Source organism: Carya illinoinensis, chromosome 11 (assembly GCF_018687715.1).
Source record: "Carya illinoinensis cultivar Pawnee chromosome 11, C.illinoinensisPawnee_v1, whole genome shotgun sequence".
In the NCBI taxonomy this organism is placed as follows: domain Eukaryota; kingdom Viridiplantae; phylum Streptophyta; class Magnoliopsida; order Fagales; family Juglandaceae; genus Carya; species Carya illinoinensis.
The window spans coordinates 35,870,493-35,931,440 of record NC_056762.1 but is presented as its reverse complement, the minus strand read 5'-3'; the positions used below and the strand labels follow the sequence as shown (position 1 = coordinate 35,931,440).

Below are 60,948 nucleotides of genomic sequence, written 5' to 3'. Positions count from 1 at the left end.
TTTGGCGTGCGATCCTAACTTCTCAGGAAGTTTGCGCATTATATGTCATAAACAATATCTATGGTGAGTTTCAGGAAATACAGTAGCAATCGCATTCTTCATCACTCTATCTTGGTTGGTTATGATAGACTTCGGCGCCCTACCCTTCATGCAATCCAACCACATCCGGAACAATCAAACAAAACTATGTGTGTCCTCGCTTGATAGTAATCCCACCCCGAATAGTATGGACTGGCCATGATGGTTAACACCAACAAATGGAGCAAAAGGCATACCGTACCTATTTATTAGATACGTTGTACTCCAAAATACTCATAGGCGGCTCGACTATGTGCATAAGCCCAAAACACATTCTGTAGCATTCCCTCATCATCCACGTCCATGTTAGAAACGAAGCCATCATTCTGATCTCTCATTCTCTTGAAATACTCATTAAGTGCATCACTACATCCTTTGCCCAACCTTAAATATCTAGCGTTGTCAATGTAATTCCTACAATATTTCTCTTGAAAAGCCAGATTCTCATAACCCCCCACGTCAACAATAAGAGAATAAAAGTTCTTATTCCTTCGTATACCGGCTCTATCATTCAGCTCCAGGATCCTTTGACTGTATTGATCTAGGTGCTTGTGAGATTTCAATAGTTTACTTTTCTTGGGGCTCACAGTAATATGGTTGTGAGAATTCTTAATAGTGGTGAAAACCCATTTCCCATTTTTGTTCAACGTTGCATTTACCTTGGCCTTACAACCCATTTTAGTTGTTGCCCGTGGCTTCGAGATATTAGTGTTTGGCTTAGGATGGTACTTTCCACCACGGGCACAACCAATAGTCAGATACACAGGCTTCCCATCATCATCTCTTTTAGTCCTCTGTGTCCTTACACCAAAACCCTCTTACTTGGCGTACTGCTTATAATACACCACAAGCTCTTTCTCACTGTCAAACTCCAAACCGGATTTTGGCGGTTCAACTTGTACCTCATCATCCGGGACAACAGTGGTACCCTCCAAATCTTCATTTATGTCAAAGAACATTTCTATAAATGGAAACATAAGGATGAATTAGCAATAATTAAATATTATAGTCATTAAATACATAGCATCGAATAGTGTAATACCATCAACATCATGACAACTTCCAACATTTTCTTCAAATTCATCACTATTTGGTGTCATTGACACGGGGGGCATTTCTTGCCTCAAGTCCTCCGGATTACTCGAGGACTGGTATTGAGTATAAGGTGGCATTTGCTCAATAGCAGCACGGCATTAGCAAAAATCAGCTATCCTCAAACAAACAAATTAACATGTAAATTTTTGGAATTTGGGTAACAAACAGAAATATACCCAGAATGAATCTTCAACTCTAATAAAATCCTCCAGATTACTCGCCAGAGGGTAAGGCATATGATGAGGATGCTACAAGTTTTATGCAATTAGTTAGATGCATGAGCACGTCAAATACACTTTATCAAAAATTCTATCATCAACCTGCCTACTCACATGGTCTAAGTTTGGCCTTCCAAATTCATTCTAATGCGTGTAAAATGGCTGTGAAGTCGACGTCGAAGGCCTGGGTGCCATTCTATCTTCCTCTTCCCCCATTACACTAAAATTAAGATGTCTTCAAAATATTTAAAGGCGAAGCACATGTTGTCAAAACGCATTATATGAAAATTAAACACTCACACTGAACCTCAATAATCTCACACTTAGTAAACTGTTTCTAGTTATTGCATTTTAACTCTTTAGGTTTATAAGATAGTTATTAATACAATGTAATTCAATAACGGCAAAACTCCAACACAAGATTATGAGGTTTATATGGATGTTAATGACAATTGCTAAGTTTATCTCTTTTACCTTTAAGAGAGAGAGAGAGAGAGAGAGAGAGAGAGAGAGAGAGAGAGAGAGAGAGAGAGAGAGAGAGAGAGAGAGAGAGAGAGAGAGAGAGAGAGAGAGAGACACTAAATATTGAGTGCTAATATTGCACTAAATGAGAATCACCGTATACCATGTTGCAAATGCTGATTTCAATCATAAAGCACTTTCTTATCAAAATACAGTGCCTACATCATACTTTGAAAATCAATCACGGCATGTTACCTTCATCTAATGGCTATAAGAATTCAGTCCCACCTCTGCAAAGATGACAGCATGCTAAATCTGTGCCAAAAATTAATAAAGCCTTGAGCTGGGACCAAATGGTCATTTACCATAATTTTCCATGAGTCATTAGTTGAGTTTCTAAAAGCCATGCAACTAAGATTACTAGAGCAGTTTCCGTATACTATCAGACAACCTAGAGGGTGGGGGATCATTTGTGCGCACAAGCCTTCAAGCATATACCTCTCCTATAACCACTTCCTCAGAGAAAATGATATCAAATGTTCACACTCCTCTCAGTCCTCTGCCTATAACCCACGACCCTCTCAGTAAAAGCGATAAAATATTAGAAGAGTTCTTGGGTAGGGTGCTTCCAAGTTAACCCTTGAAATATCCATATTCTAACTTCTCTACAAAGCACATGATACTAATTTTATATACAATCATTCTTGTATCTGATAGCATTTTCATACAAGCAGAACTATACTCATGAATTCTAAAATTGCATAAGGTATTTATCTGCTTCTGGCTGTAAAGTAACAGTCTTGAGAGACAGGGTAGTTAATAGATTCATCCTATTTACTATGTCTTAAGACTAACTGATGCTTGTAAAAACTTAAAACAATAGTGAAATAATATGCATGTTGGCTTCCATACAAGCTAATAGTTAATCTTCTCTGTTTTTTATGGCATTTATATGCTCTGTAAGCAGAGAACACTAAATATTTTTTTTTTTTGATAAATAACAGAGAACACTAAATATCATGCAGCAGGAAGATGAAATAAAAAGCATTAATTGTTACCTATGCCCATCATGGCTAAGGTTCAAGCTTAACCCACCACTTCTCTAAAACTCGGAAAAAATTCTTGAAGAGAGAGTAAGAACAGAGTATGAGCTGAAATACTTATCAGGTTGCATTTCCCTTACAATGCTCATACTCTGCCACTATCATAAGAACCAGCTAGTAGTTCTAACTTTAGAGGGGCACAAATAACGATTAAGAATGCGTGCAAAAGATGAAAAAAAAAACGGATTCTCAATACAAATAATAAAAAATAAATAAAAAACAATGTATGACCGAGCTGCTTGAAAGCAGAGGACGAAACTAGACATCAAAGACTCAAAAGCCATGCAACATTGTTTTTTAACCATGCCCTAATCCACAATATCTATCTCACAATACCCAAAACTCATCTCTGTGTATACAAGATAAACGTAACCATATGGGAGTATAAAACGGTCTGAAAATTTTTTACCTTTGTATGAGCAGCGGTGGCGCTGGCGAGGGAGGGGGGTCTTCACAGATTCAAAAAACTGACTGTTTGCTCTGTTATTTGGTTTCCCAAAGACCAGTAGCTCTGTGCAGATGAAGTACTGTGCTCGATGTTTCTAGGCAGAGAGACAACGTCGCTAGTAGTGCTGGGCGGAGGAAGCTGTCATGCGGGTGACGAACGAGGGCTTTGGCAGGAGGATTTCGAAATGAAAAAGCAAACTGTAGGACCCCATCAAAAAATGCACGTTTTGAATTTTTTTAAAAAAAAATAAATAAATAAATAAAAGATGCCACGTATGGTGTGCAAGTGTGCTCCTGCTACAGTTGTGGATCCGTAGAAGAACTCTATCGGGAATAAGTTGAATTGGCTGGGGAATAAGTTGAATTGGCTGGTTTGAAATTGTGGGTATGAAATTTATAACCTTTTGTTTTTGTTGCGTGGGATTAAGAGCATTGTATGGTGGGCCAGACTTCCATTTGTTTTCCCGTTGCTGGTGAAGTTGAGACTGACTTACTTCTTTGCTTGGGCCTGTTGAAACGTCGGGCTCTAGTACTTTATGCTGCATTGCTTCAGGTGGCATTTCCCATGGGCTTTGAAGAGAAGGCCCATCCAGTTTGGCCACTGTTGACTTAAGGCCCGATACATGAGCTTCTTGCAGCTGCGTCCAATGAGAAGGCCAAGTCTTAGCGTTTAAGACTGGGTAAGTTGGGATTTTCTGCAGAACCGAATCCCTTTTGTTGTTGTGGAGATCCCGATTTTCCATCGGATGTGAGATGAGACCTCCTTGAGTGACTGATTTAAGGGGGGTTTGGTGGAGGGAAGTTATTTCACATATTGAATGGGTCATCTCCAGTTGTGGGTGAAGTATTAAATTCTGGAAAATTACTATATTCTACAGTGGTTGAGATCATCTCAACCTTTGGATCAGCCGGTTCTTCCCTTCCAGTAGCTTCGCCTATCAAAGCTGAAGGGGTAATTGGAGAAGACGGCTTGAAACCCAGCTGCTTCAGGTTATTTCCATGGTCGTTCCGATATGGTAAGTGATCTTCAACCTTTTTCATCTTCGCAAAAATTGAACTTGTTTTCGAGTGGGTTAAGACTAGAGATGAGCTCTTAAGGAAACCGAACCTTCATCGGCTGTTTCTTGGTGTTCTTTGCATCCGAGTAGATAGTGATGTCCTCTTAAGTTAATAGCCAAGGATTTCCCCATCCATCCCTAGAGTAAGGACTACCTAAACCAGAAAAGTTCACTTTCTTAGGAGTGGCAATCCCTTTCCCCTTATCTAATAAAGGAGGAGCACCGATTCCACTTAACGTAGAGGTTAGAGCTGGGGCCGAAATGTCAAAGTACATGTGCCCTTCAGTCTCTGATTTTTTAAGAGAACTATCAAAACCATCCTCTTCTGTAATGTTGTCCAAAGCTAGCCTAAAGACACTAGATTGACGTCTCTGTGCTTGAACCGGTTTGAACATAGGAGAGTCTGCACGCAGCCAGGGCCCAAAAGGTAGATGATCTGGAATAATGTTTAAAAAGGTACAGAAAATATGAGATAGTCCGATTCTACCGCAAAAGCATAGCAGAAGTCTGAAAGGCGTTCGTATTTAAACAAAACCTAAGTTGCACTAGATTCTCTAGGTTTCCAAATTCCTTCAAAGGCTTGTTGATGTCTAGCTCCACCTTTATACGGATAAATTTCTTGCTAGCGAACCCAAACAAAGGATCCACATCGACTCCAGGATACTTACCAAGGGCCCCGCCAATTTTTGAAGCCATTTTTTCCGTCATATGTTTTCTAGTCAAACCATGTATTTGGACGTAGAAAGAGGATGTACAGAGACTGATTTCTTGCCATGATTTACCTTCTAGGCAGCTCTTGAGGATAAGAAGATGCCCTTTGAAGTTCCATGGAATCTGGTTCATTATTCTCTGTATATCACTTGCATTTTGGAACGTAAAAAGAAATAGATTAACATCTAAATCTTCAACGTGGAACTTATTGACAAAGTTCCAAGCTGCCCTAAAGGAGGCATGAAGTGCAAATCTTGTTGAGAGGTCGAGTAGCGACTATTCTTCCAATGAGATCTAAGTCTTTGTTTTCATTTGCAGGTTCATATTCTGGAGAAAGGCATAAATCTTCCCATGAAGTGCTTCAATTTGGTTGATCAGATTTTCCATATCATAGAGGGAAGCGTTGGAAAGATTTTTTTCCGGGGGTGGGGGGCGGTTTTATGTGGAAAAGACAAAAGTTTGAGGAAGGGTTAAACTCATCTTGACCCTTGAATTTAATTGATATTCAAAATTAGTTATAATCCAAGTATCCAACCTGAGCAAGTTGTGATGATCCCAGATTGGGCCTATTGAATTCTTATTCGGAAGGCATCCCAATAACTAAACTACTTAAGTAGTTATTGGGCCTATGGATTATTATATGGGGCCTAGGGCTCTTTTCTAAGAGTAATTTGTAAGATTTATTGGGCCTGTTCCAATTCCTTTTGTTTTCACCATTTAAAAAATAAATTTCATATTTAATTTCCGATTTATTTTTACAACTATTTTGATGATAATCATCATCATCATTATTTTTTGATATTTTCGATTGGATGTACCTGTTGTAACTAATTAGTGTCATTTTTATTCGCGAACTTTATTAACAGAATTTTTCACAACATGCATCTAGGACTATTCATCCAATCCGACCTGATCATGGCCATTTTCGACCCAACCCAAGATCTCGTAGTTCCAGTTTTAGGCACTTTTAACTTGAAACCATTACCCGGTTAACCGAACCGTTTTCATTTTCAGAAAAATCGGGTTTTTTTTTTTTTTTAATATTTAAAATCCTAGTATATCCAATTAATAGTTTTTTTCAACACACTGATTATTTAGAACAGATTCTTATGGACTCCAGAGCATCAAATTCTCCAATTGTGAGTTTCTGCAATCCTGTTGGCAATTGCTTGAGGAGAGCCTCGTTACAATTTCTTAGCTCCAGATGACGTAGAGTAGTACTGTAGCAGTACTTAGAAGTGAAGTCATCAACAGTGGAAATTCTTCTATCATAAGTCTAGATAAAGGAGGATGGATGGGCAACTCTCCCGTTAACTTTTCAAGATGAGTAAAAGCTCCACCTTCATTTTCAGCACCAAAAGCTAAGCATTTCTCCAACTTCGGCATGTCTCTAACCTTCAAAACTTTCAAGGCTCCAAATGGTCTCGTTGAAAGAGAAATATTGCCATAAAAATCTCGATCCACAACATCAATTCCATCAAACTGAGCAATAGAAAGGGACTGAAGAGAAGGTAGTTGTCCAAGTGGTGGCAAGACAAAGCAATACTTGCAATTATATAGATAGAGAGATGCTATATTAGAAAACAAATGATGTCTGACCCAATCTGAAAAACTTTTACCACCATATAGATGCAATAAAAGATAAATATGACAAAACCAAAATTTACAACCAGAGGTCAAGAACTTTGAGACCCACACCTTCATTTTCAAAATCCACAGCCGCATCCGTGGGTTGAGAAACTTTGAGATCTTGAAAAACCTTTGAGGGCCTTGGGTAGATCTCTTGACTTAAGAGCTTTGGGTTGTTCTTTCAACTTCGAGAGAAATAAGAGGATGGAATAAGACAGAAGATCGGCTAAAATTTGAATAATATGTGTCAAAAAAACTCATTTGGGCTGGACATATCTAGACTAATTTAGACTTCAGCTATAATGCTTGGCCAAAATTAGATAACTGCTATTCATTCATCAAATATTAAAATATTAATTTATTATTTTAAATAAATAAATTAAATTAATTAGAATATAATTAACATTTAACATTTAGAATATAATTGTTATTAACATTTAATAATATTTTTTAATATTAATTTAATTAGAATATAATTACTATTAAAATTTAATAATAAATTTTTAATATGAATTTAATTAGAATATAATTATTATTAATATTTAATTGGTAGAACTACAAAATGTGATAAAATAAATTAAATAAAAAATTATTAATTTAATAATATTTTATTATTATATAGAGAATGAATGACTAATTTAATGTGGAGATTGAATTTAGATGGAATAGGCAAATGTAAAGAAATGTTAATATTTGTTAAATTTAAAGATGAATTTAGTCAAGTTAATGAGAATGCTCTAAAATAAAATGAAAAAAATAGAGCTTTTTGGGATTTTATATCTAGGTGTAGTCTATTGATGGGACTGGGAGCTAGAATTAAACTAATGGGGTTGAAGTACGCAGATAGAGATTAATAACTTTTGAATTAGAATGCCAAGAGACAATAGAGAATTTGAAAAGTTGTGCAAAGGGACGGGAGAATGCAAAGACGCGGATTGAAGTCAAACTTTTTGGTTATACGTTCGATTATCTAGTAATTACCCAACCCAAACCGTTTAATTTCGAAAAAAAAGGGTTAAAATTCCAAAAACTGAAAACTGAGCCACAGTTCGAATATTCTAATTTGGGTCAGGTTGAAAAATCAGGTCGGATTGGGCTTGCGACTATTTTGGATGGCACTACATGCATCCATGTATAACATTAACTCTAGTAGGTGGAAAAGAAAATTATAAAAATCCCAATTGTTGGGGGTAAATGCAGGCTCAAGATGTACCAAACTTAGTCCATCATAAAGTTTCATCAGAAAGTAAGAGGAAAAAAATAAAGCAAGAGTTGCGGGTTGAAGGGAAGTTAGACCAGTAAAGGGTGAGGTGGCATAAAACTGCAATTCCTCACCACTGTTAAGGATCTCAATAAAAAAGAATCAAATCACATAAAAAAGCAATAAGGAAGAGATCTTCTTCAATCTTGTGTTAAAAGACTACAAGGATATTATTTTCTTTAGACAAAAAGAGTTACCAACTCTCATTGTATAGTCATGAGGTATAAGAGATTATAAAATACTCATATCATAGTGAATTTACTCTTCAAACAATTCGTAGACGTAAATTTTATGTTGAATTACGTAAATCTATATTTTTTAATTCTTTATTTATATTTTTATATTATTTTATTATTTATTATTATGAATGTACGTATCGTCACCGTGTTGATGCCCAGATCTCTACCATGAGTTTTAGACTGCTTCATAGAGGCCCGAATCATCTTCATGGATTGAATATGACTCTTCCTCTCTTTTTAAACTGTTGAGGGTCATTTTTATCCTTCAGGATGGACTAAGCCGATTGAATACCGTATTTGTTAAATGGAAAATTTCACAAATCTCCCTGGAGTGCGCTAATTAAGGACTATATCTATGCACTATGATGGGATTCCACGATCGTTTGAGTGGGTCAAAATTGTTTGACCACTTAATTCCCACCACAGACGGTAACGGATTAGCTCGAAGTCCTAAAGAATAACTTTAATTTCAAGCTGATTCTAGCTACCAACACGTTGAATACCCACACTTGGCGAGTTGTCCACTTGTTCCACATATTCATTTAAAAAAGTCATCGCAGGATGACACGTGCATGTAACAAGACAAAAACGTCAAGGTGTTTTCTAGAATGACAGGTTCATTGTCCGGCCCCATCGTAGCAAGCATTGAGAAAAAAATACCTAATTCATTTGAGTAATATAACAAACGCACAAATCTCATGTCTTCGTTAACAAAAATTGGATCGTACAGTAAAGAAATGTGATTTTTTTTTTTTTTTTGTGTAAAGTTAATTTATGTATTTGAGACTTGTATCTTGTATTATTCTAATTAATTCACAATTTTTTAATAAAATAATATTTTATAATTTCAAAAGTTTTTTTAAAATATGATTTTACTAAATAGTTGTATAAAAAATATTAATTGGGTTGCTGGTTTCTTATTAATAGAAAAAAAAAAATATGAGGCAAATTATTATACACGGTTTATATTGTTTAAGCACCGTTATATATACATGAGAATATTGATTATTCATTTATACGTCCGAACCTATTCTATTCATGGTCCGAATGAGGTGTCGTTTGTGTATTTGAGTTGCTTGATAGTATGCTTATTACAATTTTTTATGTCTTATTTATACAACTCAACATGGGAAATGTCTCCTTGATTTTGTACGTGTGATCATTTCGTTAATGAACATTTAACATAATCCCAAAAAAAGGAAGACATCACATATTCAAGATGCAATGGGTAAAGTTAGCCTGACATGCATGAGTAAAGCAGGATTTTGGGTGGAAAAGTGATACCGGACCAAATAATAATTATTCTGATGGATAAATAATCATCAGTATTTAGATATTGAGATTGAGAAAATATGGAAAACAGAGAGTGAGAAAACTCTGAGAAAAGATTTATACATAAAAGTTTAATTAAACTGGTTGTTAAACACACAAGCAGACTAATTAAAATAGCTATGGAATTTTGAGATTTTGAAAATTTTGCATAAAAGAGAAAAATCTCAAGTATTGCATAAGAAAAAATTAAATACGTAATATAATAAGAATCTTGCAAAACATCTAGCTCAAACAATTATAAGAATTATCTCTAAAAGTGACAACAAAATAATTTCATAAAAGAAAAAAATAACTTAAATTGATGATTTGGAGCATAAACAATTAATTTCAAGATCGAAACGTAAACAGCCAGGCATCACTTAGTGACCATGACGTGCGCGCTAAAAAGAACTTTTTGAAATGGGGTTTATATGCATGATTCTTATAGATGTAACCAAAGTTATGATCAAAATACATGCACCATTTATCACAATCCGAACAATTTTCATCTTTTTCCTATACAGAAGATGCTTTTCTAAGTTGTCCAACACAACCAACGTTCAATCTTTCAACTTAGCATCATGATACTGTTGAAGAAAATTATGTAGATACAGTAATCTGAAAAATAAAATGTTACTTTGAGGCGTATAGAACACTATCTTTAAAGTAATAATTGCCTTCACTCGAAAGAGTTCGCTACCGATTTACAAGCAATTCACCTTCAGGATTCAACAAATTAAGTCACTAATTGTCGATAACATTTCTGAAGTTTTTCCTTCAAAATTTCTCTACAAAATTGTATAAGTGACTGAAAATATAAAATAAAAAAATGAATAAATTTGTGGGTTTCATTCTCTATTTATAGAGAATGAAATGACACAATGGAAAAAATCACAACTCTTAACTTGTGACTTTTCAATTGGCAGTTACTAGTTTAAATGTCATGATGTTTCACTTAAAGACAAAGGGATTTACCTTGTCAAGTGGTTGAACACCTCCCTTCCCAAAGAGATGTCATTGGTTCAAAATACCTATTCAATGTTTCAGTTGGATTTATTTTGAAGCATTGCACTATTTTCATACTATTCTTTCATATTTTCAATTACTTACAAGATTTTGTAAAGAAATTCTAAAGAAAAAACTTTAGAATTCTATAAAGAGTTGATGACTTTATTGTATCATGAAAGTGAATTGCTTGTAATAACCCGGTAGCAAACTCTTTCGAGTGGGGATAATTATCACCTTAAAGATAATATTTTACACATTTCAAAGCCACATTGATTTTTAAGTTTACTGTATATACATTTATTCCCTCCACTAAAAAGACAGCTAGAATTAAGAATACAACAATGTTAAGAGGCATTCAGCACAAATTTGCAACGTTAACGTGATCAGTGATATTGACGTTATATACGGAACGTTATACAACAATGTTAAGAGGCATTCGTCGTGAATGATTGAAGCAATTACTTCACCAGCTTTATGATCAAGATTTCCACTTCTAAACCCATTGATTAATCGATGTACAAGATTTGCTCGTACACGTACTTCCATAGCCTCCATGCATATCCACGTGCATCCTCACTTTAGGAGAAAAAATAATAACTTCGATAATTTATATTGACTATATTGGAGTATTTTGAAGGACTGAAGTACTTACAATTCTTCAACGTACAAAAGCGAAGGTTATAAAATGTTTCAACGTCAAAAGAAAATCAAGTTTTCCAGCAGTAAATTAATTAAGATACCTCCAGTGGTGTTATCTTGTTGGGTTGAAAATATTATGCTGCTGGAAAATTACCGTCAGTTAATTAAATAGGATATTCCACATAGATTCTGTCTCAAATTTCAGAGGAAGACGGCCGACCGATTGATGTACGTAAAGTCGTCTACGATTAAAAAAATATAGTAGTTGGTTTTGAATCATATTACCATATATATGAAGAAGTTTTGTTTTATTAATTTACGTACTTAATCTACGGAAAAATATAATTACTATGAACTTTAATTTCCTTTATTGTACCAAAATAGAATTCCTATAGGACTAGAGGATTACTACTACAATATTAGCTATCTATATCCAGAATAAATTTTATGATTTTTTTTTTTTTTTCATTTTGACACAGTTGTTGTTGTGTTTTGAACTCATGATAAGTATTGCATCATGAAGTAGATAAAGATGTCCCACTAAAGGCCGCAAGGTAAACGCATACGTCTCTCACGAGCTTGCGCCTAAACGGCCTGATCATCATATATCATGATGCAGAGTACGTACGTAGACGACATGAGAAAACGCCAATCAATACCTTGCAGTCGTGTCACATTTATCTCCTGAAGGATGTCCAAATGGAGTCTCCATAAATATATATAATATATCAAACTCTTATAAAAAAATCCAAGAAAACAAATTATCAGAAAACACCAAAACATGCATGATGATACGTATATAAATCTGTACGTTCCAAACATCTCGCCACTCGCCACGAATAATGCACCACGTTCACTTACATATATGACCGAGTAAACTCATCATCGATCGGCCGCCAGCTTGCATTTATATATATTTATGTTTGCAGAAATAAAACTTCGTCTGCTACGTAACAGGCCGTTAATGAAGGCGGCATGTCCTTAATTCCTTTCTTTTTAAGTTATATTTGGATTAAAATATATATATATATATTTATTCTTATAAAATAACTGGATCTAATTAAGCCAGATCATATACATATTAATTTTATAATCTGATACATCAAATCAAATATATTTTTATATAATTAGAGTATTTCTCTATTAATTATTATGTCCTGAAAATAAGGGTGTAAAAGCTTAATTCCGCACAACGACACGCAAACAATTCCTAGACTAACACGGTGACGACTTCACTCACACGCAAAAAACCTTTACACTTCAAGCTGGCGGTTATTGCCTTATCGTGTGCTATATAATTATATATACTATTGCCACTTCATTATTGACCCCTTTAATTCACCTTTCCCACCACTTCAAATCACGTACGGGTTTTACAACATCCTCACCAAATATTCCAAACGAAAAACCCTAGCCACCGGGCTCTAGTCTGCTTTCAAGCCTCAAACCATGACAGAAGAGCTTTACGCTAACTCCCCATCCGGGCTTCATCTTCGAAGAGACTTGGAGTTCGCTGCCCTCAAACGTGAACAAAAACGTCGGGCGGCGCGGAGTAGTAAATGCCCGGTGTGTGTTCTTGCCGCAATGGTCATCCTGAGCATCATCCTCTTGATTTTTGCGTTGACCGTTTTGCGTATCAGAAATCTGGATGTGAAACTCACGTCGGTCACGTTCAAGAACCTGAGGTACGGCGGTGAGCAATCTCCCTCGTTTAACGCAACTATGGTTCTTGAGATGACTATTAAGAACATGAATTTCGGGCAGTTCGAGTTTGAGAATGGTGTTGCCTATGTGAAACATAGAGGCGTGACTTTTGGTAAGAAGAATATAGGGCATGGATTCGTCGATGCCAGAGAGACTATGAAATTGAATCTGACGGTGGATGTGAGGTCAAACAACAAGCCATCCGATACTGATCTCAGCAGTGATATTGGTTCGGGGATGTTAGAGCTCAGCAGCTTTGCCAAGTTTCGTGGTACACTTCGCTCAGTGAAGATTATAGAGAAGATAAAGTCTGCAGAACTGAATTGCACCATGACTCTTAATTTGGCAAGCGGCACGAGCAAGGATTTAAGATGCAAATAATGCGATGATTAATTTGATTTTTTGTTTTTTTGCTTTATATATATATATATATATGGTGTTAGTTTTCTTGTCAGAAATTTATTTCGAGGACATGAGAATATTCATTCTTTCATTCGTTTATACATTATAAGAACAGTAAAAGATATAATATATAGAGGTTAATTTGGTCTCATGATGATCTTAATGTGTATTCCCAAGATAGAAATGTTACATTCACAAATAAATTATACAAAAATAATTTCATAAATTGATGTACCTTTATCTGATCATTTAGATCTATTTTAGAATGATAGAAACACTTATGGTCAGTGTCTCCTATATAAGGAGGTGTTATCGGAGACAAATAAGGAGCTGCCACGTAAGGGTTCCTCAAGAATTGCCTCTGGATGCATAGCAATGGATCAGCTTGTAATCCTCTCTCTCTCTCTCTCTCTCTCTCTCTCTCTCTCTCTCTCTCTCTCTCTCTCTCTCTCTCCTTCATGAAAACCATCCCTATCCATGAAAAGGAACCCAAAATCTTGCAAGACCTGCAACTTCATCGTTGAGGACCTCAATAGTTCCCGGCCTCAAGCAAATCCCACCCATTGTATTGATGAGCACAAACTATAACTCACTTATTATTCACAAATTCCATACAAAAGCTAGGAAATTGTGCTATTTACGAGAACAAAGAATAGCCCTTGAGTCCAAAAATTCAAAAATGAAGGAATTAGAGGAAAATCAGAAACTCCTTTAGTTCCCATAGCTAGGAATTTAATCACACTGATTTGAAACTATTAATGAAATATCCTAGTTCGTTCCACTAAAACATCCACAACACCAATATCAATCACTACTGAATCTCCAATCCATTTAAGTCCTAGATCACCAAACTGTGTATCAACAAAAATCGAAACTGCAAATCAAAGAAAAAGTAAGAATCATTAATTCTATACAAAAATTATGACAGAATCGTCTAAATTAATTTTTTTTTTTAAATAAAACAAGAAGAAGAAACAGTTTTTGATTGAATGGGAAATCAAAATGAACAAGCCCACATATCTTATTACATTAAAGAAACTAAATTTAAGGCCAATCACTATTAGCATGAAATAGAATAACGTTGCGGATAGATGCATACAAAAAAGTAAAAAGGAAAAGAAAAGAGATAACAAGGTAGAGAGACAGAGAGGGAAAGAAGTTCACCAGCTTGATAGAAAGAGAAGGGTGGGTGAGTTAGAGTTGGATCTATTAGAAAAATGGAGGATATAAAGATGATGGCGAAAGGCAAAGATAGGAGCAGATAAAAAAATAAAGAACCCAAATCCCAAAACTCAGAACAGAGAAAGGGAGGAGAGGGAAGGAGAGAGACTGAAGGAGTAGAGAGAGAGAGAGAGAGGTTAGAGATGGTTTTCATGAAAGAGAGGGAAAGAGAGAGACGAAAGGAAGGAGAGAGGGGAGCGGAGAGAGAGAGAGCACTTATCCAAAGCGAATCCCCTGCAGTGCGTAATTATTCAGTAGTAGCTTGATTAAAATCCATATTTTGGTTGCTTAAGTTTCAATGCTTGCCTTTATTAATTTGGTCATTTAATTGGCAGAAACTATGCTTTGTTTTATTGGCCTATAACTTGCTCTATTAGAAGCCTCCTCATGATGAGTTTGATATGAAGAATTTAAACCATTTGTTTAATTACCTATCAAGCTTTACCCAAGTTTACCCAAACTTTAATGAGAAGATGGCCAATAAAATAGGGAAATTTGAGTATGATGGAGTTTGGTTTGTTTATTTTCTTCTTTTCTAGAGAATATAATGGAGTTGCTTGTAGCGTACGTACTATGTTAGTCTAATTACTTTGTTGGTTTATTATATATTACATTGTGTAGAATCGGCCATGGGGTCCGTCCTGCAGGGACATGGACATTTTATTTATTGGAAGCAAGTGAAGTCCTCTTATAAATACAGCTAGTTTGGGACATACATTCTACCAATAAACGGGGTAAGAGATTTTGTGCTTGTTTGCTGGTTCTAGGGGCCACCATATCTCAGATATTTGAAGACCTAGTTCTGCATATTGATAGAACCATAGTCTTTGAGGCTTCACTGGATTGACTTTTTTGGTGTATGAATTTAATTGAGCAACGTGGTAGTTGTATTTGTTAAGTAGGCAGTGAGTGCTCTTTAACTTTATTAAGTACTTGTTTATATAATATGTAAGTGTTATTATGGTTTTTGATAGAATAATTGCTCCATGGAATGTGCAGTTATTCCCAATATGTATGGAGCAAGTGGCTCTGTATTGCTTTGGAATCATTTCTAAAGTGACGTGGGTTATATTATGCTATTTCGGAAGTAAATATTTTAATTAGTTATGAGGTAGGATTACTTTAGCTGTTTTGATGGTACTGTAGAGACACTATACTCTTTCCTTTTATTCATTAAAATATATTATAAGATAAAATGTTTTTAACACTTTATGCTTTGCAGTACCCGATTGCTCAGCGCTAAGAGCAAGGAACTCATGACCAGTTATTGCCGTAATTAATGTAATTAAATAATTAAGGCCCCTGAAAAAGGATTTTTCCTAAATTCCTAATAATAATAAAGTACAGGACAAGAAGTGCACGCTTGAGAAAGAATATATATATATATATATTATTCCGCAATGTGTGTGCGTGTGGGCTGATCGATCATTTTGATCATATATATAATGCTTTTCCGTAATTTCTTTATAAATGTATTTTATTCATTTAAGAAAATATTTTTTAGAGGACGAAAGAATTTTCTTTGGCCACAATGAAGATGTAGGCCACAATTTTGAGGATCGACATGAACTTTCTAATCTTTTTTTAGAGTGAATTATTTACTGACAAAATATAAAGAAGGCATAATTACGTATTTAAAAAAAAATAGAATTATATTATATATAGTTATTTTTTTATATTTTAAAATTTTTATTTTATATTAAAAAAATGATACGACTAATTATATTAATGAAGTGGATAAAAAAAACGATTATGATTAAAAAAAATTTTAAGAAATCAATACAAATTCTCAAATAAGAATGGTTTTACCTTATTTTATATTTATGACGCACGATGTACTATATTTCTGGGCAATGATTAAAAAAAGTTCATTTTTAAGAAGGCCGCCAAGCATCGCATTAAAGCTCTGGCCGATAATTGTCGTACAATTCAACGTGGTAGTTAGCATAACATCCCGAGAAATACTTTTTGTAATTAAGAAATGCAGTCGATATGTAGTCGTAGAGAAAAAAATAAATTAATACGGGATTTATATAAAAAAAATTATTTTTATAACTTTTTTTTATTTATATAGATCTTCCTAAATATAAAATAATATTTTTATAATTTTCTTTTATTCATTCTGTATAGCCGACTATATATCAACTGTATTTTCCGACTATATCTAGCAAAGCCCTAACATCCCTATATATCCACACACTTAGATGATCAGGATCATCAGGTAACTCAAAACAGACCCTTCATAGTAGTTAGTACGCCTGGTTCCAACACCATTATTAGTTTAATTTGCAGCACTTTTTCAGATCCCCTGCACACCGTCAGTCTCAAAAAAAGCCTACCAATACTCGGTTCCTCAAGCCTTCTAGCTAGCTCCAAAATATTAAAAATGGCAGGTGCTGATGATTCAGTTCCATTTACACCCAGCAAACTGTATCCGAAAAGCGATGAAGAGATCGCCACGTTCAAAGAAATGAAGAAAGAACGAAGTGGTAAATGTTTCTTTTATGTTTTTGCTGGAATTGTCATCCAGTGCGTTTTCATATTGGTCTTTGCCTTGATTACGCTGCGTAGTAGAATTCCCGATGTTAAGGTAAGGTCGATTACGGTGAAGAATCTCAGGTATAATAATGGCACATCTTCGGCATCAATATCTCCTTCTTTTAATGCCACTTTGGTCGCCGAGGTGACCATTAAGAACACAAATTTTGGGCGGTTTAAGTTCGAGAATACCACCATGAGTGTGCTCTATGGAGGCATGAACGTCGTTGGAGATACAAAAATAGGACGTGGGAGTGTCAAAGCTAGAGACACCCAGAAGATGATCAATCTTACAGTGGAGGTGAGATCCAATAGGGTACTCACTAATTCTCAGAATTTTAGCAGTGAAATCCAATCAGGGATGTTGAAACTGAGCAGCTATGCCAAGTTCAGTGGCAGCGTGAATTTGCTGAATATTGTTAAGAGGGAGGAGATCGCACAAATGAACTGTACAATGATTCTCAATTTCACAAGCCGTAAATTCCAGGATCTTCGATGCCAGTAATTATAGGACATACTTTACAGTTTTCTGAGTCTTTTTTTCTTTTCTTTGTTGCTTTTTCTTTATGTTGTAAGACGTACTTTATATTGCACAAACAGGTTTATTAATTATATATAAGAGTCTTCTTCTGAGTATTATTTGAGCTTTCATACAAACAGGTCTACTAATTATACCTACTTTCATGCAGCTCTATATATAAACAAGTTTTATTTTTATTTTTTTCAAGGCCAGATTGTTTTAGCTAGATAACATCGATCTCTGCTTAGTTCGTGATTATTCGATCAATATCTGAAGAGTTAAGGCTTGCATTTCTTCCTTAAATCTAGAAAATTAAAAGTGATCAGATCATACATAATCCATAAACTTTTTGAAATATCCGTCGACGTACGTCGGAATTATTGAATTCATGAATTAAATGCAATTTATGGGCAATCGCTTTGGACAGCCCCACCCCCAACTCCAAGTGGGGTGAATGAGCTTTCGTTACGAAAAGAAATATCTTTAGTTTTATGCATAATTTATTTATTCGATGATGCTGATAGTGATAGCATAGTAATCCACTCAAGCTTCCTTCTTACAATTAAGTCATTGATTTAGATCCATGCGCATGCATGCCAGTCAATTTTAGTTAGAATTGGATCTACAAATGATTGACACGTGTTCAATCTTTAATATGAAATATCATGTGTTTCTGATTCGATGGATCCAGGTGATCTTTATATAATTTGAAACTGATGAACCCAATTACAAGGATATATAAAATTTATAAAAAGTTGGATATCCTAAGTACTGCGAAGAACTACGGACGTACGGGGGTAACATCATTTCAAATTTCTAAATCAATCAAGTAAGAGCATCATCATGATCTCCGGCCATGCATCTCCGAATGACATGGCTTCAGACCTGATTGATATAAGGGACCAGATTCGATTCTGGTTGGGTTAACTACAAGGTTAATTTGGCCCTAAACTTCTGCATTCTTTCTGCCCCAAAGATCTATCATCCACCTTTCATGCTATATCATCCTAGCATGATCGTGAGCATTGGATAGGCAAAGACAAATCTAAAATATGACTAAAACCACATGTTTGTCTTTTTTTTTTTTTAATTAAATCTATTCATATATTGAATTATCAATTTATTAGTCAAAATAATAATAAAATATTATTAATTTAATTTTTTTAATTTCTAATTTATTTTTTATTATATTTTGCAATTCTATTGATCATATCACTACAAGAGATATGATTTTTTGAGACAAAAAATTTTGTATCAAAAAATGAAAATTTCGTCCCTAAAAGTTTTGGGAGACGAAAAAATTTCATCTCTATTTTGTCTCAAAAAGGCTGTCTCAGAAAGTTTTCGGAGACGAAAATTGATTTTCGTCTCCGAAAAGTATTTTTAGGGACGAAATTGGGCGGAACCGGTCGAAACCGTTCGAACGGGAAATTTTTTCTGAGACAAAAAAATGTCGTCTCAGAATCAAGTTCGAACGAGAATATTTTTGTTCGAACAACATGAAATGTTAATTCGAACCAATAACCATATCTGACCAAGTCCGTTCGAACAAAAAAGTTCGTAAGCGACTTTAGTTCGAAGAAAAATATTAACTGTTCGAACAAATAATCTATTTACAGAAATCTTCTGTTCGAACGGACTTTTAGAAATGAATTTATTCGAATGAGTATTTATTTGTTCGAACGAACGCAAGGATTGTATTTCCCGGTAAGTTCGAATGGGTATATTTTTGTTCGAATGGGAATTTATTGGTTCGAATGGATATGTTTTTGTTCGAATGTATGCAGAAATGGTAATTTACCATTCAAACGGCATTGATCAAACAAAATGAAATTGATACTAATACAAATTGTAATCTATATACATCAATTATTCAAATGTTTACAAACATCGTAAATATTAAAGGCTATTAAAAAAAAACAAATGAATTATGATTGTGGTGGTGGTGGTGGTATAGGGTTTTGGGACATCATTAATTGAAATTGTTCAAACATTTTTTGGTTATTTAATTGTAGCCTCTCTTCTAATCTTGCTTCTAAATCTGCTGCTTGATCTAATCGGGTCAACAACTCTTTTTCCTTCGATCTCAATCGTTCTATCTCAAGTGCAGCTTCCTCTAATTTTTTAGTGTTGTCGTCATTCGATCTAGCTTTAGAAGATGATGAAGATGTTGAGGATGGCTTCACGCAACGTCCTAAGCCCCTCAAATATCCAGAACGTGATCCAAGAACTTGAGAAAAGATTTGAGCATCGTTGACAGATGATTCATCAGATGGATCCGCAACAGTATCTTTAAGAGATATCATCTTGTCCTGGAAAAAGAAAAACATTAAAATTAGTATATGTAACAAAAATATGTTTAGACAATGAAATTAAATAAACTTAAACTTACATAATTTGCCTCTGCCTCAGGATTGCTCCAAACACCATCACGATTTTTATGTGCTTTAGCATACAATTGGGTCAGATCATAATCAGTAGGATTTTCTTCTTGCTACAAAATGAAAATTAATATCATAATTTATACGAAAAAAGTGTATATATTAAGATTTATTGGAGACAATAAGAACTAACCATTTTTTTTGACAAGCGATGAAAAGATCGAGAACCCGCGTGATGGTGTATCGTTAAATTTGATCTATTTGTTTTGTTCACTGTACTCCGTTTCTAAAAAAAAGAATTATAATTTTTATTTAATACATCTATTATATATTATTAAAAAAAAAATAGTAGCGAAATTATCTGATAAGCAGGATCTTCAAACAGATCACAAACTTTCTCTCATTCGTTTGGTGGCATTGCTTGGAATGGATTTTGACGCGCCTCTGTCGTAGTACTGAACTTCTGGTAGTGTGCATGGCATCGACCTTTGTACCTCCGAAATGCATTCGACATGAGTTCTTCAATCGTTAGTCGATCCTCCCGCCGACCAAAATTTAATTCAAACTCGTCCTTCAAAGAATTATAAACAATTAGTATAATTTCAAACATTCGCATTTAAATAAAAATGTTATACAAAGTAACTTATTACCAGACAACGATTTTTGATGTGGTCTTTCACATCTTGGGGAACTTTAGCCCAGGATGATGTAGCCATCGGTGCATACGTGCGAGTAAGTGTACCAACATAAGAAGCAAGCCAAGCTGCCGAATCCCCAGAGCCACCGGTGTGATCATCAGATATATCAACTTTAATTTTACCCACTTTCCTTACCTTTTCTATGCAGACACCCCTCGTAATGCCTCTAACTCGGCGCTGGTTTACAACAGCTATATGTACAAATGGCTTAGAATATATTTTAATTAAATTAATCGTATTTGAAAGATATACATTGAAAAAATACCTTGTTCTGGTTCTGGTGACGGTGGCCCACCATTGTTGGCAGGTGAAGCACACGGGGATTCGCTAAGTGGTGGGGATGGCTCACGTGTTCTTTTGCGTTTAGGAGGCATATCTGTTTGAAATTATAATAAATTATTATTCGAACAAAATACATGAAATATTTTTATAAGAATTTTACCTACACGCATATCTGTTTGAAAATCATTCGGTATCAGTATTGCTGGACCAATCTCTCTCATCCTTAGTAGACACTTCAGTTGATTCATGTTCTTCCGACATGTCACCTTCAATTACTTCGGGTTGAACATCTTCTCTGCGCAATGGGACCATGTCATAATGGCTTAGATCAACAAATAGATTGATGCCTGATTCATTTTCTTGATATGCTTCTTCATCGTCTGGACTATCAACTTCTTCATGTGGTTTGTCTACCTCTGGAATATAATCATACACATTTCTTGGCGCAAATTTCTCGACTATTCTCCATGGATTTCCGAACTCCGGATCATCTAAATAAAAAACTTGATTTGCTTGGCATACGAGAACAAATGGGTCGTCCTCATACCATTTGCAAGATGTATTGACACTTACAAAATATTCATCCTTACGCACTCCCAATCTAGGATTCGAGACATACCACCAATTACATTTAAATAACCAGACCATATATCCCCCACATACTTTAATGCTATGATATTCTCCACAATTCCGTAAAAATCAATATTTTCATCCCCATGGCTTCCTTCGACAACAACCCCACAATTTTGAGTTTTCCTATATCGTTCTCTGTCTGCTGTGTGAAATCTATATCCACGCACCAAACATCCTGAATATTGGATAGCCCGCTTAGACGGACCACATGCCAAAGCATATACTTCTGGTGAGATTTCACTTGAATGTTCATTATATTTCGATGCAACCTACATAAATAAATTTTATTCTACTTATATCAATATCATATATAAATATGATGACACCTACAAATTAAATAAAGTTTAAAATACTTTCAAGCATAATTTTTTCCCGAATAATACCGTATGTTCAAACCATGAGGCAAATTCTTCTTCATGCGTCTTTTCTACGTCAGTCACACCATTCGTGCGAAGTAGTTGTATATGTTCGCTGCATATGTTAATGTGAGTTATTAATTTGTATAAATATATACTATATTATTATAAATGCACTTAATACTACTACCAAATTAGATGATCATCACGAACCTCAAATACTGTTCAATTTCTTTACAATTATTTAAGACATACCATCGAGCTCTTTCAAACTCTCGCCCACATAGGTCATAGCCCCCTTGTGCACCTATAGGTCGTACTTTCTGGGAAAACACGGTAAATGCTGACGAAACTCCCATTTGTCCACCTTCATAATTTCGATCCGGTCTCGTAAATCTAGTATCAACCCCACGAAAATACATTGAACAAAATGTATGCCACTCATTATGAATATATGACTCTGCGATCGATCCTTCCGGACGAGCCTTATTCCCCACAGATCGCTTAAGTTTTCCCAAAAACCGTTCAATAGGATACATCCATCTATACTGAACGGGGCCAGCAACTAAAGCCTCACGAGGGAGATGCACAGCCAAATGAACCATTACATCAAAGAATGAAGGCGGGTACAAACTCTCCAATTTACACAATATCAATGCAATGTCAGCTTCCATTTTTAATAAGGCATCAACTTTCAACGTTCTATTGCAAATATTTCTGAAAAATCGCCCTAATTCTGTGATAGCTGTACGAACATCTGGAGTAAGCTTTCCGCGCACACCAACTGGCAACAATCGCTGTAAAAATATATGGCAGTCGTGACTTTTTAGACCAGTTATCTTCCAATCATGAGGTCGGACACATCTTGACATGTTCGAAGCATAACCATCGGGTAATTTGATTGTCATAAACCAATCACAGAATTTCTTTCTCTCATCACTTGAAAGTGTATACCATCCAATGGGCATATAAGCTGATGACCTAGTATCCTGCAAATGCAACTCTGATCTGATTCCCAACTCTTTCAAATCTTTACGAGAGTTGACTGTATCTTTTGTTTTTCCTTGTATTGACATCAGGGTACCCAAAATATTCTCACATATATTTTTTTCAATGTGCATTACGTCTAGATTGTGACGCAGTGTTAAGGTAGACCAGTATGGCAACTCAAAAAAAATACTTTTTTTGGTCCAATTCAATTCCACTGCTTGTCTTTTCCTCTTTCGGCATCTTGCATTCTTTCCAAATCTATTGTCTGGGACATCTGCCAATTGAGTGAGAATATCACTGCCAGAATACTCTGGCGGTGATGACCTACGATCAACCGTTCCATCAAACATTACCCTATTGTTTCGCCATCTATGATCATGAGGTAGATATCGACGGTGTCCCATGAAACATAATTTCCGGCCATTCGCTAACCACTGAGACTGTGTATCTTTGTTACAAACAGGACAAGCCATTTTTCCCTTTGTGCTCCACCCAGACAAGTTCCCGTATGCCGGAAAATCATTAATTGTCCAAATTACTGCAGCATGCATTTTGAATTCACGCGAAGAGGCCACATCATATGTATTGACACCCTGTTCCCACAACTCTTTCAACTCTTCCATCATTGGTTGCAAATATACATCTATTTCATTTCCTTGTGACCTTGGCCCTGGAATCAATAGAGTCATCATAAAATAAGGATCCTTCATACACTTCCATGGTGGCAAATTATAAGGCATTACTATGACAGGCCAAGTGCTATGAGAAGTGCTCATGTTGCCAAATGGATTAAACCCATCAGTTGCTAAACCAAGACGTACATTGCGAGGTTCTTCAGCAAACCATGGATACTCGTCATCAAATTTCTTCCATTGTAAGGAATCTGCAGGATGAGTGAGAAATTGATCATTTTGAACTCTTTCTGTGTGATGCCAAGTCATATCTTTCGCAGTCATCCGGGAAGTAAATAATCTTTGAAGTCGAGGAATAAGCAGAAAATGTCTTAGCACTTTCTGGGGTACATTACGCTTATCTGATGTCCATCTTGACTCAAGACACACCGGACATGATTCACATTCTGCATATTGCTTCCAGAAGAGAACACAATCATTCTTACATGCATGGATGATATTATAATCAAATCCTAACCCTCGCTTCAATTTCTTCGCTTCATAAAAATTTCGAGGTACTACGTTATCCTCTGGCAGAGCCTCTTTAAATAATTCAAGCAGCATATCGATAGCCTTTGCAGAAATACGACAAATAGACTTTATATAGAGCAACCTGACAGTGAATGACAACTTGCTATGACGGGTGCACCCTTCGTACAATTCTCGTTGTGCATCCTCCCACAATGATCCAAAGTCTTCATTTCCCCCAAATGACTGGGTAGATGTTCCTTCTCCAACCCTGGCACCAAATATGCCTGCGCCAAGATCTCCTAACATTTCAGTCATATCTTCTCCATTATCATAACCATCATCAGAAATATCAACATTTATGTCCTCCGTGTCGATCTCGTTACATTCATCCATCTGGTTGGTGTGACTGCCAAATCTAACTCCTTGGGGAAATGGTTCTCCATGTAAAACCCAATGTGAATATTTACCATCAATTCCATTTACGAATAAATGATCCTCCACAGCCGTCATATTATAAGAACTAAGGTTTTTGCACTTCTTACATGGGCATCTTATAAATCCTCGACTATCAACACTCCCACAAGCAAATTCTAAGAAAGACTTCACCCCTTGTGCATATTGCTTATAGTCTCGACCAAGTCTATCTCCCAACAACATCCAACTTTTGTCCATCTATAAAAGAAAACCATAATCATGGGATAAACACTATCATTCAACTATTACAATACATGTGTTTAATTACCCTGTACTTTTAAGGTAGTTGGTCCTATCCCATTCGAGAGACTATCATCTATATCGCATATATACTCAGTCTAGAACTCGTATGTTAGTAAAAATTTCGGCAGCATTTCCCTACAATTCTCCAAGTATGCTAGTCACGATAAGCCGTCGACCCTATTCAGAAGCCGAGAAGCTTATGAACTACATACTCGAAGAATGTAGAAAAATGCTAAACCAAAATTTAAATTGACTAACACAGGAGTTATAACTAAGTATATATGCCATATAGATGATAGAATCCCAAACTGTCCACTTTGGACAATTCAAGAGTTATACCCAAATATTCTTTAAGAGAATATTTGGCCACAACTCTCGAACGGGTCTAAGGTTTAACTACATGTAAAATAACTACAAAATCCAAACACTCAGTAGTAAACATAACAAGCATACATCACATGGGAAGATTACATTACAAGTATACATGATGGGCCATTAAAGATTTTGAAATATTTAATACTTGAGTACTTACTTATGTTCAAATATTTAATTATAATTTTTTAATTAAATATCTTATTATTATATTTGGAGTATTAAGCTATTTAATCAGTGTACTTAGATATAATTAATTATACATTATGTATTAATAATCTTATTACTTGAGTACTTAAATATCTTCACATATTTAATTATAATTTTTTAATTAAATATCTTATTATTATATTTGGAGTATTAAGCTATTTAATTAGTGTACTTAGATATAATTAATTATACATTATGTATTAATAATCTTATTACTTGAGTACTTAAATATCTTCACATATTTAATTATAATTTTTTAATTAAATATCTTATTATTATATTTGGAGTATTAAGCTATTTAATTAGTGTACTTAGATATAATTAATTATACATTATGTATTAATAATCTTATTACTTGAGTACTTACTTATGTTCAAATATTTAATTATAATTTTTTAATTAAATATCTTATTATTATATTTGGAGTATTAAGCTATTTAATCAGTGTACTTAGATATAATTAATTATACATTATGTATTAATAATCTTATTACTTGAGTACTTAAATATCTTCACATATTTAATTATAATTTTTTAATTAAATATCTTATTATTATATTTGGAGTATTAAGCTATTTAATTAGTGTACTTAGATATAATTAATTATACATTATGTATTAATAATCTTATTACTTGAGTACTTAAATATCTTCACATATTTAATTATAATTTTTTAATTAAATATCTTATTATTATATTTGGAGTATTAAACTATTTAATTATCACTGCAAATAATAAGTATTTAATTCTGTGATACTGTTCGAACAAACACTCTATAAGTTCGAATGGAACGCTGGTCGAGTTTTATTCCGTTCGAACAAATAAAAATTAATTCGAACGGTATTCAGAGCGAATTAAACCAACCCAGAAACCAGTCACGAAACAGAGCACAAAACTGATAAACAAAACACAATTTCTGCATTCATGATGCCATATTTCAATACAACAAACTCAAAACTATATGAATATATCTAAATATGATTATTAAACAACTTAGAAAACTAATAAAACTTACCTCTTGTACTAGCAATTCAAACTTTAGTCAATCCACAATACCTATATATTTACATAAAACACATTAAACTGTTGTTCTATCCCAACAAATAAATGCAAAAACTCTATAGATATTTGTAAACGAAAATCGGAATGAAAAATACAAAAAAACACAACTTACCTCTTGTCCTTCTCCTTTCTCTCTCAAGAATCTCTTCTCTCTCAACGCTTTCAAGCTCTCTCTCTCCACAACACTCTCTCACAGCCTCTGTCACGCTCTCTCTCCTTTTCTCAATCTTCAATCCGAGTGAAAATGAAGTGAAAGGATCGGATTAATAATATGTGCATTTCAGTTCGAACTAACTTTTAATCAGTTCGAACGCGAAAATCCAAATACCGCTAATTTTTCCCACAATTTTTTCCCGTTCGAATTAATATTTTTCCAGTTCGAACAGAAAAAGGAATATTCTCCAGCATATACTGATAACTTGGCGCGAATTTTCCCTCCAAACAAAAAAATATTCGTTCGAACATAAATTATCTCTATTCGAACTAACTGCATATTAGTTCGAACAGATAATTAGATAAATATATAACTATACACATAATACACCCAATATTATTATGTGTATATGTAAAAATTATATAGACTATATAATACTAAGTGTCACTAATATCATAATACTAAGTTTCTTATCAATCTATAATATTATGTATTTAAAATAGTATAATATTTTATTTACAATCACTAATAGTGTTATACTTATAAGTTAGTATCACTATAAGTATAATACTAAGTATCACTAATAGTATAATACTAAGTGATATTAAAGTATAGATACCATCAAAATATGAAAACTAATAATACTGTAATACTTTATAATATAGTCCAAGTACTTGGTTTATTATTAATATACAAACTAAATATATTAGAAATATGTTTTTTATACATATAATTAATGCAATGTTTTACTATATACTTACTATATTTACTTTATAATGCAATGCTTTAGACAATACTATTTTATACTCATCTAATCCATAATATATATACTATTACATATATATATACTAGATACTTACAATATATATAAGTAACTAGTATAAAACTCTATACTATTGATATATAGTTATCTAATATATATTATTATATATACTTGGAACTAAATTTTTTATTAGTACTAGTATACTCTGTATTATATACTATTATTACTAATACTTCTCAATTGTTTTTCCTCTTGTACTTATATATATATATATTTTTATGAACTATTATATAATTCATTCGAACTTATACCCTACTAATTCGAACTTATACCCTTTTAGTTCGAACTAATTATTCTTCCATTCAAACGAAATCACGTTATTTAAGCCGCGAACCAGTTTCCTTTCCGGATCATTTCGTTCCTCCTCTCATTCGAACTCTTCGATTCCTCCGCCGTTAGCAGCCACAACGCCGCCACCAACTCCGACCAACTCCTCAAATCTCCTAGAACAAGAGGTATGGGTTAAAGGTGCTTTATTTTCATTAGTTTTTTAGTTAGTTTTGGGGGGTTCGGATTTTGAATCAATCCGGCCCCATTTTGTTGTTTTGGGGGCAAATGACACAATTATAATCGGTAGAAATGATAGGGATTTACTCCTAAATCATTTCTACCGATTAAAATATTGGATTCCTTCATAAAAATGAATGTGTCGGTTCGGTTCTGAGTCGACTCAGCCATGTCTGTTTGGCTCAGGTCCGTTCGAATGAATATAAATTCCATTCGAATTGAATTCAAGTCCATTCGAATTAAATTTATGTTCATTCGAATGGGATATAATTTTATTCGAATGGATTTTAGGCTAATTCGAATGGCAGTATCTGAGGTCATTCGAATTAATTTTATGTTCATTCGAATGAATATAATTTAATTCGAATGGAATTAAAGGCCCTTCGAATAAGCAGTTGTCAACCATGATAGCACAACATCATCATTCCTCTAATTAAATTTAATTAGATCACATATATCTTTTATACATCAACAGTATACTAATGGCAAGCAGCAGCGGAAGAAAACGTTCCAGACCCCAGACAGTAGAAAGTACCTCCGCATCTCCTTCTCAGCCGGCCGTCAGGCCTATACTAGTTGAGCGGGAGATCATTCTAGGTGACTTCCGTGACCTCACTTGGGAGGGGCGGAGCATACATGACATCATCACCGATCGTGGATGGACCCCGATCTGTCGACAGAGTGGCACAGCATATCCTGAGATGGTCGGTGAGTTTTACCGTGCCATGGGTGAGCAGCCTGGTGATGCTCTATGCTATAACTTAGTGGTCCGGGGAGTGAGTATTATATTCTCTCCCCGCGTTATTGCTGAGTTTCTAGATTTGCGACGAGAGCCCGGTGCCTATCCTGCAACAGCAGCAACGAGAGCAGCTGCGAGATCAACGACTGCACCATCTGGAGAGGACACAACAGTCGCATCCTCATCGCCACTGCCGGATGTACAGACCGCAGAGCTGGATGCTAGCTCGGATGATAGCGAGAGCGGTGATGAGGTACCTGATGATGGTCTCACAGACGATCAGGTTCGTGACCTAGTGCGAGACCCTAAGGCTCCTCTATATGATGGCAGTAAAGTGATCCGACAGGCCGACTGTATAGCATTTTTCAGAATGCTTAATTTGATTGTTGTGTATAACATTGATCTGAAAAAACACAAGACTGATTTTGGGATCGAGCGGGCCAGATTTTTGTTACGGTTAGCACAGGGAGAGCCGATTGATCTGGCATTATATTTCTTCCTCCGCATTCGCACAGAGTCACACTATTCGGGTGGAGGTAGTCTACCATTTGCGCTTTTGATATCTAACCTCTTACTCCATTCAGGGGTTACAGTGACTTTGACTGAGCGGAGGTCGCCACAGATGGGGCCCGTTAACAAGATCACATTCAGTAAGAGCAAGGGTCACTTGTCGAAAACTCGTCCAGTCCTACAGGATCAGCCTCTGCCTACTGATCCAGCTTCTACTGCTGCTGCCCCTATTGAGAGACACCCTGCTGGGGCTACTCCAGATGAGGTACGAGCTATATTGGCGGACCACCGCGACATTTTATTGAGGGACTTCATTCAGCCCATGATGGAGAAGCTTAAGGACCTAGAAGGACGCTTGCAAACTTTACAGGAGGATTTTGATTTATATAATAAATAAATATTGTTAGTAATTTTTTTACTTTTTTATGTTGTATAGAACGTCTAACTCATTTTGGAATGTAATTATTAATGCAGTATAGTTTTTATTTTTAGTGTTTGCTAGCCTAGTCTTTATTGTTAATAACACATTTCTTCTCATTATACTTAGTGTTCACGATAATTGAAAAAATGACACTATCTTTAAATTAATATTTAGTTAACTAAAATATTTTTAAATTAATTACATAAAATTAATTATTTATGAATTTGTAAATATTTTAATTCATTGTAAATCATAATATATAATATATAGAACTTTTTATTTACTTTGGAAATGATAAAAAAATTAATAGAAAAAATATGTATTCTTACAATTTTAACAATATATCTTTTCAATTAAATAATACCGTTCGAACACGTTAATACTAATTCGAACAAATAATATTGCATTCGAATTAATTAATTTTCTGTTCGAATTAAATTTAATTAGTTCGAACGGTATAGATTTTTGGAGACGACCTAATTCGTCTCAGAATCTCAAGTTCGAACTAATTTGTTTTAGTTCGAACGGATTTATAAGGTTTTCCATGTTCTGAGACGAAATTAAAATTTCGTCTCAGAAAAGTACTTTTAGGGACGAAATTAATTTCGTCCCTAAGAAATTTCGTCCCTAAAAATTAAATTTCTTGTAGTGTATGTTAATTAATAACCATATTATAATTAAATTAATTTTTAAAAAATTATATTTGTAATGGTCATTTAGCACTAATAATTATTAAAAAAAATTTGTTAAACTCGCCTTAAATTCCATATCAAAGAAACTTAAGTGGATAGATTCTGCCTCTTGATTTCCCAAGTAACACAAAAAAATAAAAATAAAATTCTAGGTAATGCAGACTCCCGGCCCTTTAGGTCTAAAGCGACATATGTTGTCCTTATTACATATACATGTCAATAGGTTGATTAGAATCAGAGTAAAAGTAAAGCAAGAGCCCAATCAAGAATCACAATCACAATCAGAAGAGAATCAAAAGCATTTGGGAAATATGCTCAAGTCCTGTAACATTTTTAACCCTTCTTGAATAAAAACAAAGGGAGAATTAGTAGCATTAGATTTGGGCTTATTTCGTGCAAGCCATATCTCCCATACAATTGGAGAAGAGACCAGAAAAAAGACCACCAAAGCGAGCACGTACATCTCTCTCCAGCTATTCACAACTGTATATGTGGTGTGATGATAGCATTTGGGTTTTTCCTGACCAAAAGGATAAAGTTGTTTTTCTTAAGAAAAACAAAATGTTTCTGCAGAAGACCTTAGTTATAAAATATCGGTTCTTTTTTCTTGGCCACACAAAAAATAATTCAATGGAACAATGGGGCACAAGCAGGATCAGCCAAAATTCTTATTCACTTAGCAAAGATAACTATAATGCCAAAACCCAACTCATTGGGAAACTCAATAGGACTGCAAATCCTTAAGGATAACATCCAAAAACCCTAACTTTATCCTTGGCCTATTTTCTCTCTGGAGGCACTTCCCTCAAAGTGAGAAACCATTTCTTCCCTGTATTAATTCTTTCCTTGTTTCTTTGGTGTGTTACATAGTGGTATTAGAGAGACACCGGTCTTTACGCTATCTATTTATAAGTAATGACAGAGGGTACAAGATTAAATGAACTGCAGGATGAACACAATGCCCTAAAACAACCTACTGATTCACAACATCAGAAGCTAGAATCACAGTATCAAAACCTAGAAGCTGAGATGCTAGTATTAAAATGGGAAAATGAGTCAATCGTCCAGCAACACGCAACTTTAACAGTGGAGCTGTAGAAAATGAAAATGAATCAAAATGGCAACAATGGTGAATTTATTGAAGAAGAGTTTGTAAACAAATTTCGTGGTCGGAGAAAAGGGGAATCATTCTACAAATGCTACAGGAGGAACCAAACTATGTGGACAAGGCTAGAAATGAAGTACCACCTACAACCCATTTTACACCAGTTTAGTGATGTCTTTTCAAAAGCAAAAGGACTGCCACCATCAAGAAACCATGATCATGCCATTAACCTTATCCCCAACACCAAACCAATATCCATGAGACCTTACCAATATCCCTACTACTAAAAGAATGAAATAGAGAGAATCATATAGGAACTCATGTCTTCTGGTGTCATACAACCTAGTCAAAGCCTGTACTTATCACCTGTGCTACTAGTTAGAAAGGCAAATGGGACTTGAAGGCTATGTGTGGACTATAAGGGCCCAATAATGTCACAATTAAGGACAAATTTCTCATTCCCATGGTGAAAGAGTTGATGGATGAGTAGCATGAGGCCACTCTATTCTCTAAACTAGATTTGAGGTCCAGCTATCAAAAATTTTGAGTTAAGCCCAAGGACATACACAAGATAGCATTTAGGACTCAAGAAGGGCACTACAAGTTCCTAGTGCTGCCGTCTGGGTTGACTAATACTCTATCCACGTTCCAAATTCTAACAAATTAGGTGTTTTGCCCTCACTTGAGAAAGTTCATTTTAGTTTTCTTTAACGATATTTTGATTTATAGCAAGACAGCTTTGGAGCATGATGAAAATCATTTGCAAAAAACCATAGGGATTCTAAGACAGCACAAGTTGTACGCAAAGTAGTCCAAGTGTTGTTTCGAATGCAATGATATAGCATATTTAGGGCACTCAATCTCAGCTAGAGGAGTTTGGGCAAACCCTAAAAAGCTTATAGCCATGAAGGAATGGCCACTTCCTAGTTCCCTAAAGGCCTTGAGGGGATTTTTAGGCCTAACGGAGTATTACCACTAATTTATTAAAGGCTAAGAAGGAATTGCAGTACTGCTAACCAAAATGCTAAAAAATGATAACTTTGTATAGAGCGAGGAAACCAAGGTGGCCTTCCATCAATTGAAGGAGGCTATTACTTAGTCCCCGATGTTGGCACTTCCAAACTTTTCGATGTCTTTTACCATTGAGTGTGATGCATCAGGAAATGCTATTGGGATTGTATTAACAGAACAAGGCAAGCCCATAGCCTTCTACAATCAAGCCTTAAAGGGAAGATCACTAGTTTTATCCACCTATGAGAAGGAACTTTAGGCTTTGGTTTCAGCCATCACTCAATGGAGACCGTACCTCTTGGGGCAAGCCTCTGTGATTAGAACATGAACTATTGTTGTATAAAGGGAGACTATACATTCCTAATGGTGGCAATTTTAAGATTAGAGTCTTAGAGTTTCTACACAGCAGCTCGTTGGGAGGACATTCACGTTATGATAAGTCCTTATAAAGAGCAAGGAATGACTTTTACTGGCATGTAAAAAGAGATTTAAAAGAGTTCATCAAGTGTTGTGATTTGTGCCAAAGAGTTAGTGCAAATAACACTAAACCCAGTGGATTGTTATAACCCCTACCCATACCCTCCCAACCATGGACTCACGGGCATGAAAACCCTAGAGTTTGCAAATATTCAAACGAACTCAAACTAGGATCACATAATGAACATGCACCAATAATCTAAGAACATTTAAAAAAAATATTGTACAAGTACATGACCAAGAAATCAAAAACATATTCTCATCGGCCTTGATCCTCACTGTTTTCATTTTAATAAGTAATATTTCAATAATAACATGAAATCGGAAACAAAAGAAACATGTTCTTTGAAAAGCTAGAAAGCAGAGTCAGAAATAATATGCATTTGGAAAATATGTAAATAATTCATACAGATTAGGGTTTCTTCTTTGTGGGTGCTGTGGAATGATTTTGACAATCCCATTTCCAGAACCTTCAAAGTGAATCTCTCAATTATATAAATCCCACTAGAACTACACCTTTCATAAAACTAAGAATTCAGACACCCATAATATTTTTTGAGTAAACAAACACTCGAAAAAAATCCACTTAAAACGCCTTCACAGCCAACTTTCTAGTGAGATTGTACATCTCACCTCATTAAACTAAGTAACAAATCTTAGTTTGCAAGCCTCCAAAGTGAAACACCAAAAATGCACTTCAACAAGACTTGAATGATTGCCTAATGGTGGCTTGTTGTGCAAAGGAAACCCAAACCGATGGAGAGAGCTGCCGAATATTCTTGAGCCAAGCCGAGAGAGAGAGAAAAAATCACACAACCCTGGAACAATAGGGACAAGCAACAAAACAATCGCTCAAATGAATAGAGAAAGGGATAGAAAAACAAGGTGGAGAGAGAGAGAGAGAGAGAGAGAGAGAGAGAGAGAGAGAGAGAGAGAGAGAGGCTTCAATATAAATGCCAAATGAGGCAAATAATTTAATTCACTGGCTAAGCCAATGCCAGCACTCTTAAAGCAAGGAAACGTATAGTAAAATGTAGAAAAATAGGAGTCTTACTCGTGGGCCTTTTATAACTACTCAAAACTTACCATCAAGATTTAGCATGGTATCAACCATATTTAGCACAATAAATTTTAATTTAAAAAATTAATAATAATGTCGTGGCAAAAAAAAATCCTTATATTTTGTGAATGCTTTATAAGTTCTTGAATCTAAATTTTTAATTTGAAAATAGTGCTACATGGCCCTCGTTAATTCTTGAGAAAATTATTACTGAACGTTATTTATTTGAAAAAACACCTAAATTAATGGTTTATTCCCCCAAACACAATGTTTATGCCTATGTAAAAGTAATATTCATAGAAAACTTTTACTTATCATCCCTATACCCCATATCAGTATATATGATTTTTTTATTTTTTTTCTTACCAAAATGTGTGGTATTTGAATGGGAATAAAATAATTCTTTTAGTTTAAAAGAATAAAACAAAAAAACATATATATAAAATATAATATATAACATATAGATAATGAGTAGAATGGCTTATAATCGTATATAGATACAGATACGTGTTTATTTAAGAGGCCCATTGAACAATGAGTACAGTATTTTCCCTCATAATTACGAAGCCCATGTGCAGGCCAATCTGAAAAGCAATTTGAAGGAAGCCCAGCCCTGGCCTGTCTTACCACAGTCAACACCTACAATTAGAGATGTTGATATAAACTATTCGGAGTCCATTACTGATCACACAAAAGAACTTTTGTAACTATAGATATAGATTTAGACTTGGCGTATAGTGCAATTTGCTGAAGAAAAGTGAAACTCATTAAAGAAAGATCACGCAGTCTTCATTTGGAGACTGGAATTTAAGTTTAAATAATTTTATTTTTAAAATTTTTTAAAATTATAAAAATATTTTTTTTTAAATAATATTTTTTTTTTATTTAATAAAGGACATATACATGTAATCTCTAAATAGGGGCTATAAATAGAATTTCTCTTAAAGAAAATAATAATACTACATACAGTCTTTATTTAGAGACACTTTTAATTTTTTTTTTGTTTTTTTAAGAGACACACTCCAAGATTTGTACAACTCATTTTTTAATATAAACATGTTTGGATGGTTTAAGAATCACCCTATCAAGACATTTAAAACGAGTTGGAACTTGCTAAGAATTTGATGGCAAATAATTCAGTTCTCCAGATGAAAAATCTAAATTCGAAACTCCTACCCCTTTATTAGAAAAAAATGGAGGTTTGGAACTTGAAAATGGTTATTAATGAAAAATTTTAATTTCAATTTTACAATTTTGTGGTATGGGAAATGCTAAATATTATAAAGAAATTTCATAAAAATAAAATTATAAATTAACGTAATTTAATATGAAATGTTAAATTTACTTAATAGCATATTAAATCAAATTAATTTATAAATCTAGTTTTATATAATTTTTTTATTATTAAAACATTTCTGTTGGCGTATACTAAGATCATCACATTGAAGTCCTACGGTCAAAACATTCGTGCAAATCACGTCCTGTTTTAATATTAATGGAAAAGTAGCAAAACGTTATTGAAATTTGAAAGGCTTTTTGACTTTTTGTTTAAAGTCTTTGTTTCTTTTCGTAACTCTTTTCAATTTATTTTACTTTATTTAATAATTATAATTTTTTAAAATTCTTACATAAAATAAATAGATAATTCAATTTTTTAATTTTAAAATAAAAATAATATTAAAAATATATATTTTAATAATATTTTATTTATTTTTTATTTTTTATTTTAATTCATTTCATCTCATTTACAAAAATAAAGAAAATCGGATAATAATAAAGAAAAACACTAGTTCTACATGAAATTTCCATCGAAATCTTCTATCGAAATTTATTTATTTATTATTTTTTATTTTAGTTTTTATTTAATGGTTAAGTGAGTGTTTCTAAATGAATAAATAATTTTTCTTTTTAAAAAATGTCTAAACTATTTTAAAAAAATAATAATTTTTGACTAATTGGTGACGAGTCATCCTGATTACAACGTCCAATAATAAATTCATTCACATTTTTTGAGTCTATGATATACGTCAACAAGAGAGACTGGAGGATAATTTAGTAGGAAAATGATAAACTTAATTTTTATTTACAATTTATATACAACTATGTAAAAAAATAATATTATTTTAAATTTTATTTTGACTTTATTGATAATTTGATGTGTTTAAATATAATATAAAAATATTATTATATTTAAAATTATTTATAAATTATAAATAAGTTGGTGGTGTATTATTACCCAATTTAGTAAGATCAAATTGGAAGACATTAATAATGATGGGTGGTCTACTCCCACTGTTTGGACCTCTCGCTAAGGCTATATATGTTAGTATTTTCGAATTTTTTTTATTATATATTTTTAATATATTTAAATATTTATAAAAAAGAATTTACAATATTATAATAAAAAACACTTACTTAAATAATTAAGTTAAAAAAAATAAAAATAAAAATAAAAAACTTACAGCGATAAAAACTAGCAATAAGAGTAACATTATTCATGATTTCTATATCAGGTTTAGAGTATTTGGATGCTCTGAATCCTAGGAGCTATTAAATGAACCTCGAGTACCATTAATTCCAATTTGAATGAATAAGGTTTTGTCACATCGTTCATTAATATTTACTGTATCAGCAGTATTATTTAAAAACCTTTATATCTTTATATAATTTGATTTATAAAATTTTGATTTTAAAATTTATTTTTGAAATTAAATTATATACCATATATAATATATGTAAATATTTTTTAATAGAATTATTATTTAATGTATAAATATTGCTAGCTAGGGAACTACGGGAAGGCTTAACCTATATTTGGGCCAATATTTCAAAAATACTAATTAAGGTTGCAATTGGAGCTTTTGTAACCATTATAAAAACGTAAGCAATGTGTAATATCATTCGTCATCTCCTTTTATGTTAAACTTAGGATATTTTACATTTAATTTAAAAACAATTCCTGGGACTTTAAAAAATAGGGTAAAATTAATGTGAATATTGACATATCTATAAATAAATAAAAAAATCAAAACGATGAATAACATTATTCTTAGGATAAAATTAAGAGAAATATTCTAATTATAAAAAAATTACATAAAAATAATCATATAAATTGATTTGATTTGATATAATTTGTAAGATTATATAATAAAATAGATCTAACGGATTAGATGAAGTCACGTAAGTGTATAAAATTATTTATCTATATATATATATATATATTTTAGTTGTAGCATACTCTATAATCAATAAGACGCGCGGCATTCTTTCATAGTAGCCACACATCCCGAGTAGAAGTTTCAGTAGAGACAAGTTGATATTTTGATTATTGCCAACAATGCCGTCCAATGATATATTAATTGACGTATCGTTTCTTCTAAGGAATTACAAATATTAGTTAACCAAGTTGAAGCTTCCGCGAATGAGTTTGAAACATAGTTTAGGATAACATTCTAAGCTGGGAATTCCTTCAAGAAAGGGGCCAGGGTGATTCTTCAAAGTCAATAGTCAAGCCGTGACATTGGTGCAGACGCGTTAAGGTCGACTAGCTTGCGTAGTGGACGAATGACTCAATTATCAACATCACATCTCCTAGACTTCCATTAAAGTGAAGAAACTGATCCCAAAGGTAACCAATAAGGAATTTGTGTCTTATCATTATTATATAATTACCATACCCCCGTTCGAAATTTTTGCTTCAACATACCTTAGCCATGGCGCCGGAAATCGATCAGCAGTTCAAGCCCTTAGCCCCCACAGCCTACCGGATCCGCAGCGACGAAGACGAAGCCCTTTACATGCAACAAAAACTCTGCCGGAGAAGATGCATCAAGTGCTGTGGCTGCTTCACCGCCCTCTTTCTAATCCTAGCAGTCGTTCTTTTAGTTCTCGCCTTCACCGTCTTTCACATCAAAGACCCGGTGATCAGGATGAACTCGGTGACACTCCAGCATCTGAACTTGACCACCAGTACGGCTACGGTCCTAGCTGATGTTTCTGTGAAAAACCCTAACGCAGTCGCGTTCAGATATGGCAACAGCACGACCATCGTTTATTATAGAGAGGAAAGGGTGGGTGAGGGTACGATTCCACATGGAAAGGCCAAAGCAAGGCGTACCCAAAGGATGAACATGACGATGTATATCATGCTCGACAAGATATTTTCTGCTCCGAGCTATGGTAACGACTCGAGTTCGGGAGCTTTGCCTATGAGCACCTTTACAAAACTCAGCGGCCGGGTGAAGATTCTAAAGATATCAAAGAAAAATGTGGTGGTGCAGATGAATTGCACCTTGACCTACAATGTTATGAGCCAAGCGATCCAAGACAAGAAATCATGTCGTTCACGTGTTAACCTCTAGTTTTGAATACCGTTCAATCTCGTGATTGAGATTCGGGTTGAGATATCTTCTTGTTGTTGTTGTAATTTTAATCGTTCTTTTTTAATTATCGAAATATACAGCTTTATAGGCAGGCAGGTTGCGAAAGAGCAGTCTAAAGATCATGACTTGGCAATATTATGTCATATATAGACAGAGTAAATTCGTGACAGTATTTATAAGTGAAATGCATTAATTGTTTGCTCAAAATATTAAAACTGATTATATATATATACTTCAAGCAGATCAGGGAGACCAGACACCATTGATTTCGCTTCTTTCTGCTACTTTTGAAATTTCCATGGTGAAGTGTAAGGTTTTTCAAGCACTTGGAATCTCAAAATGGCCTGGAACAGACACAATTAGCGTAGTCCTTCGAGGAAGCCTCCCGTGGGAAAAGAATCATTGCGAGAAATTTCCCTGGTACGACAGCCGGCCTTCACACGATACCCCCGGCCCATTAATTTCAGAGTCTTTTTTTATTTTTAGTTTTTATATCCATCATTGTACATATCACACTTTTTTTATTAATCTTAAATGAATTAAGTTTTTTTATCTCATTATTCATATACTACACATTTAGTAAGAATGAAAAATTAAAAATTAAAAAAATATATATAATGTGTGGTGTGAGAATTTTATGATGAGTATAATTTTTTTCTTTTTTTCTAATATTTATTACCTAATGTTTTACGAGGTCGGTCAGATCACTATAACAAATTCAGCTTTTTGCCACTATTATTTTTCTCGTAGAAGATAAATTACCACTAATACATATGTTTTCTCACAAAATTCTTTTCTCCAAAAATATACAACAGAATTGTCAATAAAAATGGGTGTTTTCGGTAACAAATATTCACTGCAAATTTTTTTGTCACAATAAGTCAAATTTTTCACGTTTTGTGTTTGTTCTAACGACATACAATCGTCACTGAAAGTGGTATCCATTAGCCGACTTATATAAATAGCCCCTACTTAGCGCGCGTGGGACCTTTTCCCTCTCATCTCGTCAGTCAACCCTCTATCATTTCTATACCATATTTTGGGTGAAACCCACAACCCTAGCTTCAAAAATTCCTACATATTATCAAAGATTGTAAATGCAATTGCTGCCGTAATCCATCTGTGATGAACCAACAACCACTGAATCGTCGTCGACGGTGACGACACAATCCAGCTTTTCGATTGATTTTGCTACCTTCGATTCGCAGTAGTATCGGCAAATTTTCTGGACCCTAGCTGTCTCTGCTAGGTCATCATCTTCCCTTCACTGATCCTTACAAAAATCTCCCCTATGTTTCGGTTCCCTTTACTGTGAGCTATTAACAATGAGTGCATGGAAGCAACGGTCAGGTAAACAAGGTTTTGTTTTTTGGTGCTTTGCTACCCCTGTTATGCTATATTTCTTTGTTTGTGAGCCTTTAATTTGTTGAGATGTAAGATAAAGGGATAAAGCCGTATTTCTTGGTAGATTTATATCACACAAGAGTATTCCATGGCATTTTATATACGTGAGAAATTTATATAATGCCAATTGTGTGGGACACGGCAAATGTGAGAAGATTTTATAACTCTTTTTTTATTCGGTTAATTTGTGAGTTGTAGTCATTGTATATTTGATTATTGCTTGAAATGTTGAGTGAAGATTCGGTTTACTAACTATTCTTCATCGTTCTATTACTGCAACTCTATTTTTCTCTCTTTCTTCACAAACATGCCGTCTCTTTTCATTTCTTCGGTTTTTTCTCTTGGCTTCATAATTTTAGTTCCTGCAATTTACAGGGTGGATATCTTGATTAAACCTGAACCCTCTGTATATGTGTAGTAATTGATGCCTTGACTGAGATCTGATCGAATCTTTAATCTTAGTGGTCTGTTCTGGGGGTTTTTCCATTTTGTTTCCTAAATTACAGTTTTTGTTTGGGAGATTAAAACTGGATGAATATATTTTTGTACCTTTATTGTTTCGATAATAGTTCTCGAAAATGTTTGTTTTGGATATATATTTAACTAACATGTCAATTATATCGAAGGTTTGGTATTGTTTTCTTGTTATCTAACCTCATGAAGTTTCCTGTTTGATTGGTTGCAGAGTAGCGTGCAACGGTTCGGCGTCGAAGTTGTGGTTCCAATTCGTTATACCCTTTGTGCTTGCTTGGGCTCTTGCCTCCATCACCGACAGTATGATTACATTCTTTCTGAACATCCTAGTGTAATCGGATATAGTTCTTCATTTTATCAGTTGCTACATGGTTATAATTATCTTTAGCTGCTTCTTTGACATTTAATAATTGCGGTAGATTTTTAATTAGCATTTACATAATGCACTTAGTACTCTTTTATTGCTTTCTACTGGTGTGATTGATAGGATGGTAGCCTGGGTTTATGTATAAACTCTTTTATTGCTTTGTAATTTGATTGAAGGTGAAAAGTTATTTATCAGTGTCATTTTCAAAATTTGGTGAACCTATAGTTCGAGAGAGGAGCTCCTTCAATTTCACAGCTTTAGTTATGCGCATTTGATTGTTCTGTCACCATTTAGTCTACCTTTCTTCTGTTTATATGTCTGGAGTCGTGTGATGGTTGGCAATTGGAAACAACAGGCACTCTAATTTCTGTTACTTAGCCTTTTGGATCATCCCATATAAGTTCGAAATAATGGCCTCAGGTATAACCTTCATTTTGGATTTGACTCCCCTTCACATGTAGCTATAAGACACCATCTGAACACACTTGTGTAATATTTTCCATTTACATGTTTTGTTCTCTCATGCATGCTTCTGCTGTTTGACTTCTAAACCATTTCTTACTTCAGGCTGGCCAATGATTGAGTGTTGAATGTATCATGTTAATGCAACTTCCCTTTGTTGACATTATATCTTGATTCTTTTTATTAATTTAACAAATAATGACTTCCAAGATGATACAGTTTTATAGATTATGATAATGCATTTGTGGACCCTAACATGTTCTGAAAGTGTGTATGCACTAAGTGAATACACACTAAAGGGGAGCCATGTTTGGCTACTTTAAGTGCATGCTATTTAATATCATTTCCCTACTATTTTCATTTCTTTTTCTGTTGACTGTTTTTTTCTTCCCTGAATTTATTAGACTTGTAATCTTACAAAATGTTTTGACCTACCTACTCAAAGAGCCACTTAGAGGAAAAATGTTGGATTCATTTAGAGCAACAATGTCAATCATTAAAGAGAAACTTCAGTTTTTATTGGCTGGGTTAACTACTAATTTATTTAACCAATATGTGAAGTCTATTTGTAACATATTAAAAAAATGTTGGCAAATATGCATGCAACTTGTGCTCATTTTATTATTATTTAGACTTTAAGATAGGTAGTCCAATGTTAACATATCTATCTAGAAGTCTATGTTCTATATAGATTTGTTAACATTCCATGTCGTAATGGAATCTGTTTATCATCATCTACCAACTTATTTTCCACTCATCACCTCACAAGAAATTAGGGGAAGATGGGAAAGACATACAAGTCTTCCACTATTTGGACAACATCCTTTTTATCCTCACTTAATATGTAATTGCTTACCATCCTTATAATGCTAATAGTCGCATTATCTTCTAAACACCTCTATTTACTTTTTCTTTTGATAAAACATTTGTTAGGAAAAAAACTTTGGAGAGCCATCATTGAGAGGACTGACTAAATTCGCAAAAAGTTTATACCTGAATCCCTTTGATGCATTATTTGACTCTATAGAAAGTGCACCTCAAAGTAATGCTTGGTCTATTAAGGAAGCATTTAAATTACAAGTATGTATACACATATAGACTGTCCATGTGCATATCAGAAACATTAGCCTAATACTATAAAACGATTACCAAGTTGAGTATGGTATGATGGACCTTGACATGAAGTAACACTCCAGAAAAACTTGTGTAAGAGGTTCAGCTTTTTTAAAAACAATGGCAATTGCTTAAAAATTTTTACATTCACATGGTTCCCCTATAATCAGATATGCACTTTGACAGCTCAAAAAGTTTAACTTATTAAATCTTATTGAGGTCTTTGCCGATGTACATTATTGTCAACTAATGTGCTGTTTTCATTAGTTTTTGGGAAAAGGAACTAATATTATTGCGCAAAGGCAACTTTGCACCAATCCGTTTTATTTTGTCTGCACATTGACATCTCTGCAGTCACTACTTAATCTGATTCAGCGATTGCAATGCTCACTCGCTGTTCATCCTCCCTACCATGGTAATATGTTTATGGCAGGATATCATGATTTCCTTACTCTTCCATGCATGTTAAATTGCAAGTGTAGAATGTACTTGAACATTTGTTCTTCTTCCAAGTGTGGTACGTACTTGAAAATACGTTGGGGGAAACTAATATTTGCTAAATTAGACGGGAACAATGTAGACTACCAAAACAACCTAGCCAAATACAATGTATAGCAAAATATACATAGACAACGATACTTCATGATGTATGTGAAGCTTAATATTATAATCCATGGTATGACACTCATAAACACAGTGCTTGTCAGTAATTTTTGCCTAACTAATTATAACTTGAAAGCACATCAGCATATCTACATAACAGTCCATAATTTAAGATATGTATTCTGGCATTTTATGCCCCACAAACTCTTTCCATGTAACTGATCTTGCAAACAAGATCATGGTTGAGTCATGTAGATATAACCTTCGTAGATGCAGAAAAATAGGATTGTGGCCCTCTAAACTTTACAAAGGTCAAGTCATTTTTATACCAAACAGCTTAGCAACATCAATAACTCTTCATGGATTAGTATCTGATGTGTTACCTTAATCCCTTTTCCCTTCGTGCACTAACTCTATCAAGTATCTATTGAGTTGGATGTTTTTTAAACCATCCCCTTCCCAATCTTGTATTTTATGAGTAAATACAAAGCTACTACACGATATGGACAATTCCAGAATATGCATTTTGCCAATGGATCCTTCTTGGTATATAATAGCTTCTATTGTGCCTGTACGCGACCATACCTATGTTTTTTTTTCATCATGAACTGTTTCCCCATTTGCAATGTGGACTGATTCAACAAAAAGCAATATGGATGATGAACTACAACCTATGTGTGCACTTCAATTTAAACAACCCACAATACATATGACCATCAATGCCCAAGCCTAGTTACATCACTAGTCAATCATTGTTTGTTCATCTCTCCCATAAAAACATTGCTAAAGAGCAGCATCTAACTTGGCTTCTAGTATACTACCTTGGAGCCTATCAACTCTGGAAGACCATACAGCTACTGGTAAATTTGATGCTGATAACTCGTATTTTTCACTCTATTTTGTGCCATGTTGTGTGTGGGATTTGATTATAGAAAAGATAGGCTAAACCCTTTTTTTTTTCAGGCTTCCCCGGGTGGCGGTGGCAATCCCAGGAATTTAGCTCATCAATTATTGCTTACAGACTTGATGTAAGTTCTCATCTGTTATAATAATACATAGTGTTTTGCGTCTGCTAAAATATTGTACGTTCCTACTACTATATATCTGTTTAGGGTTATTGAGGTGTAACTTGGCTTTGCAATTTGGTCATTGTATGAATATATTGTCACCTATGATTGGGTTAGTAAAATGGGTTTGCATGCATTAGATTTAGGATTTCAGTTACAGAACTACATTTAAATCTAACTCATCAATGTAGCAGAGTTAAACTGCCTTTATAAGTACTTCTATTGTAATAAACTGTTTGGAAAAATTGGATGTAGTGTAATTTATATATCAGTATAGCTACTGCAATACCAAGAATGGCACCCAGTGGGTGTATGCCCCTTCCTGAGACATTTATCGGGATGAATCTTCATGGCGTTGTGGTTTTTTGTTGTTTTTCCAAGTGGTTGTATGTTTGCTGTGATAACTAACACAGCAAAGCTATGATACTATGTTTTCCATTAATATTTTTCACATTTGTTGTTACAAAGGTTAGGTTGTAAACCACACCTTAGGAGCTACTCCTACCAAATCTGTACGAGTTTTAAATGGTATACATGTGTCTTGGGGAGAAGATTAAACTGATGGTTTGTTATGATAAACACTCTTAAAGTGTTTATCAGGGCAGATTTGTATGGAGACATGATAATATGGGCAGCTTATATTGGTAGCAAATCGGCGGCATTGAGTTTGTTTTCTCCTCTTTGATCTCCAGTTTGTTTATTGTTTTGTTTTGCTTTTAAAGTTTTCATATGAATTTCCTTTGTGAGCTTTTGTTTTTGGTTTGCCTATGTACTTGTACATTCTTATTCTTGCCTATAATGATGTTTGCTTCTACTCAAACTTTCCATGTAGAGAATGCTTTCTTATCCAAAATATGGATGGGCATTCCCACCTGCTAATTCCAAACTAGAGAATTAATAGTTTGAGAACACCAAGCGTGTTGTCTCTCGTAGGTGCATTACTTATACATGGCGTAATGGACAAATCTTACCGTGGAGAAAAATATTGAACATCTGAAGCTTCCCATTCAGCTACAATTCTAATACAAACCCAACCCCTCTAGTTTCAAGTACCTACACCCAACATAGGCAGTAGGTTTCAAAAAATATGGGAAAATGGAGGTGACTCCCAGTCTCCAGCTTAAAAAATAACATAAGATTTTTTTTATAGACCTGCTATTAGTTACACCCATTGTTATATACTAGCAACAAGGGGAGTAATGGTGAAGCTTCGAACAAATAAACTCAAGCATCTGAATGCTTTCTAGCTTCCCCTTGTTAGGTTTATATTGAATATGATAAACTATTGCTGATGACTAGCAAAAGACATAGTTATAGATTACATGCAGTAATCCATGCTCACAAAAAATTATTGTTTACACAAAGTGACCCAATATTTTTCCCCTATGCTCCTTAATGATCCCATTGGTTTTTATGCTCATTTGTGCTTTATGTGCACATGTATGTCATACTATTGTGGTTTAACCTTTTGTCTTTGCCTGATATTTTTTCCTTGCTAGCTTGCATATTAAACACATGTAGGGTTTGCAATTGTGTAGAAGATTATAAGATTCAGGCATTTTCATGACAAAGTGAATTATGTGTCATGCATGGCCATGCAACTACTAGTACATTGGACTGCATTTTTAGCATGTTGTTGCCCTCCCTCTAGCTTTTTTTGGAGCGGATTTTTAATTTATGCAGTAGCGAATAGGGGATGTATATTAAGAACCAATGAGTATATGTCAATGACAGTAGTGAATATGCACATTCCCTCGCAACTCTATATTATCTTAATACGCACCTTTCCTCACATCTCTGTATCCCTCTTCAAGATGCTAATTAACTAATATCTACAAAGACACTCCTAGACCATATAGAGCTAAATCCTATCTTGTTTCTCATTGCTCTTCCCATTTGATATAATGTCACGTAGATGCCGGCCATAACCATTTTTTATATTTGTGACCCTGGGCCTATATGTATGGTGAATCAAATGATTTGCCAGTATGCAAAATCACACAACTAATTGTTGCTAGATTTCAACCTGGCTTTTGTATTAGGTGATAAAAGAAAAAATAGGAGTTTGGATAATTCATTGTACATGATTGTTCTTGTACTCCCTATATCCTGGTTAAATTCTTGCGTGCTTGTTACTCATGCATCATAGACTTGGTTAGTGTGTGCCTTGCAGTAAATTTACTTCTCGGTCGTCATCACCCATGCAACTTCCCTCTGCAATGTTTTTTTTTTTACAAACTACATGGCAGAAAGTTGTTTTATCCATGTAAATTTGTCAATGACCTACCATTATCCAGTCTTGAAAAGTCAACTTCATATTAAGTTATATCAAGGAAATTTGTTCTGGCCTTTTTTTTGTTACCAAGAATTAAATGGATAAATCTTTGATGCATATTGAAGATAGATTGTGGTTCCAGGAATATATGAATATGCCGAAAGAGTAAACCATTTCCTTTCCATGGCTCAATTCAATGCGCCAGCCACTGACGCCATTAGGTGCCCTTGTCGGATATGTCGTAATAATTTTTGCCAACCAGTTACTGTTGTGAGGGATCATCTATTCTTGCGAGGGATTGATAGAAGTTATACTCAATGGATATTTCATGGAGAAGATGATCATTTTCATGCCAACCGGTCAGATGATGAGGATGATGAAGATGATTTTGGCGAGTACATTGATGACGTTGATGAGATGTTAGATGACATCCGGGTGGGATCTTTCGCGGATAGTGCAACCGGTTTAAATGCTGGTGGCAGTGACGATGATAATGCAGAACCCAACGTTGGGACATCAAGACACCATACATTTGAACAGTACATAGAGGATGTACGACGTCCACTCTATCCATCATGTACAAACTACTCAAAGCTATTATTTATGGTGAAGTTGCTTCACATCAAGACTATCGGTGGTTGGAACGTGAAGTCATTTAACATGGTGCTAAAGCTATTGAAATCTACCTTCCCAACTACTCTCTTACCTCAAGACTATAATGATGCACGTCAGCTAGAGCGTGGGTTGGGATTTAGTTACACTAAAATTCATGTATGCCCAAATGACTGTATCTTGTTTTGGAAAGAAGATGAAGAAAAAGATGAGTACCCTAAATGCAAGGCATCTAGGTGGGTCTCAATGACAAGTAAACACCAGGTACTTCAAAAAGTGATGCGTTATTTTTCATTGAAACCTAGGTTGCAACAACTTTATATGTCGAATAAGACAGCAGAAGCGATGCGATGGCATAAAGAGGGGCGTATTGATAATTCGAGCTGTATGAGGCATCCAGCTGATTCCAAAGTGTGGAAAGATTTTGACAGGAAACATGATTGATTTTCCAAAGATGCTCGTAATGTACGTCTTGGACTTGCGAGTGATGGATTCAACCCGTTCAATAACATGAGCCAGCCCTATAGTATATGGCCAGTCATACTTCTGCCTTACAACTTGCCACCTTGGTCTTGCATGAAAGATCCATACTTTTTATTGACATGTTTGATACCTGGTCCTAAATCACCAGGAAATGATATCGATGTTTTCTCGCATCCTTTAATTGATGAATTGAAAGAATTATGGGAGGTTGGTATTGAGACATATGATGCATTCAGTTCTGATGTTTTTCGATTAGATGCATCTTTAATCCGAACTATAAATGACTTTCCTGCATATGCCAATCTTTCTGGGTGGAGCACCAAGGGGAAGTGGCATGTCCTGTGTGCAATGTAGATACTGATTCTATGTGGTTAGCCTATGGACGTAAACATTGTTATATGGGCCACCGTCGATTGTTGGCCCCAAATCACTCTTAGAGAAAGAATAAATGTGATTTCAATGGTGTGAATGAGGTTCAGCTTCACCCAGCAAAACCTACGCCCCAAGCTATACTTGAGCAATTACGCATGGTCTCCAACATGTAGTTTGGGAAAAGTTCACGGAAGAGGAAATGGGCACCACAAGAATTCAACTGGACAAAGAAAAGCATCTTTTTCAATCTCCCATACTGGAAAGACATGGAATTGAGGCATAACCTAGACGTAATGCATATTGAGAAAAACATCTATGATAGTGTATTGGGCACCTTGTTGAGTATTGATGGAAAGAGTAAGGACACTGTAAATGTGCAAAGGGATTTGGAACATCTCGGACTGAGGAAGGAATTACATTTACGTCCGGATGGTGATCGTTGTCGAATGAGTCTTGCATGTTACACACTAAACCATAATGAGAGAATATCCTTTTGTGAGTGGGTGTCACAAGTTACTTTTCCAGATGGCTTCGCCTCTAATATTGCTCAGTGTGTGAATATTCGTGAATGCAAAATTTCAGAAATGAAAAGTCATGACTGCCACATTTTTCTCCAATGGTTGCTTCCGGTCATGATTGATGGTTATCTGCGGCCAAAATCCTGCTAGCTTTGACCAAGCTAAGTACATTTTTCAAAGAATTGTGTGCTCAAACATTGACTTATGAATCATCGCATCGGCTTCAAGCAGATATTTCTATCATACTATATAAACTTGAGATGATATTCCCACCTATATTTTTTGATATAATGGTGCACCTTGCAATTCATTTACCGAATGAGGCATTACTTGCTTGACCAATGCAATACAGGTGGATGTATCCTTTTGAGAGGTACCTGGGAAGTTCAAGCTTTATGTCCAGAACAAAGCCCGCCCTAAGGGTTCAATTGCTAAAGCATATGTTCATGTTGAGTGTTTGACGTTTTGCTCAATGTATCTCAACAACATTGAGACCAGATATCAACGAGTTGAAAAAAACTCAGACATTTCATAACAGCTTAATGAAGAATTTTTCTCTGTATTCTCACAAAAGGTACATCCGCTCAGGGCGACAAACATTCACATGCTAGCCGAGAAATTATTTTCAAGAGCCCACTGGTATGTTCTCAATAATTGTGGCCAGATCGAGCATTACCTCGAGTAAGTGGTTAAGATTTTGTGTAAACCCCAGAGTACTGATCGGATACAGATTACGACGTGTAGTGATACGACTCTATTTTGCAGTGAGCATTATAACATGATTACAAGGGAAGTCACAACCAACAATGGGCGTAGGCACCAAGCTCAATTCTCTAGGTGGTTCAAGAAACACGTACTTATTTCTCTTTATTCATACAACCTTCTCAATACGTACCCCAATTGGTGTGCATGCCATTTGAATCCGACATAAAAGATGCTAAACACTAGAAAAATAAAAAATTATTATAATAAAAAATAGACGAAGCCACATGTTTAAAACCAAAATGTTGTATAATTGTTCTAGCTATTTTATAATTTGATTGGTTTTGTCTTTTGATTGGAATATAGATTCGAGAGAAGCGTGCGATGGATCCAGCCAGTGTACCAGATGAAATATATGCACTTGCATGTGGTCCTGACAAGTGGGTTGCGTCGTACGCTGGCTGCATAATGAATGGAATTAGGTTTCAGACAAAAGATCGAGAGAGGCACAACGAACTCAAAATAGTGGTTTGGTTGTCCGTGGTGAACATCAATCAAATCCTGTTGACTTCTATGGGGTTTTGAATGATATTATAGAATTAAGATATATGGGTTGGCGTAAGGTCTATTTGTTTCAATGTGATTGGTGGGATGTTGGTGATAACCGAAAAGGGATTTGCATTGGCGACCATCTAACAAGCCTGAACACTTCTAGAACATGGTATAAAGATGAGCCTTTTGCTCTAGCCTTCCAAGCCAAGCAGGTGTTTTACTTAAAAGATATTAGTATGGTAGGTAGTTGGTATGTGGTCCATAAGATAACGAATAGGAATGTATACAACATTCCTTTAGTTGCATCGGTTGACGATTTGGATGATGGTGCAGAGTCTAGTGACAATGACGCTTTCTAGGAAAATGAAAATTGATTGACCCTTCAACCATATTAGAACATCAACCATCTACTTTACCTGACCACGAGACATACCTCGAGGATGATGGCGTTGATGATGAGCTGGGAATCGACGATGCTGATGGTAATAGTAGGGGAAGCGATGAAGACAGTATTGCATTTGCCGATGACGCAACCCCTGATTCAGAAGATGGTATGCCCTAATTTATAATGTTTTTATTTGGTTATCTCACAATGCATGGTCTCCTTCTTTATTTATTATAACGCTTTATTTTGATTTTTACATAAAACTTGCTCAATATATCAAAAGGAGTAAATAAGCACACTGAAGGTATAGGATAAAACACCTTCATCATAATAAAGCACCTATAATGGTTTATAAACAGCCTTTATAAACAATTAACAAACATGTACCCACAATCCCAAAAATTACACTGAACCTCAACCCCTTGTTTCCCGTATAACTAATACCTGGGCCAGACCCCAACCCAATGTTCCAGTCTTCACATGACCCTCACTCTTGAGTTGATGTAGATTTTAATGTACATACATTAATAACAGGATAAATATGTGTGCATTGTGACGATCATGAGGGTTGAATGTGGTAAATGGCCTTTTGCAGAATGATATTTATGTGGCATGTCTTCCACAACCAACTAGTTGCGTCAGTGACTATTGCCGGAGAAGCAAGGACATCATCTGCACAGGTCTTTTATATCCTCCTTCCTGTTGTCAACCTCTTATTCCAGCATATTTTGATATCTTATTCGTTATGCTGCCATATGAAGGGTGTTGAGCAAAGTATCAAAACGAAGGTTTGGCCTTCCCTTCATTTTGGTAAGAAATGTCATCTATGCATCTTTATGTATGGGAGGTTTGTGCGTAATTGGGCAATATTATATTGCTCCACTTTCTTTGGTTAACAAAGTGACTTAAATGTGATAGTCTCCAGCTGACTCCTTGTTATGTTGTTAGTCATTGAATTTTATAAATATATGCATACGATATGCATATTGCAAGTATCCTGGTTTGATCATTTACTTATGTTAGGAATATAAGTAAATGAAAACATTGCTAGGTTCATTGCTTCCACAACAATGAGGAAGATATGCATTTTAAGAAGATTATCTAGGTGGAAATGATCATTAAAATTTAGTTTTAGGGTCATGCATTCACTGCTTATATTGGCCAAGTCTTTTTAATAAAAACAAAGCATTGATATTTCTACACCTATGTGTAGAAATATTGTCAGATTAAAAAAAAAATGACTTACTCTCTATGCTATCTAGAAACAGAGCTTAATGATGCAAAATCCTGCCAACTTTCACATAAGACAATGGATTATGGGAGCTGCAAAAAGACTCTTTCCAGCAGCTGAGGCAGTTGTTATAGAGTCAATAAAGGTGCTCTTATACATAAACATTCTAAGGACTGGTATTTCAGATCAATGAACTTGTCATATTTTGATAACCTCTTTCAATGAAAAGCCAACTTCAAGTGCGATTGCTATTGTTAGAATGTGACACGTGAATATGATACTTATGGGCCACCGTTTTGAGGTGAAGTTTTTAATCAAACACAATAGTTGATTAAACAAAGAATTTTTGTAGTGTTGGCTAATTTGTAGTTTATATCGTAGACTAAATACTCATACTTGCTTCTTTGTCAAGTTTACATAGGAAAACTGAGGTGTGTTGAATATCGTTGGCAGGGCCCAATGTTGTGATCTGCTGACTCCTATTTATATTCATATTTGCTCTTTCACTTCCAAGTTATTTGATGTGATTCTAATAAGTTAAAGATAGAATGACAAGTATCAAAGAATTCAACTAAAACAAAAATTCCTTTTACCACAATCAAGTTGCTTCATTTCTAGCTCCCTGGCATGCACCCAATGAATATAACATACAACATAAGAGGGAAGTCCGTTGAACATCCATATCAATCCTCCTAAAAGTATGGTGTAATGCACTGCCATTAGGTATTTCTTATCAATCCAATAAACTCAATCCAAGTAAATGGGATAAATGAAATTGTAGACCAATTAATTGGCTAAATGGATGTGGGTGCCGTAATATGTTAGACATGATAATTTGAGAATAGCATAATCTGCTACCTATGCAGCCGAATTGATTGAATATATGAGTTACATGAAGCCTACAAAGTAGCAAGCACATGGTTCTAAGCTACTCGGCTTATGTAAGACACTGCAAATGCACTCATATCACTTATTCACCTCAGTAAAGAATAGAGAAGAAATGTGATCATATATCAAACTTCCAATTGATTGACAATATCTTCATTGCAAATATCGAATGACTAAATGATTTAAGAAAACATGTGTTGTTTCAATGCCTATTGAGGGGGGGGATTTAGATGGATAAATCAATGCAAAAATGGAAAAATTATAGACTACCATTTTTTATTGATTCTATATGTATGGTGCAACTATGCTAAAATGTCAAAACTATTAATCTGCTAGTTAAGATTTGCAACAATGACCAGTTCACATAAAGTGGGTCTTACCTTATAGATTATATAATTGCAGATTATAAGCTAACACTTATACTAAAAGTTGACACATCTAGCAAAAAAAGGTTGACACCTATATTGAGCAATAATCTGCCACTTGTATATAAGCTGGCAGCCTGGCACTGTCATTTTTTAGCAAATATATTAACCTGACACTTATATATAAGCTAACACCTGTATTGCTCCATAAAAAATAATATGCCACTTGTATATAGGGATTGACACATTATTTATCTATAAAAAATAATCTGCTTGTATTGGAAACCTATGCAGAAAGATAAGCAGCAAAATTATCCCCTTGTTTAGATCATTAAATGTTGACCAAGATACTCAAATATTTTCTTATACACTCAGCGAGGGAAAAGCAAAATAGAATATGTTAGATATGGCAAAGGCAAATAGGGGATGACGCATTTAAAAATATATGATAAAAAAAGTGGGCGGGAAGGGACTGAAAAGAGGCGGGGTACAACGTGTTTGGTTGTCAACTCATATGCAGTAATCTCATGTTTTCTCCTGCCAACACCTAGGAGCCTATACCCAATTGCTTCAAAAAGTATATTGCAACTTGTTGTGTCTCATTGCTCACATAACAGAGAAGCCACACCTAGTTGTTTCTGAGAGAGGAGCAAAACCAAACGTGAAACCAGCCAATCATTCTGAAGTTGAGATTCGACCAAAATCACAAAGCATCGGTTTCCACTACACTTGTGATCATCCAAGAAGCAAGAGGAGTAGATTCTTTTACCTTCATCCACGAAGACATTGGGTTAACTCGGTCTACCTCCTCTCCTTTTCCTCTCACTTTTTCTCACCAGTTCTCAACTCTTAAAGCACATGTTTTGGGGTTAAAGCTCTTACTGTCATTTTTCTCTCTGCAACCTCTTATTCTTAAAAGCTTTGCATGTAAGTAATGCATGCAACTGACACAAGGGTTAGTTCAAGGTATAATATTGTCAACACATTTCTCATGAAGAACCATTCCTGTTTCTTATTAAAGAGAAAACTATTTTTCCCCTGTTGCCAGCACTAAACTAGAACTGTTGGACCTTTTGTATGGCAGTTTGTAGTGAGGGGGTACTGCTCTCAACCTCTTGGCTCTCTATGATTTTTCATAATAGGGAAACAAACTATAAGTAATGCATGCTTGTTACTCTACGTGTATTTAATCCACACTGTGTCAAGACATTTATATAGAGCTAAGAAAGCTTACTTTTTTTTGTTTCCTGTTGCAATATCTAGTCACTCATGGGCAAATTTTTTTTTTTTTTTTTTTTTTTTGTTTATAGAAAAGATAGTCACGAAATACTGCTCTCACTCTCATTTCTCTCTTTGAGTTATACTTTATAGCTTTAAAGGTGAGTAATGCATGCTTCTTAAACTAGGGTTATATAGTAATCCAATATTGTCAACAAAGTTGAAGATAGGAAATTTTTAATTTATGAGAAAGTTGTTTGCTGCTGATTTTTCAGTCTACCCACATCTAGACTGGAATTACTGAGTTAAACTATGGCAGTTTGTAGTGAGGGGCAACTTTACGTACAGCTCATTTCTCTCACTAAGTTGTTAATAATAAATGGGAAACCAAGTAATGCATGAATGCTAAACACTGGCGTTATAACTGTAGGTGCATATTGTGAACACATATATCTAAAGCAAATATTAGCATTTTTATTTTTCCTATTCTTATATCTACACTGGGAAGATTTTGTTCTTTTTTTTGCAGTTTGTAGTGAGACACAGAATACTACTCTAACTCATATCTCTCTCTGAGTTATACTTAGTGTTTGAATTTAAGTAATGCATGCTTTGTACTCTAGGGTTATACATGTTTCAGACTACACACCAAATCTCAACTTTGATAATTGTCCTAATTATAATGCATGAATGGATTTTGTTTAATGCTGATTTTTCCTGCTACCATATCTAGACTGGAAGTCTGGAATGCATAGCCTTTTTGTAGCATTACCTTGAGGGGGTACTACTCTCACTTGCATTTCTCTGGTTTGAGTTTTCCTTACAAGCAACCGCATGTAAGTAATGCATGAAACTTACAAGCGTAGTTATGGTCTCACTGCTCATTTCTCTATCTAAGTTATACTTAATAGAGGTTTATCTAAGTAATGCATGCTTCTTACTGTATGGGTTATAATAGTTTCAATATTGTCAACAAATCTCAATTGTTGCAAATTATCCTAATATGCATGTAAGTTGTTTGATGCTAATTTTTCATTCTGCCATTTCTAGAATGGAGTGGAAAATTTTTTGTGTCAGTAGATGTAGATCTGGGTGAACCACTGCATGAACTCTCATTTCTCTCTTGGTAGATTTTTACAGTCTAGTTTTGAATGTAAGTAATGCATGCTTCTAACGGATCCTCATGATACTAGTTTCAATATTGTCAACACATTTCTCAAATAAAAGAAAGATTAGTAATATTTTTTAAGTTGCAATATCTAGAATGGATTACAAAAGGTAATCTGTGATGGTTTGTAGCTCTGGGGTACAGACCCATACTCTCATTTCTCTCTTTGCATTTTCCTGTCTAGATTAGAATGTAAGTAATGCATGCAATCTTACTATAGGCTTATAATAGTTTCAATATTGGCAACACATTTCTGTAGTGCAAAAGAAGATGCATTAGGTGCCCCTGTTGCATTATCTAGGCTGGAATACAGCCTTTTTTATGTGGTAGTAGATATGGAGGAGCTAAAAAGTGGATAAATCTCATTTCTCTATATGACTTAACCTTAATAGCTTTGAATGTAAGTAATGCATGCTTGTTACTCTAGAATGTTATAGCCAGGCTTCAATATTGCCAACTAATTTCAAGTAAAAGCAAAAAACAGTACACCTTTATTTATATCTTTTTCCCTGTTGCCATATCTAGACTAGAATACAGCCTGTTTTTTTGGCTATTGTAGTGAGGGTTTACTGCAATAGCCACTACTTTCTCTGACTGAGTTTTTCTTTTCACATTTGAATGTAAGTAACAGGTGGTCTTACCCTAGGGTTCGTGCATTAGTTTTAATATTGTCAACTCATTCACAATATGATGCATTAGATAGCAAACGCTAATTTTTTCCCCTGTAGCAATATCTAGGCTGGAAGTTTAACTTGTCTTATGTGTGGGTGTATTAGTAGGATTGACATTTCAAAAAATAAGACAATGGTGAGATGGGTAAGAGGAAGGCTCCCTGGACGATATGGACGCGGGGGGGGGGGGGGGGGGGGGGGGGGAGGGGGGGGGCTTGCTCCACAGCTTCATCATGGGCCACCACTGTTGCGTGATATAGAACAAGATGAAGTATTTGGTGATTCCACTCAACCTCCAAATGTGGGTGTAGAGGAGGCCAGAGATGAAGCAAATCCTGATATTAGGATTGTTAGTAATGCACGTAAGTTGAGTAACTTTTATTGAAAATATTTTGTAGTGTTTGTTTTACTTAAGATGAAAAAAGCAATCAGTTGATGATGATTTTATGCTATTGGTGGATAGAAGGAGCTAATGCACCTTTCCGAAAACATGGTCGAGGACCAACAAAAGACACATTGTTTGAGAGAGTCAGAAAATTTGGTCCGATACCCCTGATTATTAAGGATGGACAAAGAGGTCCATCGTGTGAAAATTACAACATATTTTCTGGACGAGTGACCACGATCGTGAGACTTCATGCTAACATGATCCATGCAAGCTGGAAAGCTGTGCCAAAAGAGGAGAAAGAAGAATTCTTCAACCGTGTTAAGGTAAAACAATGCAAGAGTGTTGTGTTTGAGCCCCTCTATCTATTTTTTTTTTAAATCTGAATATACATCGTAATTGATCTCTTTGTCAACACAAGAGATTATATGTTAGTTCAATGATTTGACTATTTGACCTCATCGTAGGCTAATTTTAAATTGGATTGAACACAAAGTTCACATCATGAGTGTGTGACAAACACAGTTGCCAGAAAATATAATGTATTTTACTATTTACTGCGAAAGCAATACATAAAGTATGGGTCTAAAGAAGTGGCACTTTCTGGCGGGACATCGTGGGTAGAGAAGCCCGTATGGAACCACCTATGTGCAATGTGGGCAAACGAAGATTTTGAGGTATATCCTCATCTCTATAATAATACAACTCCTTGGATGATTTAGCAAAATGGAAAACTGCCTTATATATTCTTTATACATTAGCCTAACACATCAATCAAAATGACTTGGTTCTTGGGTGCTAGTGCAGTTATTTAAATGTTAAAAAGAGATTTGTTGTTAGATGACATTTGTCAAAGTAGCATACTGGTTGGGTTAAAGCAGTGCAAATGGTTTTATGAGTTAAACTTTTGGAATGGTACAAAACATGTGTCATACCAGATATACATTTGCTAGAGCGTTAGATAGACAAGTTTACACAATACTTTAACATTAATGTCTTACAACTTGCATACCTCTTAAAACAAAGTTAAAAAAAAAAAAAAAAAAAAAAAAAAAAAAAAAAGAGGAGTGTGCGCAACCGAAAGCAGATTTGGCATGCAATCTGCTTTCAGATAGATTGGATTTTTGCCTTTTGTTGGTATGTGTATAGCTACCACTTGTGTAATATGACAAGTGGTAGAAATTATGCAATAAGACATTTAACCTGTTTTTTGTTAAAAACAATGTAAATTGTATGGAATTAAAAACAGAATTAGCATGTAGAACATCAAATACAATTAGGTTTCAGTTGCTTGCTTGAAAATATTGTAGTTGACAGTAGTGTGCATGGTTATAATAGATTAAATAATGTGTTACAGGTTACACCCATCCTTAATTAAATTTGTAGGTTAAAGCCCAAAAATAATATGCTACTCCTCGTGCTTTATTTATAAAATTAAATAAAACAAGAATTTTCCTTGCTACTGTAGAAACTGAATAATAGTTTAAAATTATAGCTCATTAAACTTTGCTTGTCAATACCCCACAGAAAATGTCAAAGAGAAACTAGAGAAATAGGCAGAAACAAAATGTGAACCATACATGAGGGAGAAAGCCATCCGTATGAATATTGGAGGAAATGGTTAGTCTAGATGAATTTCTGATTCATCTTTTGCCACATATGCTTTCTTATCCACCCTAACACATTAACTTACAAATGTGTTGATGGTCCAGAATGAAGAAGACCCGAACTTGATACAGTTTTACAAAAAAGTGCATTGGTCAAGAAAGAAGGACTGCTTTGGACCAGGCTATGCAACAAGAGTTGGACACTCGGTTATACCTAAAGCTTCGATAGCATTGCGCAAAAATAGGGACTGTGTTAGGATTGTTGAAGAGAATGAAAGGAACAAGAATAAAGCAAATTTGTACAAGAGCCAATTAGAGGTACTAAGAGATGAGTTGCATAGTTTCAAGAATCAATTTAAAAACTACGAGAAAACGATAAACAATCGTGTAGCTGACCTGGAATGCAATCGAAGAGAGTCTCGTCAGGAGACTCGCATGGATGCCTAGGCATCCTTGGTATTCTGTATTTTTGGTTGCCCAGCTTTTGATTTTTAGGAAGTCCTAGTTGAAGTTACAAGTAAGGTTAACATGAAGGAGTAAACTCTTTTGGTCCTTTTTGCTACACACCTATATGGATGTGGCGTCAGTCTCTAGTTTGTGTCTATATTAATAGTCAACATAGTATGGGTTGACAATGGGAATACTTGCTACCATGCATTCTACGAAAAAACCTTGAGTAAGGTATGCAATTTCCACACTCTCTCTTACAGTTAATATTGATGATTGAGTCACATATTCAGAGATATTCTTCCCCCATCCATTTAACCTGAGTGAGGAATGGTCATTTATGGTGAATTTGTTTATCCACTCAAACTGTCCATGGTTTAGATCAGATTCTAATAGTTTGCATGATTGGATAAAAATACATGCAATTGGTGGCTGAGCGTACAGTCACTTTAATGATGGGATAGAGTAGTTAGTAAGTGTCAAAGAATGAGTTGTTTGGTCATTTAGTCTACTCTGCTATTTAAGAAGGAACTGATAGGTAAAAATGTTGGATTTTCATAATGCTAAAAACAAAATATATGTGATGTTTGGGTTTTGTATTCTTGACACTCTTGATATGCCTGCTTTAGATTAACATAAATAGTTTCATTGCGTTGGATAAAAATACATGCAATTGGTGGTTTTTGAGTGGAGTCAATTGCATGATGCCATAGGGTACATAGTAAGTGTCCAATATTGTCATTCTGGGGGTAATTTATCAGCTCTGCTATATTGGAAGTAACTCAACTAGAAAAAATGAATTAACATGACTCTATGCCAAAATATATGTACAGGGAGTCTGAAGCCTGGCAGCAAGAGGAGCTTTGAAGGAATTGATTCAAACGAAGACACAATGAGGCCAACCTTGCCATCTATGTGGACAATTGGAGGTCTGTTTTTTTTTTTTTTTTTTTTTTTTTTTGAGTGAAGATCCCCACAGAATTTTTGACAATGGAAGAGATTAGAAACCATGAAATAGTATCTATTGATATGTAATGGTTCTGTTTTGGGACGTAGAAATGGGACTCATAGAACTTGTATATTTGCTGGGCATGTCAAATAGAAGAGGATGCCAATTTTGGCATCATCATGTAATTAGCAAGTGTAGAATTGATGATTAAGTGATATGTGTTTATATGATCATTTGCACTTTGTAATTTATGTTGGCTGGATATTAACTAAACATGGTGCATTTAGATAGAAATTGTATGTGAAATGGATAACTAAGTGATATATCGAATAGATGATGATCATGCCTGGGCGAATGTTTGGAAGTTTTGCCATGGGAATCAAATATTTATGTCCACTTGATTTATCCTGTATATTTTGGAAAGGTACTACGGCTAAGGGGGAAATCATGCAGTTTATCTATAAAACCAAAATGCATATTGACAGTTTTGGTTTTATACTGCTGGGCGCACAATCGATGGCAATATTTGCTATCAGAAACTTTGATCTATTAGTTGCAACATGCGTGGGATTCATTTTTATATTTTATATACTTGAGGATTAATTTATGCATCAAATTCTAGTTTAGTTCATCGTTGTATATAATTTTATAAATTACATATATATGGAATTGTTGTGTTGTAGTGGAAAAAATGTAAGGTATAGGAAAGTACGTAGGTTGAAATGCTAATTTGACACGCGAGGTTGCCTTATTTATGTATTTATGTACATTTGTTGGGTTTTGTAGGAAATGAGGATTTCTGGCAAGAATGCATCATCAGGACCCTTCAATTTCAGCCAATAAAATGTAGGTAGTCCTATTCGGAATATATATATATGTGTGTGTGTGTGTGTGTGTGTGTGTGTGTGTAAATGCAATTTGCCTAGATTGTGCTATAGCAAATAAAATAATGGTCAATAATAGTTATTTTTGACTTTGCTCAATTGCCAAAAAATTCTTGATCTGGAGAATATAGGTAGCTGGTGATAAGGCAGACTGGATGAGCCAAAGTTGCTGCTAAAAAGTATTTTCCAGAATACATAGTTGCCAATACAAACCTATTACATAGATTTGTAGTTGTACTAAAAGCCAATTGATGTCAGTCTGAACTTCAAGAACCGCATCGTAATTAAGTTATTGTGACTCTTCAAAGTTGCCAAACTTGTATTATCTTGTCGACATAAGTTCCCGATATAATGTATTTCCTACAATATATATGTGTACATTGTGTAGTAAGTAATCAATAGCCAAGTTATAAATTGATGAGATAGCATATTAGTGGCAAGGTTGCATTCCAGGAATTGAGTTTCCTGTTCAAGATTGGGAGGGTATGTTTGTCGTATTTGTGACAATATAAATGACTTATGGCAATGGCATAAATTGCCAAGATATGTAGGTATTTACGTCAAAATTTCAAATAGCCAAAAGTAATAGTTAAATTGGCAATTTATTATCTGCAAACTTGTGGCGGTACTTTTCTATGGTTTTATGGTCATTTGTTGCAAAAGTTTCAATAATTGCTGTAAAAAGTTTTCACAGAAATAGTACGTATTTGTTGTAGTGGATACTCATGTTGTTTGAATTTAAGTTTCTTATCATATGTTGTTTGAATAAGTATCTAGTAATATTCCTTTTATATATATGTTAAATAATTTTACCTATAGCTCCATTAGGATTTTTCCTTTGTTTGATAAACATTAGAGTCTTTGACCAACTTATCACCTAAAGGAAAAGGATCAATTTTTTCAACACCTAGATTATATATATCCAGAATTAAGGTCATTCGAGCAAAGAGATTCCATCTCGAATACATACGCAAAATAATTAAGGTCATTTGATACTGATAACTTGGATTAGAAAATGCAAGTACTCTAGATTAATGCACATCATGGATAACCACGTACGTCACATTAATTATTTTATAAATATAAGGTGGGTGAAGATGGAGACATTGTAAGGTAGGGAGGCAACATCACTACCTTACAATGTCTCCATCTTTCAATCCAGTAAGATCGACAATAATACGTATACCAATGAAAAAATCTAGTTGTAAGCGATTCCGTACACCAATACGTACACACATCTACTTATAAAGAGCAAGGAATGACTTTTACTGGCATGGATTAAAAAGCGATCTAAAAGAGTTCATCAAGTGTTGTGATTTGTGCCAAAGAGTTAGTGCAAATAACACTAAACCCAGTGGATTGTTACAACCCCTACCCA

General features: G+C 34.7%; 5 protein-coding genes and 1 long non-coding RNA gene across 6 annotated transcripts; 5 read left to right on the top strand and 1 right to left on the bottom strand.

Annotated features, from left to right (window-relative positions):
- Positions 1-287: 287 nt before the first annotated feature.
- LOC122282441 (protein FAR1-RELATED SEQUENCE 5-like) lies at positions 288-1,250 on the bottom strand. The gene is made up of 3 exons (XM_043094394.1): positions 1,121-1,250; positions 981-1,039; positions 288-872 (listed from the first exon to the last, which is right to left on the bottom strand). The coding sequence occupies exons 1-3, from the start codon at positions 1,248-1,250 to the stop codon at positions 288-290; spliced, it is 774 nt and encodes a 257-aa protein (XP_042950328.1).
- A 2,781-nt stretch (positions 1,251-4,031) lies between these two features.
- Positions 4,032-5,924, top strand: LOC122280752. Its single transcript, XR_006230019.1, has 2 exons — positions 4,032-4,419; positions 5,491-5,924. It is a non-coding gene; the product is annotated as an uncharacterized LOC122280752 (long non-coding RNA).
- A 6,784-nt stretch (positions 5,925-12,708) lies between these two features.
- Positions 12,709-13,344, top strand: LOC122282440 (late embryogenesis abundant protein At1g64065-like). The gene has a single exon (XM_043094393.1). The coding sequence runs from the start codon at positions 12,709-12,711 to the stop codon at positions 13,342-13,344; it is 636 nt and encodes a 211-aa protein (XP_042950327.1).
- Positions 13,345-16,766: 3,422 nt separating this feature from the next.
- On the top strand, positions 16,767-17,760 carry LOC122281777 (late embryogenesis abundant protein At1g64065-like). Its single transcript, XM_043093544.1, has one exon. It carries the CDS (start codon positions 16,973-16,975, stop codon positions 17,627-17,629), a length of 657 nt encoding a protein of 218 aa, XP_042949478.1. The 5' UTR covers positions 16,767-16,972; the 3' UTR covers positions 17,630-17,760.
- A 19,939-nt stretch (positions 17,761-37,699) lies between these two features.
- LOC122282439 lies at positions 37,700-38,347 on the top strand. Its single transcript, XM_043094391.1, has one exon. The coding sequence runs from the start codon at positions 37,700-37,702 to the stop codon at positions 38,345-38,347; it is 648 nt and encodes a 215-aa protein (XP_042950325.1).
- A 7,969-nt stretch (positions 38,348-46,316) lies between these two features.
- On the top strand, positions 46,317-47,189 carry LOC122282438. The gene has a single exon (XM_043094390.1). The coding sequence runs from the start codon at positions 46,317-46,319 to the stop codon at positions 47,187-47,189; it is 873 nt and encodes a 290-aa protein (XP_042950324.1).
- The last annotated feature ends 13,759 nt before the right edge of the window (positions 47,190-60,948 follow it).

What these genes read in the sequence shown, in the direction of transcription:
- LOC122281777 (XM_043093544.1), top strand. Translation starts at nt 16,973, where the DNA reads ATGGCAGGTGCTGATGATTCAGTTCCATTTACACCCAGCAAACTGTAT.
- LOC122282440 (XM_043094393.1), top strand. Translation starts at nt 12,709, where the DNA reads ATGACAGAAGAGCTTTACGCTAACTCCCCATCCGGGCTTCATCTTCGA.
- LOC122282441 (XM_043094394.1), bottom strand. Translation starts at nt 1,250, where the DNA reads ATGCCACCTTATACTCAATACCAGTCCTCGAGTAATCCGGAGGACTTG. An exon ending in AAGTTGTCATGATGTTGATG is followed by an intron (nt 1,040 to 1,120) that starts GTATTACACTAT and finishes TTCCATTTATAG; the next exon opens with AAATGTTCTTTGACATAAAT. An exon ending in CTGTTGTCCCGGATGATGAG is followed by an intron (nt 873 to 980) that starts GTACAAGTTGAA and finishes GTAAGGACACAG; the next exon opens with AGGACTAAAAGAGATGATGA.
- LOC122282439 (XM_043094391.1), top strand. Translation starts at nt 37,700, where the DNA reads ATGGCGCCGGAAATCGATCAGCAGTTCAAGCCCTTAGCCCCCACAGCC.
- LOC122282438 (XM_043094390.1), top strand. Translation starts at nt 46,317, where the DNA reads ATGGCTCAATTCAATGCGCCAGCCACTGACGCCATTAGGTGCCCTTGT.